This window comes from Aquarana catesbeiana, linkage group LG02 (assembly GCF_042186555.1).
Source record: "Aquarana catesbeiana isolate 2022-GZ linkage group LG02, ASM4218655v1, whole genome shotgun sequence".
NCBI classification, from domain to species: Eukaryota; Metazoa; Chordata; class Amphibia; order Anura; family Ranidae; genus Aquarana; species Aquarana catesbeiana.
Window position 1 is genome coordinate 516,887,252 of NC_133325.1, and position 72,089 is coordinate 516,959,340.

General features: G+C 43.7%; 1 long non-coding RNA gene across 1 annotated transcript; it reads right to left on the bottom strand.

Moving 5' to 3' along the window:
- Window positions 1-10,390: 10,390 nt before the first annotated feature.
- Window positions 10,391-53,980, bottom strand: LOC141128483 (uncharacterized). The gene is made up of 4 exons (XR_012241700.1): window positions 53,254-53,980; window positions 46,988-47,037; window positions 28,455-28,541; window positions 10,391-10,955 (listed from the first exon to the last, which is right to left on the bottom strand). It is a non-coding gene; the product is annotated as an uncharacterized lncRNA (long non-coding RNA).
- Window positions 53,981-72,089: the final 18,109 nt, after the last annotated feature.

Below are 72,089 nucleotides of genomic sequence, written 5' to 3' on the forward strand. Positions count from 1 at the left end.
ACTTTCACTGAGTGGATCACCATTTGATACTTTGTTTAAGTGGACTCTTAAGCAATTTCATTGATATTTTTAAATATTTGCTATTTTTGCACTAGCGCTGCTAAGGTTTTAGGTATTTGATCACCACTGAGTTTTTTCTTTTTTGTTAAAAAAATTTAAAAAGACTGAAAATTATGATATAAAAAAAACAAAACAGTTTTATCATTTATAAAAAGGAGAAACTGCGCTAATAAAGTCCAATATAAACGCATTTGATTGTAGAAAAGATCATCATCTCTCTATATGCAATAATTTGTGGAATAATAGACCAAGTTCTTCTAATATTACCACCACAGTGAGTTCATACAACAAAGTGTGCCACCACTATTAGAAAAACTTGCTTACCAGATGGCAAGAAAAACCAGGCATGTGGCTATAGCCCAGCCAAGCCCTTTGCTTGCACAGAAGATCGTTGGGATGAACTCTGGATGCATGGCTGCATGGATATCTCAAACCGATGACACCGCTCAACCAGGACCTTTAGTTCAGCAACCCACTCAGCAGTAAACCCCAAAAAAGAGAGGACCACTGTAGAGTAATATTGCCTAACTAAGTATTTATTTAGGTAAAAAACAGTATTGCACTTACATTGTACATCATTTAAAATGTGCGCATTAAAACGAAGCTGGTCAGCTACAAACAATCTCCCGTCCTCCTAACGAGACAGCGTGGTAACGTCAGCACGTATCCTCCTCCAGACGCGTTTCGTCATATGTGATGTTGTCAATAGAGAACGGGCAGTTTTATATTTTGTTATAAAAATTTGCAAACATGTAATTTTTCTCCTTCATTGATGTGCGCTGATGAGGCTGCACTGATGGGCACCGATAGGTTTCCCTGGTGGGCACTGATAGGTGGCACTGGTGGGCACTGATAGGTGGCACTGATGGGTGGCATTGATAGGTGGCACTGAAGGCACTGATAGGTAGCACTGATAGCTGGCCCTGATGGGCACTGGTAGGTGACACTGATAGGCAGCACTGCTAGGTGGCACTGATGAGGCACTGATTGGCACCACTGGTGGGCACTGATAGGTGGCACTAGTGGGCATTGATAGGTGGCACTCATTGGTGGCACTGATATGCACTGCTGGGCACTGGTAGGTGGCACTGATATGAACTGGTGGGCACTGGCAGGCGGAACTGGTGGGCACAGGGGAGGTGGCTGCGCCTCTTCCTCTTCGGGACCGATGTCCTTTTCACAGGAGCTGGTGATTGGCTTTTTTTTTCTCCTTATGCTATCAGCGTGAGGAGAAACAAAAACGATTACGGATCTTCTGTTTACAACACGCGATCAGCTGTCATTGGCTGACAGCTGATCACGTGGTAAGGGGCCGGAATCTGTGATCACCCAAGTCACATTGATACGGTAATCACAGAGCGCGCCCCGGGGAGCGTGCAAAGGGGAGGACGTCATATGATGGCCTCCCTGCAATGTAGGTCCGCGCTGTAGCCGTCATTTGGCTATAGTGCGGACGGGAAGGGGTTAACAGATCATTTAGAGTTGGCGACTGGGGACAATGAGTGGGCAAATTTACTAAATCCTTTCTTCAGCTCTGTGTATACAAAGGATGGAGCTCAAACCCATAATGGGGATTATTATTAACATAGAACCAAAAAAACCCCAATGGATCAAACTTGATATCCAGAAACATTTAGACAAAAAGCAAATGAAGCACCTGGACCAGATGGCTTACAGCCATGTGTCCTCAAAGAGTTGAGCTCTGTTACTTCAAAGCAAATTTTTCTATTTTTAAGAGACTTTGAATGATATGAGCGGTGCCACAAGATTGGTGCAAGGCCAATGTGGTACACATATTTAAAAAGAATCAAAGTCTTTACTAAGTAACTACAGACTGGTTCGTTTGATCTTCTATAGTCAGGAAGATATAGTACTTGAGAGTTTGATTAAAGACCACATAGAAGAGTCATTGCTAGAAAACAATATTTTAAGCAATATACAGGATCGATTTACAAAAGACCAAAGTTGTCAAACAAATATGATTTCTTTTAAGGATGAAATAAGGAAAAACTTAGACAAATGGGGGGCTGTATGGATTTAGCATTTTTAATTTTGCAAAAGAGTTTGACACAGTTCCCCACACACGATAATGTGTGGGTTAAAGTCTATAGATTTAGAAAATTTGGATTGTAATTGGATGCAAAAAGTGTTTAAAAGACCATATTCAAAGAGTAGTGATTAATGATTCATACTCAGAATGGTCTAAAGCTATTAGTGGTGTACCCTAAGGTTCAGTTTTGGGACCCTTACTTTTTAACCTAGTTAAAAATAATATGGAGTTGTGGATTTAAAGTACCATTTCTGTGTTTGCAGATGACACCAAACTTTGATGTGAAATAATGTTTTTACAGGATGTCTCCAACATACCAGCGGGTCTTATGCACTGTTTGATTGAGCAACAGAGTGGCAAATGGTTTAAAGTTGATAAGTGTAAAGTTATGCACTTGGGAACTAAAAACATGCATGCATCATACATTCTCAGAGGAGTACAACTGGAAGAGTCAATGGTTGAGAAGGATCTGGGCATTCTGGTAGATTATAGACTTAATAATAGTGTAATGCCAAGCTGCCATTTCTAAAGCAAGAAAAGACGCTTTCTTGTAATAAAACAGATAAAAACTTCAGCGTAAGAGACTAAATTTTACCACTTTACAAAGCATTAGTAAGACCTCATTTGGAATATGCAGTTCAGTTTTGGCCACTAGTTCACAAAAAGGATATTGCAAAACTGGGGAAGGTTCAAAAAAGGGCAAGAAGCTGATAAGAGGCATTGAGGACCTGAGCTATGAGGAAAGATTAGTTGAATTGAAGTTTTTCTCTCATACACAGAGGCGATTAAGGGGGGTAGTATAAACACCATGTATGAATACATGAGTGGTCCATGCAGTGAACTTGGTGTAGAATTATTCACTTTAAAGTCATCACAATGGGCAAGGGGGCATTTTTTATGTCTGGAGGAAAAGATCTAACCTCCACTTCCAGAAAAACTTTTTCACAGTAAGACCTGTAAAAATTAGAAATAGGCGCCCTCAAGAACTAATTCTGGCCAGGTATAGTTACATAGTTACATATAGTTACAAAGTAGGTGAGGTTGAAAACAGACACAAGTCCAACTATGTGTGTGATTATATGTCAGTATTACAATGTATATCCCTGTATGTTGCTGTCGTTCGGGTGCTTATCTAATAGTTTCTTGAAACTATCGATGCTCCTCGCTGAGACCACCGCCTGTGGAAGGGAATTCCACATCCTTGCCGCTCTTACAGTAAAGAACCCTCTACGTAGTTTAAGGTTAAACCTCTTTTCTTCTAATTTTAATTAGTGGCCACGAGTCTTGTTAAACTCCCTTCTGCGAAAAAGTTTTATCCCTATTGTGGGGTCACCAGTACCAGTCACCAGTGGGGTATTTGTATATTGAAAACATATCCCCTCTCAAGCGTCTCTTCTCCAGAGAGAATGAGTTCAGTGCTCACAACCTTTCCTCATAACTAATATCCCCCTGACCCTTTATTAGCTTTGTTGTCCTTCTTTGTACTCGCTCCATTTCCAGTACATCTTTCCTGAGGACTGGTGCCCAGAACTGGACAGCATACTCTAGGTGTGGCCGGACCAGAGTCTTGTAGAGCGGGAGAATTATCGTTTTATCTCTGGAGTTGATCCCCTTTTTAATGCATGCCAATATTCTGTTTGCTTTGTTAGCAGCAGCTTGGCATTGCATGCCATTGCTGAGCCTATCATCTACTAGGACCCCCAGGTCCTTTTCCATCCTAGATTCCCCCAGAGGTTCTCCCCCCAGTGTATAGATTGCATTCATATTTTTGCCACCCAAATGCATTATTTTACATTTTTCCACATTGAACCTCATTTGCCATGTAGTTGCCCACCCCATTAGTTTGTTCAGATCTTTTTGCAAGGTTTCCACATTCTGCGGAGAAGTTATTGCCCTGCTTAGCTTAGTATTGTCCGCAAATACGGAGATCGAACTGTTTACCCCATCCTCCAGGACGTTTATGAACAAATTAAATAGGATTGGTCCCAGCACAGAACCCTGGGGGACCCCACTACCCACCCCTGACCATTCCGAGTACTCCCCATTTATTCCCACCCTCTGTACTCGCCCTTGCAGCCAGTTTTCAATCCATGTACTCACCCTATGGTCCATGCCAATGGACCTTATTTTGTATAGTAAACGTTTATGGGGAACTGTGTCAAATGCTTTTGCAAAATCCAGATAAACCACGACTACAGGCCTTCCTTTATCTAGATGGCAACTCACCTCCTGATAGAAGGTTAATAGATTGGTTTGGCAAGAACGATTCTTCATGAATCCATGCTGATTACTGCTAATGATACCGTTCTCATTACTAAAATCTTGTATATAGTCCCTTATCACCCCCTCCAAGAGTTTACATACTATTGATGTTAGGCTAACTGGTCTGAAATTCCCAGGGATGTATTTTGGGCCCTTTTTAAATCTTGGTGCTACATTGGCTTTTCTTCAATCAGCTGGTACCATTCCAGTCAGTAGACTGTCAGCAAAAATTAGGAACAATGGTCTGGCAATTACTTAACTGAGTTCCCTAAGTACCCTCGGGTGCAAGCCATCTGGTCCCGGTGATTTATTAATGTTAACTTTCCCAAGTCCAATTTTAATTCTGTCCTCTGTTAAGCATGGAGGTGCTTCCTATGATGTGTCAAGAGGATAAACACTGCAGTTTTGGTTACTGAAGTCCCTCGATTCCCTCGTGAAAACTGAGGAGAAGAATAAATTCAATACCTTCGCCATCTCCCCATCCTTTGTAACCAGATCTCCTTCCTCATTCTTTATGGGGCCAGTATGGACTGTCCTCCCTTTTTTACTGTTTACATACTTAAAGAATTTTTTTGGATTTTTTTTTGCTCTCCTCCGCTATTTGTTGTTGATTCTGAAAGGAAAGTAAAGGTTTTCTGACAAATTTGTTGGGGTGTACTCATATATGCTGAGCACTGTATATAGTTAATAGCACTCAGTGTATAGAGATCAGTGTTATATATAGTGTGACAGTACAAGACGCTGGGACTGTGAAATTAATCATTTAAAGGACACATGGCTCAGTGTAGGACTACAGAGCGTAGATGTGGAGTGGAGAAAACTAAATACTATAATGCCCCGTACACATGATCGGACATTGATCGGACATTCCGACAACAAAATCCATGGATTTTTTCCAACGGATGTTGGCTCAAACTTGTCTTGCAAACACACGGTCACACAAATGTTGTCCGAAATTCTGAACGTCAAGAACGCGGTGATGTACAACACTTACGACGAGAAAAATGAAGTTTAATAGCCAGTGCGGCTCTTCTGCTTGATTCTGAGCATGCGTGGCACTTTGTGCGTCGGAATTGTGTACACATGATCGGAATTTACGCGAACAGATTTTGTTGTCGGAAAATTTAAGAACCAGATCTCAAATTTTGTGCGACGGAAATTCCGTTGGAAAATGTCCGATGGAGCCTACACACGGTCGGAATTTCCGACAACAAGCTCCGATTGCACATTTTACGTCCGAAAGTCCGACCGTGTGTACGCGGCATAAGTGTCCCCATGCTGTGGTGTACTCAAATGAATTTAAATTAAATTACCTTTTGACTGCTGCAAGAAAAAGGTTTGTACTCCTTTAAGAATTAGTATGGGAAGTTCCTGCACTGTCTGTGCTCAGTAAAATATATAGAATCATAAAAAATAGTCTACAATATCTACCATATAACCAACAACATCTGCTATAACAAATGACAACTTATTACAATTAAAGTTTATATAGTGCTGTGATTCTTCAATATTGCGATGATTCTTTTGAAGTCCAATCCGTGCAGAAAAAGTTCTTTAAAAAGTGCAATCCATGCAGAAATATATGGCAAAGGTGATGAAAGCACAGCACTTTCAACACCTTTGCACTATAAAAACTTTTATTGTTATGTAGCGCTGGTAGATTTGCAATCTACCGCATGTTAGGTAAATTTAGTAAATTGTGCGTTAGGAAGGTTAAAAGTTCGCCTCTGTTCCAGCTTGGCTGACGTTGTGGGTGTTTCCGTGCTGACTGGTGGGTGTCGCTGTTACCACTGGTCAGGGTTGGAAAAGCAACGTGTTGAAGCGAATAGATGCTTCTCTGTCCTGGAGACACGCTCGGTGGAGGTGGTCCTCCGAGTTGCATTCTGGGCGAGGGTATTTATGGGACAGATGCCATGTTTTGGGGTTCGTTTTACAGCCACCTGCTGGCCCTCCTGGCCGACAGGTATGCGTTAAGGAGCTACCTCGTGGTCCTCCGATCGGGAGGCCCGCGATACAACGGCGCAGGGGTGGGTCCAGAGGCTTGTCTGGAGCCTACCACCGCGGCCGAGGAATGGTCCTGAGCTGTCGGTCCTGTGTGATGAAGCTGGACAACTGAGGAGATTCCAGGGGAGGACCCGTCTTGGAGAGATCACGCTGTATGCTGGTCTGTAGAGGGGCCTGGTGACTCGGTTGGAGGACGTATCCAAAAGTAACTATACAGCATAGTGTTGCCGGCTCGGCTTAAAGGTTCAAGCACTGTGACTGACTTTCACTACAGCAGATCTATACATCCTGTGGCAGAAGATTGTACGGATTTCATTCCCAAACAAGTCTGTGGCAGAGACTTTGATTCGTGCTGCGTACTGGCTGCTAGACCGGTCAGAGAGGCCTATCCAGACGAGCAAGGAGTGTGTCCCATGAGGGGAGCGCATTTCAAATAGTATTTGAATTATACCAAGACACTTTTTGCCAAGAGAACCCTTTCAGAGAATGTTTGAGTTTCTTCTGCGAGTTTCCTTTCTACCTCTTTCCTGCTACTTCCTAAGTTGTTTGTTTAATAAAGCATTGAAAACGTAGTCCAGTGTTGGTGCGTGTGTCATCCAGAGATAAACTCAACGGAACCCTAGACCCGGTGCCGGTGAAACAGAGGGAAGCAGAGTGAAGGTAACAGACCCGCTTAAACCAGCAGCTCCGCAGTGAGTTAGTGCTACAGTTATGCTGTGTCATTTGTTATAGCAGACATTGTTGATGATATGGTAGATATTGTAGACTATTTTTTTAGGATTCTATATATTTTGATAAGCACAGACAGCGCAGGAACTTCCCATACTAATTCTTAGTAGAGAAAACCGCTTTTGCAGCTTCTCCAGGTTTAGGTATACCTGGATGGAGCTCTGTAGTTTGGAGATTCCATAGTGTCTTGGGTAGGACGGGATCTCCAACCCTGTGTCCGGATTTTGTGCAGGACCAGCAGGGTGTGTGCTCAGGTGTACACAGCCCTTATAATGGAGGTTTAGGAATACCTCTAGGCTCTAAGTTGGAGATGGTTCCACCCAAGAGAGACAGGAGGTCTCCAGGAGTCAGAGAGGCTGCAGTAGGCAGCAAGAACATGTTTGTCAGCAAGAAACAGTAAACAGCCTGCAGACTGAGGCTGTGTACTCTGAGTGACGCTGTCAGCTTTGAAGAACCTATGATGTGGGTCACCAGTGGAAAGAGCAGAGGTACTGATAAAGAGAGTAGCAGGTGGGCTAGCATTTTCCTGTGTATATTTACTGGGGAAGAACCCCTGTGTGGGAAACATTATGTTATGAACTTTCCATGTGCCTTTTAATAAAAGTGGGCTGCCATGCCCTAAAATTAAAGTGCTGATTGATGTGAATCACTTGAAAATGCATCTACCACTAAGCTAATGATCCTCCATGTTACAATAGGTTATAGCACCTAGTGCATGAGCAGTCACTGTCACACTGAACCTGTTATAAAATAAGCTTCTGGCAATCACTGACCTGCACACAAGGCAGGCTTCTGCTCCATACATTCTGAAGGAAAAAAAAAAAAACTAAATTGTATGGATCCTGGGAGTGTTGTGAAAAGGGTGCCTATACCCTATTAAATGAGGGGAGGTGCTTCCAAAATATACATGCCAAAAAAAACACCAAAGGAAAAACGCATCCACAAAGGCTACCGATTTCAAAACAAAATTGTATTTATTGGACATACATATAACAAGCAACCATGGCAAAGATGGGGAAACCCTCTCCCCCTGCCCCCCCACCCAACACAAACCACCCCACTCTGATCTCCCCAGATCCTGGCCCCCAAAATCGCTTCCCCCCCCCCCCCGTATCTCACTCCAGTGACTTTGCCCCCTCTTCTGATGGTGACAGGTCCGGTTGTATCAGTGATTTGTGTGAAGTGATCAGTAGACTGGCTAAATGTCTGTAGTGAAAGTCTGCCTGCTTATTCGTCTTGTTCAGCCATCTGCACGTTAACTTGTGTCCAACCCACTCAAACCAATGTCAATGTGAACCACTGACAAATGGGAGTTGTAACTGGACTACAAGGGGCTGCAGCGCCATATACCAATGGCGGTATTGGCAGGACTATAGATTTGTTGATTGGGGTGATGAATGTGTATCGCAATGAACGATAGTAATAAGTTATCATCCAAAGTGTACATACATGGGTTGGTTTCTGCTCATAATATAGAGATTTGTCATACCATGCTGATTTGTAATCCCATAGATATACTTCTCATAAACGCTTCCACTGACTCCCTTTGGGTCCAGCCTGCTGAACACTGATGTTAGATAACACTCAGCAGCTGATTGACCTTCACTGGAAGATGGTGCTAATGAGAGATCTATAACCAACCATCTGTATGTGTATGGACAATAGTGTGTCCACACAGATTTGTTGGAAATGAAAGACAACAGATTGACATGTATGAATACAGAGTTGCAAACCAGATGTGTCACCATGCCAATTCATATCATGCTGATTGGCGATACCCTTGATATATTTTTCTCATATACACAATTAACTCCTTTGATGGTCTAGTCTGCTAGGCACTGATGTCAGATGAAAAAGTCAGCAGCTGATTGACCTTAATGGGGAGATGGTGCTAATAAGAGATCTATAACCAACATTCTGCATGTGTATAGACTTCCCAGTAGTGTGTACACCTGGATTGTTAGAAATTAAAACAACAGATTGACATATGACTACAAAGTTGCGATCAAAATGTATCAGCATACCATGCTTGCCCGTGATTCTAAAAACTTGTATCTCTCAATTTGCTTGTCCTCCCTCCTGTTTGGTCCAGCCTATTATGCAGTATCTGCTTGTGTTGTGTGAGCACTAAACAGCTGATTGACCTCCATACATTCTGCCACCTCTGGTTCTCTTCTTGGAACTGACTTTCTGTTTTCCACAGCGGAGATGTGGACTGTGGCCCCGCCCCTCCGCTGACCACAGAGGGGGACAGAGAGGCAGGGTGTGTAGAACCCTTCAGGCCTCCAGCCTTCAGGCTGGAGCTGCTGCCCTCATTCGCATGGCTCCGCTACCCCTCTCATCCAGGCCAGCAAGAGTCCTTCCTCCTCTCCCAGTGCCGCTGCATCAACCACTGACAGGAACCTTGTTGTTTCGGGTGGAGAAACGGGGAGGGCTTAATTTGTTTAGGGTGGAGAGGCAGGGAGAGGGGTTATTTGTTTACAGTGAAGAGGTGGGCGGTGGGGGTTATTGTTTAGAGAAGAGAGGTGGGTTATTTGTTTAGGGTGGAAAGGCAGGGAAGAGGTTATTTGTTTAAAGTAGAGAGGCTTGGGGGAGTAATTTGTTTAGGGTGGAGAGGCAGGGAGGAGGGTTATTTGTTTAGGGTGAAGATGCGGGGAGGGGGTTATTTTGTTAAGGGTGGAGAGGCAGAGAGGGAGGGGAGTTATTTGTTTAGGGTGGAGGGGGGGCATATTTGTTTAGGGTGGAGAGGGGTGGGTTATTTGTTTAGGGTGGAGAGGGGTGGGTTATTTGTTTTGGGTGGAGAGGGGGTTATTTGTTTAGGATGAAAGGGCGGAGAGGGGGGTTATTTGTTTAGGGTGGAGAGGCGGGGAGAGGGGGTTGTTTGTTTAGGGTGGAAAGGTGGGGAGGGGGGTTATTTGTATAGGGTGGAGAGAGGGTAATTTGTTTAGGGTGGAGAGGCGGGGAGAGGGGTTATTTGTATAGGGTGGAGAGGGGGTTATTTGTTTAGGGTGGAGAGGCGGGGAGGGGGGTTATTTGTATAGGATGGAGAGGCGGGGAGGGGGTTATTTGTTTAGGGTGGAGAGGCGGGGAGAGGGGTTATTGTTTACGGTGGAGAGGCGGGGAGGGGGTTATTTGTTTAGGGTGGAGAGTCAGGGGGGGATATTGTTTAAGGTGGAGAGGTGGGTTATTTGTTAGGGTGGAGAGGCAGGGAGGGGGGTTAAGGTTTCAACTTCTAATCAATTAAACAAGTTGTTATAAAGATGCAATTGGCTTGGACTCCAGGGATGGAACCACAAAGGTCTTTATTTTTTAAAAGTTTGTTTACAATTATTCATTCTTAACATATGAATGACAATTTGCTGCGTGTAAATAGAGTTGATTTTGGACACCCTGAAGCCTAGGCAAACAGAAGTGTAAATGTCACAAACAATGATCAGAATTCAGTTTGATAGATTATGACAGACAAAATTGTTCCCATACCTTCATCTTCTATTCTTTTACAGATTTACAAGAACAGTTTTTTTAACATTTAAAGAAGTTGTATTTTATCGATTTATCGATAATCGATTGCAGCCTATGTATAGTGATATTTATAGGAGTGCATAGGTAAAGAACCTATCTTCTACACAAAGAAAAACTTTATTTTTTTTATATTTATATATTATTTTTTGTATACTTGCCATCAGGTTTATTGCTGTGCTTCAAAAAGATGTGGGTCTTACTCCTAAAACACTGATTTCAAATGGTGCTAGATACATTCATTTTTAAATCTAAGTCACCACAAGAAACCAGCTTCTGGGAATAGACTTAATTTTCAGCTTTTCTGATCAGACTGAAGAATTTCGTAATCCTGTATGAAAAAGAAAGATAAATCATTAGGAATCAGCTATACTTGTACAGTATGTTGTCTTGAAAAAACTATTTTACTTTACATTACCTAGACCAGTGATGGCGAACCTTGGCACCCCAGATGTTTTGGAACTACATTTCCCATGATGCTCAGCTACACTGCAGAGTGCATGAGCATCGTGGGAAATGTAGTTCCAAAACATCTGGGGTGCCAAGGTTCGCCATCACTGACCTAGACCATGAAAAACAATGCATGGCTGCTTGAATTTAAATTATCCTTACATTACCCATCATGAAACATACATTTTTAAAGTAGAATCCCAGGAACTGCAGCACTTTTTAAAAACATGCTGGCTTATAAGGGTTTAAAGCTGCACTGCGGGAATACAGTCACCTTCTTATATGTGCTGGCTTACTATGGGTTAAGATAAACCAGGTTCATGCCACCTTGTGGACTTAAATCTTTTATTTACAATTGAACTAACAGTTTTACTGAGCGCCAGGAGTACAGCTATCATTATACTGCAAGTGGTCTGACAGGAGAGATGCTGCTTTCTCACACATTCATTCACATAAGGTTTTATATTTTGTAAATGGGTTCATATAAAACAAAGGGCTCTGTGATTGGGCAGGAGAAGGGGAGGGGCAGGCAGAGTGGATGCATATAGCTCTGCAGAGTAGGAAAAAATAAACAAAGTCAGGACTATGCACCCATACAATAGCTGCTGGCAATAAAGGTAATATACTCAAACTTTTTGTGATCAAAGAAAATATAAAATTGCAGCGTTATAAAAATTATATAAGATATCAATGTGTAAAGTTCATAAATTAGAGTTCATAAATCATAAACTGTGCCAAATCTTCAAACTTTCCAAATTGCTGGATGATCCACTTACCGGAAGTCTGAGATGCTCAATTAAGTGATCACGCATGTAAAACACAACTCCTTTAAATGACTCAGCTCTCCTCTGGATAACTGAAACTCCGGGTATAACAGGAAAGAAAGAAGACCATGTGTGTACAATGCCACTCCAACTGAAAAGCGTGAAGACCATGAGCACCAAAGCACCAGCTTCCACCCACATGTAATGCGCACTCTCCTCCGCATATGCTGCCAGGTGACTGTGCAGCAACAGAGCTTGTGTGGATAGAAATTTCTGGTCCTGACCATTTTGTTGGTGACACCTTATGCCTTTCCAGTCCGGCGCCATTTTGTTGGTTACTGGATGACCAAATGTAAATAATAGATGTCATGGCTGTATAAGGGCCAGAAATACAAAACAAACAGTGTGCGTCTATAAATATTCTGGCGTTCACATGCGTGATGCGAAGGAGGCCAACGGCCCCCATTAAGTTGTAGCCCATGAATAGAAGTTTATACAGTGGATATATCTAATAATAAATAACCCATTAGTAACATGGATTATAAAAATAAAAATGATAAAATATATAAAAAAAAGTATGATCTGAATCAACAATCAAGGCGCTAAACAAAGTAAAGATAAATCTAATGTAAGGACGCAATTAAAAATCAGTAGTAAGCAGCAAAAACATATAATGCATCGTATAAATTAACCATATATGATACAAGTATATCTCTCCCCTAAAGGTAAGCTATAACCTCACATGTAAAGTGCATTATGTAAAGGAAAAAGTTATGTTATAAAATATCACAAAAAATTTACATAATGTACATAGTTACCCCCTGGAAAGAATAATAAAAAATAAAGTTGAATTAAAATCACCCTATATGTAGAGGATACATAGAGGGAAACAAGTTATATACTAAGCTTGTATAACAAAGAAGAATATTGATGTTGATGAAAAGAATACGAAAGCTAGTTGGTGTCATTGAAACAATTGACATCCCAGTCAATGCTATGACCATATGGGGAATATAATTTCAATTCATATAACCAATACATTTCTATTTCAGAAATTTCTCTGGTGGGATTGCACCCTCTCCAGTGTGGCTGTAATTTGGCTATGTCTGTAAATTTCAAACAGCTTGGATCTCTGTTATGTAATTACGGAAATGCATAGAGAGGCTATGTTTGGTGTATCCTATTCTGATATTGTACACATGTTCCTTGAGACGATCACGCAGTCTTCTGGTTGTCCAGCCCGTGTATTGCATGTGGCACGAACATTACAGAAGATAAATTACGTGTTTCGTCTCACAAGAAATAAAACCATTAATTCGGTATTCCTTTCCTGTTTTTTGTGATGAGAAGGACTGAATCTTCCTTAAATGTGGTCTACCAACCTCAACAAAGATGACACAGTGGTTACAAAGGTAAAAATCTTTCATATTATCAGAAAAAAGTGGCACATAGGCAGGGATTAATTACATTTGGTGCCAAATGATCATGTAAATTGGAAGATTTTCTACAAATAATTTCAGGGTTTTCTGGTAATGATTTATTAAGGACTGGGTCTGCTCTCAGTATATCCCATCTATTTTTAATAATTTGTTTGACATAGCAAAATTGTGAGGAAAAAGAAGTAATAAAAGGACAAACATTTTCTTATTATCAGTTAAATTCTTTGGAGCCAATAACAACTTTCTGTCCATTTTCCTTACAGGTTCAATTGTGTTATCGATAATAGGCTGTCAGGGCTGGGCTCTCATCCCTTCCTTCTCTGTGCTCAGGTTGCTCAGTTGTTGGTTAATTACCAGTACTCATCGTTCCATAGTGGCTCACCTGTGGATCATCTCCTGCTCATCAGTCAGGCCCACAGCTAGCCTCTTCTGGCTATTTAAACTACCTGGTTCTTTTCTTCAATGCCTTTGCCTTGGTCAGCATATCTAGAGACTCTCTGCTGTGTTTCTGTTGAAGACTTGCCTGGCTGACGTCCCTTCTGGTTCCTGATCCTGTCTGCTGCCTTTGACTACATGATCTCCGGCTTCCTGATTTTCTGGCTTGTTCTGACTACCCGATTTGGCTACCGAACCCTGGCTATGTTTTGACTAGGTTTACCAGTTGTACCATTTTTACCATTTTATTAAAAGGTGTGATTTATACTGCATTTTCTGTCTCCGTCTGTTTCATTGTTCCTGACATAGGCTCTGTGTAACCTTTTTCCAAAAATCTACATCTACATTTACATTTTTACATTTACATTCCATGTAATCTATCTCTGTGTTGCAATTCTGTCTCATCCTTAGCCTTTTGGAATATTATGAAGCCATGCGGGATGGTGGCAACTAGTAAATCAGTGGGCTTGAAATAGGATTTAGTAAAAATTTGCCTGTCTTAAACCATCAATGTTATATCTAATGTTTACTTCTGTCTTACATAAAGGTTAGTTGAATATTTTGACCCAGTTGGACCCAATGCCACTGATAATAGGGCGACATGGTGGATTAATAGGGTCTTTGTGTATCTTGGGTAAACAATATATTATCGGTATTCTCGATGATACTGGGACTAGATAACTTTGCTCTTTCTTGTTCAAGATACCTTGTTTGTTCCAAGATACCTTGTTTGTTCCCCTTTTCTATCAGTGCTTTCAATTCCTTTTTAAATTTTACAGAAGTCAATGGGAAGATACAGTAGGTGGAGTATATCTAGCATTCAAAAAACACCCTTATCCCCCGGGCGTATAATGAAATCTTTTTGATCTAGTAGACTCCTCATTCCCAAAAATGAAGACCTATCTTCTCTTACTTTACATACCCTTAATTAGGGATCGACCAATAACGTTTTTTCGGTGCCGATACGATACAGATATTTCAGCCACCTCTCAGGCCTATAGCTGATATTGTGTGCCGATATTCTGTACTTAAAAAAAAAAAATTTACACTTTTTTTAACACTGTTATTGCTGTCACAAGAAATGTAAAAATCCCTTGTGACAGTAATAGGCAGTGACGGGTACTCTTTATGGAGGAATCAGGAGTCTATAAGACCCCCGATCCTTCCTCTGCACTTGAAAGCATTCAAAAAGTCAAGATCTGCATTTTTTAATACTTTATATTTTTCACAACTGACGCCTTTAACATGCCAGTAATCCAGAAGTGATGTCATGACATCGCTTCTGGGTTACTAGATCCAAGACCCGAATGAAGCACTGGCTTCGGTTAGCCAGCGGCGGGAGGGGGGTGTCCCCTCCTGTTGCTTGTGATAACAGCCGAGCGGCTGCTGAGCCGCATTGGTTGTTATTACAATAAAGCCAGCCGTCCACTCTAAAGAACAGTACCGGGGTGATGCCTGAAGCTGCATGCATCACTCCGGTAAAACCCCTTGAAGCAATATCGGTAATTTCAGGTACGTTTGTGCCCGATACTTCAAAAAAAGTAAATATCGGCCGCCAATAATCGGCCTCACCGATAATCGGTCAATCCCTACCATTAATGCCTCTAAATCTTTAGTGACCAACTTGTTAAACACTGAAATATGTCCACTACTCTAATGACTGATTACTATTTCTCAAAATGGGATTTTGAATTAAATATCTTTTCATTCTTAATTGTCTAGTAAACTTCTGAATATCTATGAACGTTTGAAATTTATTAAGTTTAGCTTTAGGGGCCAATTTAAGACCTTTATTAAGGACATGTAGTTCATCAGTGCTTACTATTTTAGAGCTAAGGTTGAATACACCACTGGTTGGACCTAAGTCTTCCTTTTCTTTGGTCCTGTTGATTCTCCGGCCTCTCCTCTTCCCTCTTGTCCACACTTCTTTTCCTGCCTCCTCTCCATCCTAAAAAACAATCCCCACTGTTTTGTGCGGTGGATGGCTGCGGTGGGAAATAACTGCAACCCTTATATATTTTGAAATCCCTCTGGTCTTCCCAACCCACTCAACCCAGTCTCTTCTTTGTGGTGGGTAATGCTCTCTAAACTGGGGGGATAAGGGTTGTTATGATGATATGTCCCCTTTGGGTAGTTATTGTTAGTGTTACTCCTTTGGGGCTGCCAATCAATAAATCTGTCTCCTATATCTTCATCCTCCTGTCCTCTAAGTGGGTCAAATCTGTTGGTGACAGGAATATCAAATGAATCCCTTCTTTCATTAAAGCAATCCCTCCTCCTGTTATGGTTACCATAGGGTTCTGAATAATCACTTCTATTGAGATTGTTCTTCCATGGTGCTTTCCTTTTATCCCTTCTTCCCTTTATGGGAGGGGATCCAAGTGTTATTATTAGCAGTAGAACTCTGACTATTGTGTGTGGGAGTGCTATCCCCCATATCACCTCTCCTTTCCTGAGGTGTATCTACTTGCTTTTGATCCTGCCATTTGAAAACCATTTTGTTTTTTTAATCTTTGGAATCTCTCATATATTTATTTTTTTACCTTTGTTCCTCCTCAGTAGTATCTAAATTTTTCTCATTCCCTTCTATTGTCTTCTCTGCCCATAAAGGGAGTAAGTTTATCTCTAGTGAGATTGATTTCTGCATCTAGCGTCAATACATTTTTATTTTTTCTTCATATTAAACATTTTAGCAGATCAATGCATGCATCATTAAAAATATAAAACCACTACTTTGTTATTGTCTTGTTCTAAAGGGACATCCTACCTTAGGGATTGTGTGACCATTCTTTCTGCCATATAATGTTCTAGAATTATTATTATCATTCCCAGAAAACACTGAAATTATTTTTAGAAAAGCTTCCAATTTACATGATCGTTTGGCACCAAATGTAATGAATCCCTGCCTACGTGCCACTTTTTTTCTGATAATATGAAAGATTTTTACCCTTGTAACCGCTGTGTCATCTCTGTCATCTGCAAGGTTGGTTGACAACATTTAAGGAAGATTCAGTCCTTCTCATCACAAAAAACAGGAAAGGATTACCCAATTAATTGTTTTATTTCTTGTGAGACGAAACACATAATTTATCCTTTGTAATGTTCATGCCACATGCAATACACGGGCCAGACAACTAGAAGACTGCATGATCGTCTCAAGGAACATGTGTACAATATCACAATAGGATACACCAAACATAGCCTCTCTATGCATTTCCGTAAATTCCACAACAGAGATCCAAGCTGTTTGTAATTTACAGGCATAGCCAAATGACAGCCACACTGGAGAGGGTGCAATCACATCAGAGAAGTTTCTAACATAGAAATGTATTGGTTATATGAATTTAAATCATATTCCCCATATGGTCATACCATTGACTGGGATGTCAATTGTTTCATTCACTCCAGCTAGATATAGTATAAATATAGTTATAGATATAGATATAGTATTTGTTTTATCAACATCAATATTCTTCTTTGTTTTATATATATATATATATATATATATATATATATATATATATATATATATATTTGTATGTGTTTATATGACAAAGAAGAATATTGATGTTGATAAAACAAATACTATATTTAGCTGGTGTAAATGAAACAATTGACATCCCAGTCATGTTATGACCATCTTGTTTCCCCCTATGTATCCCGTACATATAGGGAGTTTTTAATTAAGTTTTATTCATTTTTTTATTTTTCTTTCCAGGGAGTAACTACTGTATGTACATGATGTGATTTTCTTTGTAATATTTTATAACATAAGTTTTTCCTTTATATAATGCACTTTACATGTGAGGTTATAGCTTCCCCTTAGGGGGAAAGATATACTTGTATCATATATGGTTAATTTATATGATGCATTATATATAAAGGTTTTAGCAGCTTACCACTGATTTATCATTGCGTCCTTACATTATATATATCTTCATTTTGTTGGCGCCTTGATTGTTGATTCAGATCATACTCATACTATTACTAATGGGTTATTTATTATTAGATATATCCGCTGTATATTCTCTTAATAGGCTACAACTTAATTAATCCCTTGCAAGTGAACGCCATGATATTTGTAGACAAACACTGTGTTTTGTATTTCTGGCCCTTATACAGCCATGACGTCTATTATTTACGTTTGGTCATCCAGTAACCAACAAAATGGCACTGGACTGGAAGGCATAAGGTGTCAAAAGTGTCCAATGTGTCTGCCATAATGTCGCAGCCACAATAAAAATCGCTGATCGCCACCACTACTAGTAAAAAAAAAAAATTAATAATAAAAATGTCATAAAACTATCCCCTGTTTTGCAGACACTATAACTTTTGCGCAAACTAATCAATAAACGCTTATTGTGATTTTTTTTACCAAAAATATGTAGAAGAATACGTATCGGCCTAAACTGAGGAAAAAGTCATTTTTTTATATATTTTTTGGGGATATTTATTGTAGCAAAAAGTAAAAAATATTGCTTTTTTTCAAAATTGTTGCTCTTTTTCTGTTTATAGCGCAAAAAATAAAAAACGCAGAGGTGATCAAATACCACCAAAAAGAAAGCTCTATTTGTGGGGAAAAAAGGACGTCAATTTTGTTTGGGATCCACGTCGCCACGACCGAGCAATTGTCAGTTAAAGCGAAGCAGTGCCGAATCGCAAAAAGTGCTCTGGTCTTTGGGCAGCCAAATGGTCCGGGGCTGAAGTGGTTAAGATAAAAATCCTTCTGTGTGCAGCAGCCCCCTAATACTTATGAGAGCCCCATTTCTGTCCAGTGATGTCCACAAGTATCTTGGCCGTCCGAGACTCTCCCTCCTAAGTGGCTGAGACACAGCAGTGGTGCCATTGGCTCCCGCTGCTGTCAAAGTCAGTCAACCAAACAGGAGAGAGAGGGAGCAGGGCTGGGCCACAGCTCTGTGTCTGAATGGACACAAGGAGCTGTGACTCAGCTCAGGTGCCCCCATAGCAAGCTGCTTGCTGTGGAGGCACTCAACAGGTGGGAGGGGCCAGGATCACAGAAGAGGGACCCGAGAAGAGGAGGATCTGGGCTGCTCTGTGCAAATCCACTCAGTGGCGTAGCGTGGGTTGTCAGCACCCGGGGCAAGGCAAGTAATTTGCGCCCCCTAACATGCAGACTTTTAGCACTCCCCGAGTCCCTTCCAATACAATAGCCCTGACTTACCTGATTCCTATACTGACCACTATGCTAACCTACTTGATTTCAACACTGACCAACCTGATTCCATTACACACTACAGTGACCACTATACTACACTGTCCACCATACTACACTACACTGACCACTATACTACACTGTCCACCATACTACACTAAATTGATCACTATACTACACTGACCACTATACTGTCCACTACACTATACTGTCCACTACGCTATATTGTCCACTACACTGACCACCATACTATACTACACTGACCACTACACTACACTGACCACTATACTACACTACACTGACCACTATACTACACTACATTGATCACTATACTACACTGACCACTATACTGTCCACTACACTATACTGTCCACTACACTATATTGTCCACTACACTGACCACCATACTATTCTACACTGACCACTACACTACACTGACCACTATACTACACTACACTGACCACTATACTACACTGACCACCATACTACACTATACTGTCCACTACACTACACTGACCACCATACTAACCACTATACTACACTACACTGACCTCCATACTAAACTACACTATACTGACCACTATACTAACCACTATACTATACTACGCTAACCACTATACTGTCCACTATACTGACCACCATACTACACTAACCACCATACTGACCACTACACTACACTGAGCTCCATACTAAACACTATACTATACTACACTGACCACTATACTGACCTCCATACTACACTACACTATACTGACCATTATACTACACTACACTGACCACTATACTACACTACACTGTCCACTATACTGACCACTACACTACACTGACCACTATACTACACACTATACTACACTACACTGTCCACTATACTGACCACTATACTACACTACACTGTCCACTATACTACACAGCCTACACTATACTGTCCTGCCTGCAGTGTCTCTCTCTCTCGCCCTCGCCCCCCGGGGACAGTAACATGACTCTCACGAGGGAGTCTCACTCACCTTCTTGTCCTGGCCTGCATCGGTCCGGAGGAGGAGGAGAAGACAGCTGCGGCTCACGTTTTTGCTTCACTCCCCCGCGCTCTGGCTGCTGCCATGTTCAGTGTCCATCGCACTGTGATTGGGCGTATAGGGGTCATGTGCGGAGGCGGGACTTCAGGAGCAATCGAGGACAGGCCAGACCTACCCCCCCATACACCCAATCACAGGGCGCCGGACACTTAACATGGCGGCCGGGGCGCGGGGGACATAGGAACTTGAAATTAGGAGGAGGCAGCCAGTAGTGACACATACTGGCGCCCCCCTAAATGTCGCGCCCGGGGCCACGGCACCCCCTGCACCCCCCACGCTACGCCACTGAATTCACTGAACAGAGCAGGTAAGTATAACATGTTTGTTATTTTTATTGAAAAAAAATGAGACTTTACAATTACTTTAAGTTCTCATGCACATGCATTTACATGCTCTTGCATGTGTTGAGATATATTTAGAGTATATATGTTGTGATCTTCCCTGAAAGCATAGAATTATTTTCTCTTTAAAAACAACTAAACTGAATGTGCCTAAATGCAGATAAACGCACAATATAAATTATACAATTTAAAATGGATACATGCATTTATATGGATCACATGCACTCGTATAAACACATATAAATGCATGTATGTCATTGCCAGGTTGAATGAGGCCTAAGATGAGGTAATTTATACCATTATTTGTGAGCCTGTATTTTATAGGTAGTGTAAATTGGTTAAAATAAATTGACGTGTATTTTTTTTAACCTTGCTAACTATGTCTATCCATAGTTGGCCTTTCCAGCTAGATTCAAAATTCCCGGAAGAGTTCAAGGAGTGGAGTAATATAACTGTTACAATAGTTTGCTTATTTATTAATTTATTTACTATACTGGCAGTGGACATTGGAAGCAGCAAAGCAAGAGCTGCCATGAGAATTCGCTGGAGCAGTTCCCAGAGTGACTGGAAAGGTGTGGTAGAAGCCATAAGTGGGATTGCTGGGCTACCGGTTTGCTGGCGTGACAGGGGTGTGAGGATGCCATGTGCCGAGCTTGCTGAAATACCGTGGAGGAGTGTGAGAACAGACAATTGAGCAGCTGTTGGTGTGTGAGCACATAGGGGCTGCAGTGTGAATGTTATATCGGGATATGCTATTAAAGAGTACTGAAAGTACACTGTGAGTACTGGGGGGGTGCTGTGAGGGCTGAGGGGGCTTCGCTAGTACTAAGGGAGCACTGTGAGTACCGAAGGGGCACTGTGAATACTGAGAGGGTACGTAGAACACTGAGGGGGCACTGTGAGTACTGAGCAGGCACTGTGAGGACTGAGGGGCCACTGTGAGGACTGGAAACACCGTGAGTACTGAGAAGCACTGTGAGTACTGAGGGGGAATTGTGAGTACTTAGGAGCACTGTGAGAACTGAGAGAGCACTGTAAGTACTGATGGAACCATGAGTACTGAGAAGCACCGTGCTTATTGGAGAGGCATTGTGAGTGCTGAGGAGTACTGTGATTACTGGGAGAGCATTATGAGTACTGAGGGAGCTTTGTGAGGACAGAGGGCACTGTGAGTACTGAGCAGCACTGTGATTACGGAGGTGGCACTATGAGTAAAGAGGATCACTGTGAGGACTGAGGGAGCACTGTGAGTAGTAAGAAGCACTGTGGGTATTGAGGAGTCACTGTGAGTACTAAAGAGCACTGTAAGTAGTGAGGGATACAGTGAGTACCAGGGGCGGACTAACCATTCGGGCACTCGGGCACTGCCTGAGGGCCCCGGGCCACTAGGGGGCCCCATCAGGGTTGCCAGCCTCAGTAAAATCAGGGACAGTATGTAAAAATCTGTGTTTTTTTACATCTGTCCCTGAAATGTCCCTTACCGACATCCTTTTGGTCTAAAAAAATCCGGAGATTATAGCTGCCCCGCCCCTCCAGTACCTCCTCAGCCAATAGAAACACACTGTACATGCCCCCTTCTCCAGCGTGGCTTATTTGTCTGTAGCAGAGGAGATGCAGAGTGCTGGAGCATAAGAGAGGGAAGAGGGGACACAGCCTGCAGTGTGGGTACAGACAGCTGCCTGATAGAAGGTAAACTAACTGGCCCCAGCTAAATGTATTCTTGTCAGTGGCTTACCCTGGTGAGCAGGGAGGAGGATGTGTTTCCTCTAGCATGGCTCCTCCTGTCTCTGAGGTGATTAGATCGTTTTTCTGTGTAATAAGTGCACTGCTCCTGGAGGAAGGACTTTCTGAATGTCTCCCCCCAATCTCTGCTACATCTCCATACTCATTACCTGCCCACCAGTACACAGGCACAGCCCCCTCCTCTCCTGCATTACCAACTAATGTGTCTGTGAGATGCTGGGGCACTACAAGTACCAGCATGATAAGAGATGGGGACAGCAGCAGTGTGTTCCATCAGGATGATTTCTAGATGGAAAGTGCTGGTGTGTGTGTGTATACTGTGTGTCTGTGTGTATACTGTGTATATGTGTGTGTATACTGTGTGTGTGTGTGTCTGTCTGTGTGTATACTGTGTGTATATACTGTGTGTGTGTGTGTGTGTGTGTGTGTGTGTGTGCATATGTATGTGTATACTGTGTGTCTGTGTGTATACTGTGTCACATGTCTGATGAAGGGGTCCTGCGTGGCTCCAAAACGTCGCCTTTTTTTGTAACTATGTGATCAATGATTTCAATTTTGGACTCAGTTTTGGAGATCCCAGTGTGCAGGTGACATTCTCTTTTTATGACTATATGCGGTTCCAGCTGATGGTCATTTCAGCACCCAACTGAAAATACAGCCATTTCTGCAGGAACGTGTGCATTGGGAATATTGCATTGGACATTGTGTGTATACTGTGTGCATGTCCATGTATACTGTGCGTGTTGTATGTGTGTATGCACTGTATGTATATGTATGTGTATACTGTGTGTATATGTATACTATGTGTGTGTATGTATGTGTATACTGTGTGTGTATGTCTGTGTATATTGTGTGTGTGTACTGTGTGTATATGTATGTGTATACTGTGTGTATATGTATGGGTATACTGTGTGTGTATGTATGGGTATACTGTGTGTATATGTATGTGTATACTGTGTGTGTATACTGTCTGTATATGTATGTGTATACTGTGTGTGTGTGTATAGGTATGTGTATACTGTGTGCATGTCCGTGTATACTGTGCGTGTGTCTGTATGTGTGTATACTGTGTGTGTACTGTGTGCATATGTGTGTGTATACTGTGTGTATATGTATGTGTATAATGTGTGTGTGTACTGTGTGTATATGTATGTGTATACTGTGTGTATATGTATGTGTATACTGTGTGCGTGTACTGTGTGTATATGTATGTGTATACTGTGTGTGTATGTATGTGTATACTGTGTGTATATGTATGTGTATACCATGTGCGTATGTATGTGTAAACTGTGTGTGTGTACTGCGATTGTATACTGTGATTTTTTACTGTGTGTGTGTATACTGTGTGTATATTGTGTGTCTGTATGTGTATGTATATTGTGATTGTATACTGTGTGTGTGTGTATATACTGTGTGTCTGTATGTGTGTTCTGTGTGTATGTATACTGTGTGTGTATATTGTGTGTGTATGTATACTGTGTGTGCGTATGTGTATACTGTGTGGCCCCATAATCTCCTATTGCCTGGGGGCCCCATAATCTCCTATTGCCCGGGGGCCCCATGAGTTGTCAGTCCGCCCCTGATGAGTACTAATGAGCAATGAGATTACTGAGGGGGCACTGTGTGTATTCTGGAGCACTATGAGTACTGAAAAGGACATTGTGAATATTAAGAGGGACATTGTGAGAGCTGAAAGGGCCACTGTGAGTACTGAGAAACACTGAGTATTAAGAAGGAACTGTGAGTACTGAGGAGCACTGTGAGTATTAAGCAGCACTGTGATTACTGAGGGGCACTATGAGTCAGTGGCGTAGCGTGGGGGGTGCAGGGGGTGCCGTGGCCCCGGGTGCGACATTTAAGGGGGCGCCAGTATGTGTCACTACTGGCTGCCTCCTCCTAATTTCAAGTTCCTGTGTCCCCCGCGCTCCGGCCGCCATGTTAAGTGTCCGGCGCCCTGTGATTGGGTGTATGGGGGGTAGGTCTGGCCTGTCCTCGATTGCTCCTGAAGTCCCGCCTCCGCACATGACCCCTATACGCCCAATCACAGTGCGATGGACACTGAACATGGCAGCAGCCAGAGCGCGGGGGGAGTGAAGCAAAAACGTGAGCCGCAGCTGTCTTCTCCTCCTCCTCCGGACCGATGCAGGCCAGGACAAGAAGGTGAGTGAGACTCCCTCGTGAGAGTCATGTTACTGGCCCCGGGGGGCGAGGGCGAGAGAGAGAGACACTGTAGGCAGGACAGTATAGTGTAGGCTGTGTAGTATAGTGGACAGTGTAGTGTAGTATAGTGGTCAGTATAGTGGACAGTGTAGTGTAGTATAGTGTGTAGTATAGTGGTCAGTGTAGTGTAGTGGTCAGTATAGTGGACAGTGTAGTGTAGTATAGTGGTCAGTGTAGTGTAGTATAATGGTCAGTATAGTGTAGTTTAGTATGGAGGTCAGTATACTGGTCAGTGTAGTATAGTATAGTGTTTAGTATGGAGGTCAGTGTAGTGTAGTGGTCAGTATGGTGGTTAGTGTAGTATGGTGGTCAGTATAGTGGACAGTATAGTGGTTAGTGTAGTATAGTAAAGTGGTTAGTATAGTGGTCAGTATAGTGTAGTTTAGTATGGAGGTCAGTGTAGTGTAGTTTAGTGGTTAGTATGGTGGTCAGTGTAGTGTAGTGGACAGTATAGTGTAGTATGGTGGTCAGTGTACTATAGTGGTCAGTGTAGTGTAGTATAGTTGTCAGTGTAGTATAGTGCTCAGTGTAGTATAGTATGGTGGTCAGTGTAGTATAGTGGTCAGTGTAGTGTAGTGGTCAGTGTAGTGTAGGGTCAGTGTAGAATAGCATGGTGGTCAGTGTAGTGGACAATATAGTGTAGTGGACAGTATAGCGTAGTGGACAGTATAGTGTAGTGGACAGTATAGTGGTCAGTGTAGTATAGTGATCAATGTAGTGTAGTATAGTGGTCAGTGTAGTGTAGTATAGTGGTCAGTGTAGTGTAGTGGTCATTGTAGTATAGTATGGTGGTCAGTGTAGTGGACAATATAGCATAGTGGAAAGTATAGTGTAGTGGACAGTATAGTGGTCAGTGTAGTATAGTGATCAATGTAGTGTAGTATGGTGGACAGTGTAGTATAGTGGTCAGTGTAGTGTAGTATGGTGGACAGTGTAGTATAGTGGTCAGTGTAGTGTAGTATGGTGGACAGTGTAGTATAGTGGTCAGTGTAGTGTGTAATGGTCAGTAAAGGAATCAGGTTGGTCAGTGTTGAAATCAAGTAGGTTAGCATAGTGGTCAGTATAGGAATCAGGTAAGTCAGGGCTATTGTATTGTAAGGGACTCGGGGAGTGCTAAAAGTCCGCATGTTAGGGGGCGCAAATTACTTGCCTTGCCCCGGGTGCTGACAACCCACGCTACGCCACTGAGTGGATTTGCACAGAGCAGCCCAGATCCTCCTCTTCTCGGGTCCCTCTTCTGTGATCCTGGCCCCTCCCACCTGTTGAGTGCCTCCACAGCAAGCAAATTACTTGCCTTGCCCCGGGTGCTGACAACCCACGCTACGCCACTGCTATGAGTAATGAACGAGCACTGTGAGTGCACTGTGAGTATAAAAGAGTACTGTGAGTACTGAGAGAGCACTGTGAGTACTGAAGAGGAACTGTGAGCAATGTGAGTACTGAAGGGCACTGTGAGGGCTGAGGAAGCAATGTGAAGACTGAGGGTACTGTGAGTACTGAGGAGCACTGTGAGTATTGAGGGGGCACTGGGAGTACTAAGGAGCACTGTGATTACTGAAGGGGCACTGTCAGTACCGAGGAGCAAAGTGAGTACTGAGAGGGACATTGTGAATAATGAGAGGGTCACCGTGAGTGTTGTGAGGGGCACTATGAGTACTGAGGGAGGCACTGTGAGAAACAAGAGGCACATTCCCAAATATTTTACAGCAAACAAGTACGCAAAAATAAATCAAATACAATAACCTTTTAAAATAAAAACATTTGATTATCCACATTACATCAGGGTATAACATGTCCTATGGGAGCAGTAAGGTGACCTGATGAACATCCTGTATGTGTTCCTTGAACAACCATTCAAGAGCAAATACTGCTGTGCGAGATGTGAGCAAATTTTTTGTTTTGATGTCCAGATTCTGGACCTAAAGAAGCAGCTGGCAACACTGTCAGACATCAACAACCTGGAAAAAAGTTTAAACCTTATCATTTGCTGGAGCCAGCAAAGAGAAAGGTGGTGTTATGGAGGTGCAGATGCCAGAGGTGGGTAGCTTGGTTAGACTTAGAAGACATGGTAGAGGGAAAAGTTTTAGAGAGGCTAATCCTCAGTTGACACATCTCAACAAACATACCCGTTTTCATTATGTTGAGGGTATCAGCTCAGGAGTAGCATTGCTGGAGCAGAATACCTCCTCTAGCTGCAAGGGGAACGACTACTCCAGTAAGGATGGGGGCAGAGGTACAAGCACAGATAGTGCTAATAGGGGACTCGATTTTTAGAAAGGCAAATAGGGCAATCTGTCACACAGACTGTGATTGCCGAACAATATGTTGTTTATTGGGTGCTCAGGCTTGGCACATTGCGGATCAAATGGACAGATTGTTGGGTGGGGCTGAGAAAGACCCAAATGTCATGGTACAAATGACTAGTTAGAGGAAGAAGGAGCATATTTAAAAATGATTTCAGGGACTTAAGTGCTAAGTTAAAGAAAGCAGCAGGGGCTTCAAGAGCTAAATAAGTGGTTGAGAAACTGGTGTAAGAAGGGTCTTGTGTTTATGGAGAACTGGTCCGACATTTTGGTTGGTTACCGGCTCTACAGCAGAGACATATTGTACCTAAACGGGAAACGTGCAGCTCTGTTGGGGAGAGGATGGTCAGAAGGTTGGAGGAACTTTTAGACAAAGATGTGGGGGGGAAATTGGTGGGAATTATACCATGCAGTAAACAAGGACCAAAGTGTGCATTGAATGCAGATGTGGGCAAAGTTGGGGGGAAGGGGCCCTGAACCAGACGGTGGAGGAACTAAAGTACCTAAGATCAGTGCAAGAAAGCTTGCTGAATCTAATTTTAACCCAAGAATGAGCAAGGATAAAGTAATATATGCTTATACACATATAAAAGGCGGGTAAACAAATGTTAGAAGTCTGGTTAATAAAATGGAGGAACTAGAACTTCTAATACTTGGTGAGGAGTTTGACTTTGTGTGAATATCAGAAACCTGGTTTGACAGTTCACATGACTGACTTGCAACTACCAAAGAGTGGTTATTGTTTCATAGGGACATGGTAGGTAGAATGGGGGAAGGGGTATGCCTCTATGTTAAGAAAGATTTGATAGTTAATATAAGAGATGACACTACCAATAGGACTAGTGATGAGATGGAGTCTTTGTGACTGGAGCTTCAAAGGGAGGATCAAATGGTAAATTCATTTTGGGTGTATTATTTAGGCCCTAACTTTGTAGATAAGAAGGAGACCCATCTCTTTTCACAGTTAGAAATGGCAGGGAGACAAGGCAATGTTATAATAATGGGGAACTTCAATTATCCTGAAATTGATTGGGCAGATGGAACTGCACACTCAACTAAGGTTTGTCATTTTTTGAATGCAATGTTGGAAAGTTTCATGAGTCAAATGGCGGAAGCCTAAATGAGAAATAATGCTCTGCTGGACCTGCTAATAACAAACACATAGCTGATTGCAGATGTAGAAGGGATAATTTAGGAAGCAGCAATCACAGAGTAATTATGTTTGCTATAAATTTAAAAAAAGAAAGACATGAGGGTAAGACAAGAACTCTAAACTTCAACAGAGCCAAATTTACTAAGTTGCTTTTCATACTGCATACTACCAAATGGGATCAAATTCTTGTGCCAAAGAACACTGAAGGAAAGTGGGAGTGTTTTAAGGACATTGTAAACAACAGTATTTGTCAGTGTATTCTACTGGACAACAAGTATAATAAAACCTAGGTGGCTAAATAGTATGGTAAAAAGGCAAAGTAGTGAGAAAAAACTGTCCTTTAGTGTCAATTCATACCAGAGCGTGGTGCGGAAACCATGTTCCAAACGCACTAGGTGTGTAATCTGCTGCGGGTGTCAATAGATTCCTAATGACACCCTAAATGAGGTCTTTGGGTTTACATGCAGTTCCAAAATATAGGAATTCAAGTACAGTTAAACACCAGGGTACACTTGTTATTTTCAATATGGGAGGAATAATACATTTTATTGCTTACCGTGGGCAATAAGAAATTTACTAGTCGGCACACATTTCATTGCTAAATCTGGTTAGCGATGACCTAGGTCCAGTGGTTGCTCTGGGCAACAGATGTGACAAAAATGTTTCAGTAAAAAAAAAAATCAGCATTTAAAGAAAGTATTTAAGGATATGTGTACAGTATAAATGACATACATACTTGGACCACTGTGACCAATATTTTCACAATGCAGACACAATTCTTGATGGTGATAACCTGGAGATTTGTCCTTTTCATTACATGTTCCTAAAAAGAGAAAATCATTTAAAAAATGTAGAACAGTTCAGCACAGACAGCTTAGTGAATATGGTGAAAATTCACTTTAAAAAAATACTCAATCAGATGCAGAGAAAACAAAAAAAAAGCTTGCACATGATTGGATGATGGAAGTCCGCAGAGTATTATCTCATTCACTAAGGCCCCTTTCACACTGGGGCGGTTTGCAGGCGCTATTGCGCTAATAATAGTGCCTGCAAACCGACCCGAAATAACCGCTGCTGTCTCTGCAGTGTGAAAGCCCCGAGGGCTTTCACACTGGAGCGGTGCACTAGCAGGACGGGAAAAAAAGTCCTGCTAGCAACATCTTCGGAGCGGTGAAGGAGCGCTCCTGCCCATAGAAATCAATGGGACAGCGCGGCTATACCGCCGGCAAAGCGCCTCTGCAGAGGCACTTTGTGGTGGTTTTTAACCCTTTCTCGGCCGCTAGCGGGGGTAAAACCCCCCGCTAGTGGCCAAATACTGACGGTAAAGCGCCGCTTACAATAGCACCGCTTTACCGCCGATGCCGCCCTAGTGTGAAAGGGGCCTAAGCTTAAGGAAAATTCCCTTGCAAGTGAATAGCCATTTTGTCTTTAGTAAATCTAACCCAGTATCTACATACAAAGTACATACACTTCGTATATTCGCACATGAACTTTAATGGCATTCCAATCTTGATATGTAGGGTTCAATATTGAGATGGCCCACAGCTTCAACTCTTCTGTGAAGGCTGTCCACAAGGTTTAGGAGTGTGTCTATGGGAATGTTTGACCATTCTTCCAGAACCGCATTTGTGAAGTCAGGCACTGTTGTGGACAAGAAGGCCTGGCATGCAGTCTCCGCTCTAAATCATCCCAAAGGTGTTCTATCAGGTTGAGGTCAGGACAGGTGCAGGCCAGTCAAGTTCCTCCACCCCAAACTCGCTCATCCATGTGTCTTTGGACATTGCTTTGTGCAATGGTGCACTGTCACGTTGAAACAGGAAGGGGCCATCCACAAACTGTTCCCACAAAGTTGGGAGCATGAAATTGTCCAAAATGTTTTGGTATGCTGACACGTTAAGAGTTCCCTTCACTGGAACTAAGGGGCCAAGCCCAACCCCTGAAAAACAACCCCACACCATAACCCCCCTCCACCAAATGATTTGGAAAAGTGCACAAAGCAAGGTCCATGAAGACATGGATGAGCAAGTTTGGGGTGAAGGAACTTGACTGGATTGCAGAGTCCCGGAGTCCCTGACCTCAACCCAAAAAAACACCTTTGGGATGAATTGGAGCGGAGATTGTGAGCCAGGCCTTCTCATCGAACATCAATGCCTGGCTGACACACTCCTAAACCTTTGGACAGCCTTCCCAGAGGAGTTTAAGCTGTTATAGCTGCAAAGGGTAAGCCAACTCAATATTGAACTCTACGGATTAAGACTGGGATGCCATGAAAGAGGAGGTCCAGCCTGGATGAAAACACTTAAAAGTCAGCAGCTACAAATACTGCAGCTGCTGACTTTTGATATCAGGGCACTTACCTATCCAGGGAGCCCGCAATGTCGGCACCCCAACCGATCTTTGGATCGACTCCCGGGTGCTACCACCGCCATTCCTGGTTAGGGAACCTTTCGGCTTCACTGCTGGTTCCCTACTGCACATGCGTGAAGCATGCTGCGCTTTCTAATTGGTTCAGCGGCGGGGGGAAGGAGAAGGAGGGCCGAACCTCTGGGAGATATGGCCGTGGCCCTGTCTCCGGAAGAGGGGAAGGGGACCTGTCAAAAACAGGTCCCAGTTCCCCCCTCCCCCCTGAAGGGTGTTAAATGTTTTACCGGAGGGGGGGAGGAAGCATATAAGCGGAAGTTCCACTTTTTGGTGGCACTCCGCTTTAAATTTCATGTGTGTGTAAAGGCAGTTATCCCAATACTTTTGGTAATGTAGTGTGTGTATATATATATATATATATATATATATATATATATATATATATATATATATTTTATATACACACACACACACATTTGCTACTTACTGCTGTGGGTAAAAAAGATATGTCATACAGCTTCGTTCACTTTTAGCACCAGTTGCAATTGAGCAGTGTAATGGGAGGTACAAGCACAGCACTGAACCAACAACACTTGAACAAATAGGATCTGGTATAAAGAGGATCTATAATCCCTTTACATGTCTTTACTACCATTTGTGAACTTAGCAGAAAAAACTTTTCCCTGCTATGGCTGTGATAGGAAAGCCATTGATGTGAGTTCAACTTCCTACTTATACTAAAGTGCATTGTTAGCATATATTTATAGAGAATCTACTTCAGGGCTGATACTACTGTATGCACACAAAGGAGCAACCTTTACTGGACCCAGAAAATCAACATAAGGCAAACCTCTAGCCTACCAAAAATGACTGATGTTTCTTATATTGGAATGGCAAGCATCTGCATTCTATATATACTGGATATTTTTCAAAATGCTTTTTGAAAATCTTTCAAACTTAAAAAAAAAAAAGACAGCATACAACAAATATAAAGTCGAAGAGGACAACCACCAGCCAAGGTGTCGTAGAAATCACCCAAATATATAAGAGACATAGCAGTGACAACAGAAACATCTCAAAGCATCATCAGCAGATTGTCAAAAAGGTGGGTGTGATACAGTAGGTCTCAAAAACAGAAGACACCATAACTCTAAAAAAACAAAACATAAAAAAAACTAAAATAAAACATAACCATGTTGCATCCCATTTTTGAACAGAGGAAAAATGTGATTGTTACATTGACCAACAATAGCATGGTATGATCCTTATTCCATGGTACACGTATAGAAAAGTAAGTGTGTGTCCAGCCATTTTTTTCCTTTTTGAATAAAGGGAGGGTTAAAACCCCTGCCAGGTTTTTATTTATATCCAGGGACCTATTAGACAGATTTACTTTCGTTCCCTGTCCTGCTGACATTTTACCAGATGGGAAGGTTAGTCTCCAATGGCAACAGGTGGGAGATGCTGGGAGTAGAAGGAAAGCTGAGAACATTGAGATGGTAGCAGTAGAAAGAGAACTAAGACTGAGAAGGAGATGTGGGATGGTAACAGTAACAGGAGAGCTCAGAGAATGTGATACATTGGCAGTGTGGGGAAGAGCACAGATGTGGCTATTTGTAGTTCCCCAGATTTGCCTCTAGATGCCCCCATAGCTTGAGAGTGAGATTCAGCCTAGGAACTGCTAGGAGAAGGGCACCCTGGGTAAGGCTATATTAGGAAGGCAAGGAAATGGCTGAGTTAGTTTTGCTATGGAGAGAGTGATTAAAGGGTGACTCTTCAACACATGTGCTGCGGTTACCAGCGGGACTTAGGCGAATTTTCGTCCGAACCACGACCGACAGGTTATGGGCCCAGTGACCTTAGATGAGTCCCCTCTTTCCCGGGGTGGTATTCCGGGTTCAATCGGAGAGAAACTTCCACACGGTGGCTCGCAGGAGGGTCGGTCCACCCGGATCTGGTGTCTAAAATCCACCGGTAGCGACCTGCCAAATTTGGGGTCTCTAGCTCAAAGTATGGGGGAGATAGGGTCCTCCAAAGTTGACCGACCCATGGTGGCCACCGCGGCCGAGGGGGGAGCGAGTGACCGCTAGATCGGAAACGGTCCCTTGGTGCCCCATGGCCGGCCTGAATTTTTCGGTTTACCGGTCAATATCTCCGGGACCGTAGGTCACAGGAACTTCAAACTCGGTACTTGGGGGTTTCTAGAGCCCCCCTAGGTGCAGGCCAAATTTGGGGTCTCTGGAACCAAAGGCGGCCGAAATCACTTTTCTGGAAATCACCTTGTAGCCTTTGTGTCAACCTAACTTTCAATCTCAAGTGATTTTTTGGCTCCAAGAAAGTAAACTTCCGAACCGTTTGAGCTAGGGGTCCAATTTTTGGATATGTTGTAGACCTAGATCCCATGAGTGTGCACCCCAAATTTTGGGTTCGTAGACCCAAGGGGGCCGGAGATACGAGCCCTCAAAGTGCTCCGACCGGGACCCGCCAGAGCCTAAGTCCGAAATTCTCGGGTAGCAGAACCGGTTTTTCCGCCCTAGGGGTGCCGTCTTTGGAAGACGGTTACGGCCCAACCGTAGGGTCTAGGAACCCCAAATTTGGACCACATGTAGTGCACCATCTCCCCTATAAGTGTGCCCAGTTTGGCCTTTCCAACCCCAACGGCCAAAGAAATAGGAGTCCCCAAAGTTGAGTGACTTTCCCATAGACTCCAATGTTAAATCGCGGTTTCTCTCGGTTCCACTTTTCGGGGTGCCAGCGGGCCGCTATCGGTTCCCTGGACCCCAAACTCGGCCAGTGAGTACCTGAAGTGTTTCCCCACAACCTCCCGGTGTCGGTGTATTTTTAAGACCCATAGCACCGGAGAGCGACGCGCGCGTCTTTGCCCGCGGTCTGTGAAGCGGCTATTGACCCCCGAAAGTCGAGGGGGGTCTCATTCTACTGGAAAGCGATGAAATATTCTTTTGGAGGGATTCGACTCGGTGGATCCCCGGAAACCGGAGGCCAAAGTTGCCCCCCTATATCCGCCCCTTTCCCCAGGCGCCAAAACCACGGTAGGGGTGCCGTCTTTGGAAGACGGTCACGGGGCAACCTTAAGGGTTAGGAACCCCAAATTTGGACCACATGTAGATCATCGCTTCCCCTACAAGTGTGCCAAGTTTGGTGTTCCTAACCCCAACAGCCGACGATTTAGAACACCCCAAAGTTGACCAACTTTCCCATAGACTCCAATGTTAAATCGGTTTTCACTTTTCGGGGTGCCACCGGCCCGCTATCGGTTCCCTGGACCCCAAACTCGGCCAGTGAGTCCCTGAAGTGTGTCCCCATAAACCCCCGGTGTCTGTGTATTTTTATGACCCATAGAACCGGAGAGCGACGCGCACGTCTTTGCCGGTGTTGTGTGAAGCGGTTATTGACCCCCGAAAGTCGAGGGGGGTCTCATTTTACTGGAAAACGATGAAATATTCTTTTGAGCCCTACCGGAGCTTTCCCCGGTGAACCGGGCGAGAGCTATACCGTTTCAAAGTGGCATTTTCCGGTTACCGGAAGGTTCCGGTGGGGGTACCGGGCCCCAAATCGGTGTGGGGGTACCCAGAGAGTGAATCTACAACACCCCCAAGTTTGGTAATTTTGTGACCTAGGGTCCGGGAGCACCGGTACCGAGAAGACGGTCAACATTGTGGCCCCGGTAAGTCCCCGGTAAAGCACCCCCGAACCTCCAAATTTTTTGGAGGTGTAGCTGTGCTATCTGGGAAGAAGGGGTGCAAGTTTGGTGTCTCTAGCTCATTCGGTCTTCGAACGGTTAAGCGTTAAGTGAAAAGAGCCCCAAATTCGCCTGAATACTTGTGATTTTCCCATAGACTTCCATGTTAAGCGAGCGGGCTACTTTGGGGAGTCGGTACCGGCCGTCCTTCGGGTCCCCGGACCCGAAATTTCTTCCACGTGTAGCCGTGGAGCTCCCCTACAAGTGTGCCGAGTTTGGGGGGATTCGACTCGGTGGATCCCCGGATACCGGAGCCCAAAGTTGCCCCCCTATATGCGCCCTTTTGCCCAGGCGCCAAACCGACGCGAGGGGCCCACTTTGGGCAGTCGGTACCGGCCGGCTGTGGGTTCCCTGGACCCGAAATTTCTTCCACGTGTAGCGCTGGGACTGCTCTACGAACTGTGTCCAGCTTGGCGTGAAAAGCGGGGACCAAATCGATTATCTGGGGGTCCAAATTAGGGGGACTCGGTCATCCAAAAAGTTTGGACTTAGTCGTTTTTATGGAAGAAAAGTTCCCCAGCGGGACTTAGGCGAATTTTGATCCGAACCACTACGACAGGTGATCGGCCCAGTGACCTTAGATGAGTCCCCTCTTTCCCGGGGTGGTATTCCGGGTTCAATCGGAGAGAAACTTCCACACGGTGGCTCGCAGGAGGGTCGTTCCACCCGGATCTGGTGTCTAAAATCCACCTGTAGCGACCTGCCAAATTTGGGGTCTCTAGCTCAAAGTATGGGGGAGATAGGGTCCTCCAAAGTTGACCGACCCATGGTGGCCACCGCGGCCGAGGGGGGAGCGAGTGACCGCTAGATCGGAAACGGTCCCCTGGTGCCCCGTGGTCGGTAGGCAATTTTCGGTTTAAGCCGGTCATCTGGTCCTAGGGGTGCCGTCTTTGGAAGACGGTCACGGGGCAACCTTAAGGGTTAGGAACCCCAAATTTGGACCACATGTAGATCATCGCTTCCCCTACAAGTGTGCCGAGTTTGGGGTTCCTAACCCCAACAGCCGACGATTTAGAACACCCCAAAGTTGACCAACTTTCCCATAGACTCCAATGTTAAATCGGTTTTTACTTTTCGGGGTGCCACCGGCCCGCTATCGGTTCCCTGGACCCCAAACTTGGCCAGTGAGTCCCTGAAGTGTGTCCCCATAAACCCCCGGTGTCTGTGTATTTTTAAGACCCATAGAACCGGAGAGCGACGCGCACGTCTTTGCCGGTGTTGTGTGAAGCGGTTATTGACCCCCGAAAGTCGAGGGGGGTCTCATTCTACTGGAAAGCGATGAAATATTCTTTTGAACCCTACCGGGGCTTTCCCCGGTGAACCGGGCCCGAGCTATACCGTTTCAAAGTGGCATTTTCCGGTTACCGGAAGGTTCCGGTGGGGGTACCGGGCCCCAAATCGGTGTGGGGGTACCCAGAGAGTGAATCTACAACACCCCCAAGTTTGGTAATTTTGTGACCTAGGGTCCGGGTGCACCGGTACCGAGAAGACGGTCAACATTGTGGCCCCGGTAAGTCCCCGGTAAAGCACCCCCGAACCTCCAAATTTTTTGGAGGTGTAGCTGTGCTATCTGGGAAGAAGGGGTGCAAGTTTGGTGCCTCTAGCCCATTCGGTCTTCGAACGGTTAAGCGATAAGTGAAAAGAGCCCCAAAATCGCCTCATTTCCCCATAGACTTCCATGTTAAGCGAGCGGGCTACTTTGGGGAACCGGTACCAGCCGTCCTTCGGGTCCCTTGACCCGAAATTTCTTCCACGTGTAGCCGTGGAGCTCCCCTACAAGTGTGCCGAGTTTGGGGGGATTCGACTCGGTGGATCCCCGGAAACCGGAGGCCAAAGTTGCCCCCCTATATCCGCCCCTTTCCCCAGGCGCCAAAACCACGCTAGGGGTGCCGTCTTTGGAAGACGGTCACGGGGCAACCTTAAGGGTTAGGAACCCCAAATTTGAACCACAAGTAGATCATCGCTTCCTCTACAGGTGTGCCAAGTTTGGTGTTCCTAACCCCAACAGCCGACGATTTAGAACACCCCAAAGTTGACCAACTTTCCCATAGACTCCAATGTTAAATCGGTTTTCACTTTTCGGGGTGCCACCGGCCCGCTATCGGTTCCCTGGACCCCAAACTCGGCCAGTGAGTCCCTGAAGTGTGTCCCCATAAACCCCCGGTGTCGGTGTATTTTTAAGACCCATAGAACCGGAGAGCGACGCGCACGTCTTTGCCGGTGTTGTGTGAAGCGGTTATTGACCCCCGAAAGTCGAGGGGGGTCTCATTCTACTGGAAAACGATGAAATATTCTTTTGAGCCCTACCGGAGCTTTCCCCGGTGAACCGGGCGAGAGCTATACCGTTTCAAAGTGGCATTTTCCGGTTACCGGAAGGTTCCGGTGGGGGTACCGGGCCCCAAATCGGTGTGGGGGTACCCAGAGAGTGAATCTACAACACCCCCAAGTTTGGTAATTTTGTGACCTAGGGTCCGGGAGCACCGGTACCGAGAAGACGGTCAACATTGTGGCCCCGGTAAGTCCCCGGTAAAGCACCCCCGAACCTCCAAATTTTTTGGAGGTGTAGCTGTGCTATCTGGGAAGAAGGGGTGCAAGTTTGGTGTCTCTAGCTCATTCGGTCTTCGAACGGTTAAGCGTTAAGTGAAAAGAGCCCCAAATTCGCCTGAATACTTGTGATTTTCCCATAGACTTCCATGTTAAGCGAGCGGGCTACTTTGGGGAGTCGGTACCGGCCGTCCTTCGGGTCCCCGGACCCGAAATTTCTTCCACGTGTAGCCGTGGAGCTCCCCTACAAGTGTGCCGAGTTTGGGGGGATTCGACTCGGTGGATCCCCGGATACCGGAGCCCAAAATTGCCCCCCTATATGCGCCCTTTTGCCCAGGCGCCAAACCGACGCGAGGGGCCCACTTTGGGCAGTCGGTACCGGCCGGCTGTGGGTTCCCTGGACCCGAAATTTCTTCCACGTGTAGCCCTGGGACTGCTCTACGAACTGTGTCCAGCTTGGCGTGAAAAGCGGGGACCAAATCGATTATCTGGGGGTCCAAATTAGGGGGACTCGGTCATCCAAAAAGTTTGGACTTAGTCGTTTTTATGGAAGAAAAGTTCCCCAGCGGGACTTAGGCGAATTTTGATCCGAACCACTACGAGAGGTGATCGGCCCAGTGACCTTAGATGAGTCCCCTCTTTCCCGGGGTGGTATTCCGGGTTCAATCGGAGAGAAACTTCCACACGGTGGCTCGCAGGAGGGTCGTTCCACCCGGATCTGGTGTCTAAAATCCACCTGTAGCGACCTGCCAAATTTGGGGTCTCTAGCTCAAAGTATGGGGGAGATAGGGTCCTCCAAAGTTGACCGACCCATGGTGGCCACCGCGGCCGAGGGGGGAGCGAGTGACCGCTAGATCGGAAACGGTCCCCTGGTGCCCCGTGGTCGGTAGGCAATTTTCGGTTTAAGCCGGTCATCTGGTCCTAGGGGTGCCGTCTTTGGAAGACGGTCACGGGGCAACCTTAAGGGTTAGGAACCCCAAATTTGGACCACATGTAGATCATCGCTTCCCCTACAAGTGTGCCGAGTTTGGGGTTCCCAACCCCAACAGCCGACGATTTAGAACACCCCAAAGTTGGCCAACTTTCCCATAGACTCCAATGTTAAATCGGTTTTCACTTTTCGGGGTGCCACCGGCCCGCTATCGGTTCCCTGGACCCCAAACTTGGCCAGTGAGTCCCTGAAGTGTGTCCCCACAACCTCTCGGTGTCTGTGTATTTTTAAGACCCATAGAACCGGAGAGCGACGCGCACGTCTTTGCCGGTGTTGTGTGAAGCGGTTATTGACCCCCGAAAGTCGAGGGGGGTCTCATTTTACTGGAAAACGATGAAATATTCTTTTGAGCCCTACCGGGGCTTTCCCCGGTGAACCGGGCGAGAGCTATACCGTTTCAAAGTGGCATTTTCCGGTTACCGGAAGGTTCCGGTGGGGGTACCGGGCCCCAAATCGGTGTGGGGGTACCCAGAGAGTGAATCTACAACACCCCCAAGTTTGGTAATTTTGTGACCTAGGGTCCGGGAGCACCGGTACCGAGAAGACGGTCAACATTGTGGCCCCGGTAAGTCCCCGGTAAAGCACCCCCGAACCTCCAAATTTTTTGGAGGTGTAGCTGTGCTATCTGGGAAGAAGGGGTGCAAGTTTGGTGCCTCTAGCCCATTCGGTCTTCGAACGGTTAAGCGATAAGTGAAAAGAGCCCCAAATTCGCCTCATTTCCCCATAGACTTCCATGTTAAGCGAGCGGGCTACTTTGGGGAGTCGGTACCGGCCGTCCTTCGGGTCCCTTGACCCGAAATTTCTTCCACGTGTAGCCGTGGAGCTCCCCTACAAGTGTGCCGAGTTTGGGGGGATTCGACTTGGTGGATCCCCGGATACCGGAGCCCAAAGTTGCCCCCCTATCTTCGCCATTTTCCCCCAGGCGCCAAAACGACGCGAGTGGTCAACTTTGGGTCGTCGGTACCGGCCGGCCTTAGGTTCCCTGGACCCGAAATTTCTTCCACGTGTAGCCATCAGTCTTCCGCACGACTGTGCCAAATTTGGGGGGCTTTCACTGTAAGGGTCCCCGGATACAGGTGCTCAAAGTAGGCCCCTCGTCGCGCCAAGCTGACCAGAAACCCTTCCCTGGCGGGGCCCCCCACCCCCCTACCCCCCCTCCCCCGCCCCCCACCCCCCTACCCCCCCTCCCCCGCCCCCCAAATTTTTTTCACAGTCTCCCCCGACCCTGAGACACCCCCCCGCAGCAAGTCCCCCCAGCTTAATAGTCGTTGGCCAGCTTGGGGGGAAAAGTGGGGACTTAGTCGTTTTTTCACCCCAAAAAAGTGGGGACTTAGTCTTTTTTTGGAAGATTTTCGTACTTAGAAGGTCTTTGACGAACAGACGGTGGGGACTTAGTCTTTTTTTCGCCAATTTTCATACTTAGTCATTTTTTCACGCCAAAAAAAGAACCGGCAGCACATGTGTTGAAGAGTCACCCTGTCTAGGTTTTCTCTGTGTTTGCAACAGCACAGAAAAGCTTGTAGGCAGAGAGTCTATATTGTAGATACCTTAGGGGAGGGCAAACAGGGGGAAGCCTTGAGCTGAAGAAGGACTTTATGCATTTCCTGGGACTACTCACATCCCCCTGATGAGTGAGCTGCTGGATTTTGGGACACCACTTCTGTGAGTAACAGGTCTGTCTTCTCATACCACATCTTTCTGAACTATGCTGGAATGTTTGTATCTTAAAGCACACGTCCTCGCACACAAGGGAGAACAGGTTAGTTCCCCTGGGCCGCACCATGTTCATGGTACGTTGCTAAGACAAGATCATTACCCCAGGGTCTGGGCAAAAACAGGTAAAGAGCACAACAGCAGTACATAGCAAGAGAGCTTTAACCCTTTCTGTTTTACTGTATTGATTCCTGAAAAAGCACTCATCTTCGTTTGTTAAATAATAGAGTAGAACTATGCGGAAAATAAAAAATGAAAAAAATTTGATGCAGTCTGTCACTAGTATTAACACAGTCTTTTTTCTTTTTAGTTCTCCTATAATATAGACTCATCACCTGTTGATCCTGCCAGTAAGTCAAATTTTTTAATACAACTTTTCATCCGCCATACGTTTATAAACCTCCTCAGACGGGAAGGGTGATATCTCAGTCATTGCTGCAGCAAAGTTTGAAATATCTTTTAGGGCCGGCGATTCCCTACAAAGTAAAAGTAATCCTATCAGCTAATGAGCAGCTGGACTACTTTAACAGGTGGTGGAAGGGGGTCTTGCCCCCCCCCCCCCGCTGTCTCCGTCTTTACCGGGCTCTCCTGTGCGACCCACAGCATCCGGCTCTGGGTACACAGCGAGCGGAATTGATTTTGTTCATCCCACTGTGTGATGTCAGAAGCCGGAAGCAACGAGGAGTTTCTCACTTCTGGGTCTTTGTTTACCTGGCTGTTAATGGCCAGTAAAGCAGCCGAACAGACTGATCTATATCAGATTCGCTGCATTTGAGGCCAGTGGAGAGATCTGGGGTTTAATAGACCCCAGATCTCTCCATATAGGACCTGTCATGGCCCATGCTAGTACAAGGGATGTTGTTTATCCCTTGTAATACCAATAAAAGTTGATTAAAAAAAAAATTAAAAGGTAGTGTTAAAAAAATAAATAAATAAATAAATGAAAGAATAATAAAATAAAAAAGTACCCCCTGCTTACATGCAAAAGTGAACGCGCCTGTAGGTCCCGCACGCATATGCAAACAGTGATCGCACCACACGTGTGCAGTATCGTCGCAAACATCAGAGCAAGAGCAATTTTAGCATCAGACCTCCTGTGTAACTAAACTTGTAACCTGTAAAGGCTTTTAAAACGTTGCCTATAGAGATTTTTAGGTACCGCAATTTGGCACCGCTCTGCGGGCAGACACAATTTAAAAGGATGACATGTTGGGTATTCAATTACTCAGCGTAACATCATCTTTTATATTTTACCATTGGGTATTCTATTGTGGTTTCTGTGCATTAAAATTCATTAAAGTATATTCCCTCCAAAAAATTTGTGCTTGAAAAACCACTGCGCAAATTTCATGTGACATAAAAATTTGCAATTTCCAACTACTTTATTCTCTTGGGCCTCTGCTTAAAAAAATATATATAATGTTTGGGGGTTCTAAGTAGTTTTCTAGCAAAAAAAAAAAGATGTTTTTTACATGTAGAAAAAGAATGCCAGAATTGGCATAGACTGGAAGTGATAAGTTCACCTTTGGGAACACGTTACATGTTCCACCCATTTTTAAGCTGGCTACACACTCTACAATTTTTATACAATTTTCTTGTACAACTTTGCTTTAGATTTACCAAAACCTTATAATATGAGTTTAAACCTAAACACTTTCAAATTGTATGCAATCAGGCAGGCCCTTGCACTAAATAGTTGAAGGTAAATTTAAAGGAAATGAAACAACAAAAATTGTATAATGTGTATCCAGCTGTAACATGTTCCCACTCCTGCAGCGTCTCCCCGATCCGCTGCATCTAGTGACAGCAAGCGGGGATCTTCCATGCGGCCTTTGCGGTTGTGGGCTTGTAGTTCTCAATGAAGTACCAGGATGCTGTTAAGCGCTCTAGGTGGTTCATTGTCTTAGACATTTGTGCTCACATGCTTATGTTCTCTTGATAAGACCCCCTTATAAAATTCTGTCCACACCTCTTAAATGGGAAAGAGATTTGAAAACTTGCTTCTATCTAGAACAGAGAGAAAATATTCTACACATCACTCCTCCATCTCCAGCAGATTCCAAGTATTTGATTTTTAATGCAGTATTACAGGGTTCCCTCAGTTTTACATAAAATATACCCACGGATTTCCAAGATGTGCTGCATATGTAAGGAACACAAGGGCACCATTCTTTACATTTTTTGGGAATGCCCATATCCAAGACCAGGTTCATGACCGCAATTATACATTGGCTGACATTAGCTTTTTATTGTCTACATTTGTTGGAATACATCAATGTATTTTTCTGTTTCAATATATGTATTGAATTTTCAGAGTAAACCTAACAAGCTCACAGTTTGCCCATCGCTATCATTGCCAAGCTGTCCTCTATGGGATGACAATCCCCAATGACAAGTATCATCTGGTAGGAGAAAGGAAAAACAAGGAATAAGAAAGGAAGAGAGAGAAAAGCAAGCAAGGAGAGAGGCGCAAGAGAGGAAAAGGGTATCATGGACTCGGGATCGGCACAGACAACATCTATAAAGGACCATAACTGGTTGGAGGTAAGGATGGGAAGCAATAGCTCACCCAGGGTGCCCAGACTTTGAGAAACCTTGGGTGTGAATCCTTAAGAATACTGGACATCTGCTCATTGGTCATCATAGGGGTCAAACAGTTTTTCACCCCAGAAGGCATTTTCTGCTGGGGTGCGAAAAGGCCTGGTATAGGACAATGAAGGAGAGCCAACCTGGTGTCCTTGCTTACTGTCACATGAAACAATGTCTGCAACAGGCCAAAAACCCTTTTACCAAAAGCCTATCAGTCCTGGGCACGACCACCAGATATGCAGAACGTTTCCACGCTGACCACAATTTCCAATTATCTGTCGCTACTACCAGGATAGGCATGCGCAATCCAAGCAGAGACCCAGTACCACTGCAGGAGAACTTAATAGGCGGCTTTAAGGGTAGTGGTACTGAAGGAATCATCTTCCAGGTCTTGCTCCAGTCCTCACCCTCGATGGCAAGATCTCGCTCCCATTGGACCACATAGGAAAGGGATGTTAAGGATGTCCTATTATTAAGAGAGGCATAGAGTGTTGAGATGAGGCCAGGAGACCCCAGAGATCGGGCTAATGTGCTTGAAAGAAGTCTTGTGATACGGGTGTGTAGAAGTATGACAAAGAGCCAAGATCCAATGTCGCAATTGCAAATAATGGTAGTGTTCCCACAGTGGGATTTGACGTGTCTCCCGGAGGGCCTCCCAGGATGGAAATGATCGGGTGGTTAGGAAATGATGCACTCTCATAAAACCGTGGATGGTCCACCAGGAGAAGGAGTGAGGATGGTCTAACCCCAGGGTGAAAAGAGGATTATTGATCCAGGCCCCTAACCCCAGGTGGAAAAGGGGCCTGGAAGTGGAATAGAAAGTCATGAGTTTAATTTCCAGATAATCTATAGCATGAGAGGCCCAACGACATGGGAACTGTGCCTGTAGGCATTCGACCAAGTTGTCAGAGGGGGCAATGTTCAGTGCAGTTGTTTTAGAGAGGTTGATTCGGAGGCCAGAGATAGCCTAAAATTTGTACAAGGTAACCTGTAAGTTAGAAAGAGAAATGAGAGGGTTGGTTAAAACCAGGAGAGCATTGTTTGCATAAAAATTTGCCTTCTAGTGATTGCCCGCATAAGGGATGCCAGATATATCTGGATTATTGCAAAGGGCCGCAGCGAGAGGCTCAAGGGCTAAAATAAAAAGTGCAAGGGACAATAACCAACCCTGCCTCATACCCTGAAAAATCGTGAAGGGCGAGGAAAAAAATCCAGCGTATTTGGCAGAGGCTGAAGGGGATGAATACAAAGCTTTAACCCAAGTAAGAAAGGCATCTCCAAACCCCCACCCAGAGAGTGTGTATATCAGGTAATCCCAAGAGAGCGTGTTGAACGCCTTGTATATGTCTGAAGATAAAAGGAATCCTGGTATTTTGCGTTGGTGTAGAAAATGAATGAGGTGAATGGTTTTATGGATGGTATCCCCTGCCTGTCTCCCCAGGATAAAGCCCACCTGGTTTCTGTGTATAAGGGCTTCAGAGATTTGATCGTCTGAGTAATCTCTTCTTCAGAAATGTTTTTGTTCAAATTATTACCCAAGAGAGCACGTTGAACGCCTTGTATATGTCTAAAGATAAAAGGAATCCTGGTATTTTGCGTTGGTGTAGAATATGAATGAGGTGAATGGTTTTATAGTGGGTATCCCCTGCCTGTCTCTCCAGGATAAAGCCCACCTGGTTTCTGTGTATAAGGGCTTCAGAGATTTGATCGTCTGAGTAATCTCTTCTTCAGAAATGTCTTTGTTCAAATTATTACGGGCTGTCAAGGATAGAGAGGGAAGGCGTAGGTGACTGAAAAAGCTTTCAGCATGTTGAAGGTGAACGGGCTTGGTTTCTCGTACAGAGAGGATAAGGAAGTTGTGAACCTTGCTGGGATCTTCACCAGGTTGGAGGTGAGACCATCTCCCCTTATGCAAAGTTAAACAGGTTTGTGTGTATGGCCCATCGAATTGAGTTTATTAGCAAGCACGGGCCCAGATTTGTTAGCACTCGTGTAGAACTTATGTCTGGCTCAGCATAAGGCCTTTTCAGCCTGCGTGTTGGAAAGAAGATCAAGTTTGGCGTCCAGAGCATCTCGAGCTTTCGGGTTAGCCACAGTTGGTCGCTGCTTTCAGGCCACGTCTGCAGTAGCCAGGAGGTAGGTCAGTTTCTGCATCCTACATTCTCTGGCACGCTTTCTGGAAGAGGCAATTTGGATCAAGTGACCCCTGATAATGGCCTTATCAGTGAAATAGCAGAGGTCACAGAGCCCGCATTGTCAGTAAAATAAGATTGAATATGTGCCTGCATCTGTGAACAGAAGACCTGAGTAGTAATGAGGGATTCATTCAATCTCCATTGGTAAGTGGGCAAGGACAAGCCTGTGAAAAACCAGGTCCAGAAAAACCAGGGGGTCATGATCTGACCATATGGGATGGAAAGCCTGCTCACTAAAAATAAATGTCGGAGGTGGGTAAATACATGATCTATTCTACAGAAACTCTAATGTGGGTTTGAGTAAAAAGTATGGAGTCCCCGCCAAACATCCACCAAGCCATAGGCCTGTAGAAGAGCGCACATATTGGTCTCCTGTAAGGTGTGAAATTGGATGCCAAATTGGCGGTTATTGCCGACATTGGCACCGTCCGAATCAGTGCGATGCCGACTTTGCAGCGTCACACCGATTCCCAAAAGTAGTTCCTGCACTACTTTTTGCATCTGTGCAGGAACCCGCACAGATGTCTCTGAAATTGCTCCCGAACTCAGACTGACATGCGGGTTTGAAGTTGTGCGAGTTCAGTTTCTAACCCGCAGTCAGTGTGAACCTAGGCTTAATGTCTTCTAGTTCGAGGACACTTAATAATAAATTTGAGGCAGACAGACTGTGGGAGAGATTTTCTAATACTGGAGCACTCAGAAAGTGATTGGCTCCATGCACAGCTGCACCAGATTTTAACTTCAGCGTTTTCAATCAAAGTTCACCTTCTGTAACAAGTTACATGTTACACCCATATTCGGGGTGTAACTTGTTACAAATGTACTGACCCCCGCACACTCCTAATCCCCCCATTTTGTCGAGTGGGAGAAGACTATCCCACAATCTAAAGACACAGCCATGTGGGGCTCCACCCACCGGCAATGTCATTCATTCAGTGTTCTGCGAATGAATTGACTACAAGTATTGACAGTCTTGGCAGCTGTCTTGTAGTTCTCAATAAACTACCACGGCGCTGTTGAGCGCTGTCGTAGTTCATTGATTCTTCCAAATAGTGTAAAACTGCCTGCCCGTATGATGTGGGGGCAGCCAGCTTACACTGGCAGTCTGCAGGAGACCTGCATTTGCTAATCACTGTTGCAATGCTTTCCAGGCTCCAGAAAGAAAAAATCATAAATTCATTTTTTTTTTTACCTGCAAATAATGTGCACTTATTATTTTCTTTAAAAGGAGAATTTATCCTTTAAGCCTTGTCAATTAAACTTGGAAGCTGATGGTTTTCTGTGCAGAGCTGCACCAGATTTTGCACTCTCCAGTTTTAGTAACTCCCACACCAACCCCCCCCCCCCCCCCCCCTTCCCACCCTGTATGTCTAATTTTATTTCACACAAGAAATCCACACCAAGTATGAAGATACAATTATTATATATGTAATATTCTACTCATGCCTAGATAATATTTTTTGGTATGCTGATATAACAATAATCATATTGTCATCTCCATCCATGTTTGTGACATAACATCTGTGTTTTACACAAATCGAGAATTTACAAAAAATAAATAAATACACTGTTACTAGTTGTTGTGGTGTGTGTGTCTGCACAAAAAAAAAACATACTGCACCTATTCTTCCATGGTAAAAATAGTAATAATGTCTCAGTAAGGGGACATTTATATATTCAAACAATAAATGAAATCCCTTTGATTACTTTTATATACACATAAAAAAATTATAATAATAATAATAAAAAAAGAAAATGAATTAAAAAAAACATAACCACAATACTGAATATTATTATAAAACAATCTCTACTGTAAATGTAATGCATTTTAAACCCTAAAATGTTAGTTAAAAACAACATGCATACTGTATATAAATCATATATATACGTGACACAGTTGTGGATATGAAAGCATGAGCCAGAAATAATTTTTTGATATTGTATACTGTAGCTATAGTAATTGATGCTAAGTAAATAAGAACTATGTAAAAAAGCATCTTGCTGACATATATATATTGTAACACACCCCCTGCAGGCAGGCAGAGCAATGGCTGCATCATAGTGAGCATGAGTCAGCAAAGGAAGTACGCAGCAAGGTTACACAAGCTGAGGTTTGTTTTTAAAGCAACATCTCCTGCTAATACAACAGAGGAGAAAAGAAATTGCATATATACATCTTCTTTACAGAAAATTTTACCTGGGTAATCACCATCTTGCTTCACGCTATATGTGAGGGAAAGTATACTAGTGGAACATGCATGTAAGTGTTTCTTTCTATAAAATGACATTTCTTTACAATTTAACTAGGTTTCCCATTAGAATGGGGTGAAACCCTTATTACTCCACACATGACCAAGCAATTTCAACTAAACACTATTTAAAAATAATAGTAACCATTAAGATAGTCCTACCAGGACTTGATCTAAATGATGATTTCAGTGATTTATATATGAAACTGACGTTTAAAGAACCACTATTGATAAATTGTATTCTGATGGCTGTATGCACTTACAATTTACTATTCAGAGATTGGATAAAAAAGTTAGTGCAGTACACCTTTGATTAAATAGCACATTTATTTTTACAGGTCTATAAATCCGAGTTAAAAGATGGTACATAAGAAAAACATGGACAAGGACATTTGGGGCAGTTGGGAACTATGTTATCCTCACTTAGGCAGCCCTTTATAGCCCACCTAACTGCAAAGGCATTCAGTGGAGTATATGATTTGAGTGCATGGTTACCTAATTCCTGATAATTAAACCTAATGTTAAAAACAGCACAACCCATAAAAGAAAATACAAAAAAATAGGAGCGAAAAAAAAAACCAATGATCGATATAGATTACTGCTATATAAATCAGATCTGAGAAAAATGCTTAGGCTATGAGTTCTTGATGTCATTGTCATTCTTTGAACTGAATAAGCTACATGATTTTAGAAAAATAGTAAGCATTCTCGTATAATGTCTCTCATCCACGTCACTGTATAATGCAATGCCTGATCTCCCAAAGATTCTGACAAAGGCACAGAACCTTGCCAGCAAAATTCCTATGGTCAGCAGAGCTGCACTCAAACCAGTGCACACAGTTTATGTACACATACATGAACTCTTACCTGCCAAAAGATTTGTCATTCTGATCAGCCATTCTTGTACTACAGGTGCTCTGTAAGACAGAACAGACAGGTGCTGGATCGTTTTTGCAAACTACACTACATCTAAGCAATACAAGCCTTGTCTAAGACTTGTCAAGAGTGTGCCTGGAGAATGTAGAACCAGAAGCACATTCCATTTTGAGATAAAGGTTTTTACATAAAGGAATTACGACTGATCATTGTAAGAACCCCTATCAGTGTTAAAATATAACAGACTTACTGGCTGGATCACCAGGCGAAAGGGAAAAAAAGCCTACAAAATACCATTAATGCAGTCATCACCACATTTAAGGATTAATAAGCAGCAATATATAACATTTTTGCTTTTGGTTTTAGATATACTTTAAAGAGATAGTAAAATCTGCTTGGTGACTTTTACCTACAGTCAATCTAAAGCTTACCTGTAGTTAAAATATCTCCTAAACTTGCACCGTCTAAGAGATGTTTGCATGTTTTTTTGAGCAGGTGACATCACTGGCACATGTGCATTGCACTCTGATTTGAGGGAATGTGGCATCAATCCAGAGCTCTGTGCCGCAGCCATGACTCCCGCATGCATGTGCTGGAGTGACGTAATAACGGCTAAGGCATTCAAATGGTTAAAACCCGCAAACCCATTTGGAAGACCGGGTAAAGATAGAACTCCTTTCAGAGGTGCCAGAGCACCACTGGAGGGCTTCGTTTTACAGGTAGGTCTTTCATAATGTGCTAGTATGCAATGCATTATGCCATTAAGTTGCAGAGGGACCAGATTTTTTTTTGTAATTCTTTTTTAATTTTCCAAGTATTGCAGTTTACAGTCAAACAGAGAAATGAAAAAATGGCGCATAATCAACATATAGCATACACAATGAAAATCTCTCAATTAAGTTTGCAAGCCACCGGACCTAGCAAAAACACAGTAGAAATGGTAAGGTAAAACAGATCATGTATGATGGTGGCCTCCAGTTTTTCATACATGTGCAACAAATAAAATGGCGATGTGAGAGTCCAAGAGCGAAAACTGGTAATGTGCAACCATTTTTTAATGGAATAATATATTATACCGAGAAGCAGGGTTTCCCGGTGGCCAGGTGGACCCATACTGCGAATTATGAAAGTGAGTCAGTGTATAACAGGATATTTGCATATCCGATAAAAAAAATCAGCACCCAGAGCGAGCCCATTAAAACACAAAGGGGAGCAAATGTGAAAAGAAAAGGGAGAAAAAGAAAAAGAAGCAGTTGTGAAGAGTAGGAGTAAGGGATTGACCATCCAATGTATGGAAGAGGAGAGCTGAGGTTCAGCAAGAGGAGTGGAGCCTCTCGCCCAGGGAATGTAGCCAATCTCAAGGGTTCAGCCCAATTGCGAGATCCCCTGAAAATTTTGTTTTTTTATTTGACTTTACTACCACTTTAAGGCTGGGTTCACACCTATGCGAATTGGATGCGCATGAAATTTTAAAATACGTTCATTTGAATGAGGCTGGTTCACATATGTGCGTTGCAATTGCACTACGCATTGCCCAAAAAATGTGTGCATTTTCTGGGCATTGCGGTGCGAATTGCAAGCACCTTATCTTCTGTGGGAACGCATCTGATTCGCAGCGTTCTGTTGTGAACAGGCATTCTCTCCCCCTCACTACACCTCTCCCCTCTCCCTGCTCAGCTGATCCGCAGCTACAATGGAGAGGAACCGCTGAACAGCTGTTTTTTCTCTTCGGAGAGAAAACGGAGCTAGAATTCGCACTGCACATGTGTGAACCCAGCCTCAGGGCTCATTCATGGCAGAACGCGGTTGCGTTTGGCATGGTTTGTACTTTCTACATGCAAAAAGAGGAGGCATTATAGTTACCTTTCCAGCAGCCCATGCTTTGGAATGTCACTGCTTCACTCCTTTGCAGTCATTGAAGATATTTGAAGATATTTGACTTGATGCATGGGCTCAATACCTACAGCAGCAGGAAAGTGGTGAAGCAGTGGCGTCCTTAACATTAAAGATAACTACAGCTTTTTTACAGGCTGTCAGGGGAAAGAGGTTGAATACCTACGCCCTGTGCTGACAGAACCATTGCTCATGGCAGGGGGAAGCAGGTATTCACACACCCAGAAGTGTGGAATACCTGCAGCATCTGAAGAGCAATGAAATGGTGGTGTTTCAAAAAACCACTGTGTCCACTATGAGGAGCAGGTATAGGCACCCAGCAGTGTGGAAGACCTTCCATGGCTAGAGAGCAGTAAAGCAGTGGCGTTTCAAAAGATTTCTGTCTCCAGTAGGAGGAGCAGGACCCAGAAGTGTGGAATACCTACCGGTAGCAGTGACAGAGCAGTGAAGCAGTTCCAATATGGGAAACTGCTGTGTCAAGCAAGAGAAGTGTGTATAGACAAACCCAAACACTTGGAATGTCTGCAGTGGCTGGAGATCAGTGAAGCTACAGAAAGGTATAGTGCCTCTTTATTTTACAGGGCTGGACTTTTTATATACGCAGCCCTGTGGTGACAGCGCTACTTTAAAGCAGAGTTCCAGCCACAAACATTTTTTTTTTAAGTCAGCAGATACAAACACTGTATATAAAAAGGGGGAAACAAGATAACAAAATTCCCATGCAGGGGATATGGACATGAAGCATAAGATAAGTAGCTGCTGACTTTTAATAAAGACACTTACCTGTCCGGGGAGCACACGATGTCGGCCCTCCGAGGCCGATCCATCCATCGGACCTGGTGCAGGCGCCGCCACTCTAACTAAGGGGAACCGGAAGTGGAGCCTTGCGGCTTCACTCCCAGTTTCCTACTGCACATGCGCGAGTCGCGCAGCATTTTGTCAACGGCCAGCTTGTGTTTTGGGACACACACAGGCCCCAGAAGACAGCGGAGGGGCTCGCCGCACAAGAGGACATGATGTCCTGCACCGCGGTCCGGCTAGAACGGAAGTAAACTTAGCTGGTATAATAGTGTCAATTTGCTGTCCCCTCAAAATAACTCAACACACATCCATTAATGTCTAAACCATTGGCAACAAAAGTGAGTACACCCCTAAGTGAAAATGTTCACATTGGGCCAAATTAGCCATTTTCCTTCCCCAGTGTCATGTGACTCATTAGTGTTGCAAGGTCTCAGGTGTGAATGGGGAGCAGGTGTGTTAAATTTGGTCACTATCATACTGGTCACTGGAAGATCAACATTGCACCTCATGGCAAATAATTCCCTGAGGATCTGAAAAAAAGAATCGTTGCTCTACATAAAGATGGCCTAGGCTATAAGACGATTCCCAGGACCCTGAAATCGAGCTGCAGCACAGTTGCCAAGACCATACAGTGGTTTAACAGGACAGGTGCCACTCAGAACAGGCCTCGCCATGGTTGACCAAAGAAGTTGAGTGCACATGCTATGCTCAGCATCAGATCCAGAGGTTGTCTTTTGGAAATAGATGTACAGTATGAGTGCTGTCAGCATTGTTGCAGAGGTTGAAGCGGTGGGGGGGATCAGCCTGTCAGTGCTCAGACCTTACGCCTCACACTGCATCAAATTGGTCTGCATGGCTGTCGCCCCAGAAGGAAGCCTCTTCTAAAGATGATGCACAAGAAAGCCCACAAGCACTTTGCTGAAGACAAACAGACTAAGGACATGGATTACTGGAATGTCCTGTGGTCTGATGAGACCAAGATAAACTTATTTGGTTCAGATGGTGTCAAGCGTGTGTGGCGGGAACCAGGAGAGGAGTACAAAGACAAGTGTGTCTTGCCCACAGCCAAGCGTGGTGGGAGTGTCATGGACTGGGGCTGCATAAGTGCTGCCAGCACTGGGGAGCTACAGTTCATTGAGGAAACCATGAATGCCAACATGTACTGTGACATACTGAAGCATGATCCCCTCCCTTCGGAGACTGGGCTGCAGGGCAGTATTCCAACATGATAACGACCCCAAACACACCTCCAAGACGACCAACGCCTTGCTAAAGAAGCTGAGGGTAAAGGTGATGGACTGGTCAAGCATGTCTCCAGACCTAAACCCTATTGAACGTCTGTGGGCACGGCTTTTTTTCAGGGAGAACTTGGTGGAACTCAGTTCCACCACCTCTGGCTCAGACCCTTTGGTGCCTGCTCACCACAGTCACTTGTAAACACAGAAGTCTGGTTTCTGTGTTTACAAGTGACAGCTCTGCACTCTGTGTGTAATGAAATTTTGGTATTTAATGCCCCTTTAAGACCCTCCTACTGTTTTCGTGAAATTTGACTGAACACACCCGCTATTTGATGTGATTTGGAGGGTGTGTGTAGGGGGAGAGGTTTTGTGGGGCCATGGTTAAGTTCCAGCACCTATTGTTTGAGAAAAAAAGCCCTGTCTGTGGGGCATCCTCAAACGGAAGGTGGAGGAGCGCAAGGTCTCTAACATCCACCAGCTCCGTGATGTCGTCATGGTGGAGTGGAAGAGGACTTCAGTGGCAACCTGTGAAGCTCTGGTGAACTCCATACCCAAGAGGGTTAAGGCAGTGCTGGATAATAATGGTGGCCACACAAAATATTGACACTTTGAGCCCAATTTGGATATTTTCACTTAGGGGTGTACTCACTTTTGTTGCCAGTGGTGTAGACATTAATGGCTGTGTGAGTTATTTTAAGGGGACTGCAAATATACATACAAGCTGTACACTTACTACTTTACAGTACATGTAGCAGTACATTACAGTACATTACATGTAGCAAAGTGTCATTTCTTCAGTGTTGTCACATGAAAAGATATAATAAAATATTTACAAAAATGTGAGGGGTTTACTCGCTTTTGTGAGATACTGTGTATCTGTGTATATATATTATATATATATATATACCGTATTTATCGGCATATAACACGCACTTTTTTCCCCTGAAAATCAGGGGAAAATCGTGGGTGCGTGTTATAGGGCGATCCCCGCCGATTTTGTGTGATCGGAGCAATCGCGGCAATTGCCGCGATCGCCGCCGAGATACACATACCCGAGAACACTCGGGTATGTGTATCTCGGCTCCAACGAATCCCTGCAGTCTCGGCGCCATATTTGAATCTACACACGGCTGTGTATGTCGGCGGCGAGTGCACAAAGCTGCACTGACATGGCTGCACTGGGGCAAAGCTGCACGGGCAAACCTGCACTGACAAAGCTGCACTAACAAAGCTGCACTGGGGCAAGGCTGCACTGGGGCAAAGCTGCACTGACAAGGCTGCACTGACAAAGCTGCACTGACAAGGCTGCACTGACAAAGCTGCACTGGGGCAAGGCTGCACTGACAAGGCTGCAATGGACACTGGGGCAAGGCTGCACTGACACTGAAAAGGCTGCAGATGGACAGATAACGCTGCATTGATGGGCATTTTAATGTAAGTTTTTTTTCCTTAAACTTCCCTCCTAAACTTGGGGTACGTGTTATACGCCGGCGCGTGTTATACGCCGATAAATACGGTGTATATATATATATATATATATATATATATATATATATATATATATATATATATATATATATATATTCCTTTTTTCTATAATTTTTATTACTAAGAAAACTGAAATTGTGTGTTTGTAGACACCTATGTAAATTAAAAATACATCTTAAACATAGTAAGTCTTAAAGAAAAAAAAACATACATTTGAAAAGCAGTCAATATCATTTCATAAAACAATGTCTTCCACCAGAAATAAGTATTTCACCTGTCAGTGTCCCTATTATCCAATAAGATAAGCTGGTGCTAGATTCCCACCCCCATCCAATCCTGTTTTGAGATCGTTCTCTAAACAGAAGCAGAAGCGTAGTAAAAGATGTCATATGGAGGCTATAATATTGTAAATCTAGTGATTTGTAATGGTACAAAAGAAACAGGCAGGTAAATATGTTCTCAAATATGTTCTCTGTAAATGAAATTTGGTTCATTGTTGCTAACCTGTACTGTTCATTTGTCTGCCTTCAAATTTGTATTAACCCATGTGATGCTGCATGGAAACATAAACAACTTATAATGCTGTGGAGCTTTGAATGTCCTGAACTTTTTCAGTGACATGCTTCTTTAAATTGACATTGTTACCCCAGTTCCCCACAGGCTTCTGGAGCAATTAACTGCTGCTCCTCCATACTTAAAGAAATAATAAACTGCAAAAATAAACAGCAATAAAATACCATATTACAAAAGCAGTTATAACAAGAACAGAGGATACAAATGAACAGCAAAATGTCACAAACCATTCTAGAAAGATAAGAATAATTATATACATCTTACGTGATTTGAGCTTCTCCGGGGAGGCCAGGATGAGAATAAAACTATGCAGCTTGGCTCTTAAACTGTCTGTATTGCAAAAAACATCCACGTAGTTCACTAGTATGTTCCATAGAAAAAAGGAAAGTTACGTTTTTAGGGAAAGGATTTACCCTTATAACATCTGCGTTGTCACAGTAGAAGTGACGCAGTTTTAAAAACCTCCGGGGTTCTAGTAACATGTCTCTAAAAGCAGCCAGACTCTCTAAATATCATATCGCTCACCCCCAATTGCTGCTGCGTAGGTTTGGGTAACTGTGTGACCTCCATGTATGGGTGGAAGATTCCAGAATCGTAGTTAACTCATTTGTAAACCCCATTCGCAATTCCGAATATTGACGTTCTGTGCCCCCACTCCAAACACATCGCCATTTCACCTCTTCACCCTGTCGGATAAAAAAATTCACGATTTTCCAGCTGGTCACAGATAAAAGCATAGAAATTTGGAGATGAGGTATTGGTTTTCGAAAAGATGCAATGGTTATAGGAAAGCCCAGCCCACGATACTTCCATAGCTCTCTTTCCTGCTGTAGCAGCAGCAGTAACTGGTTTTCAGAGACCTGTCGCCAGACAGTTTCTTCTCTATCTGTTCTGTGACGCAGCTAAAAATTCTCAGCTCTGCTCCCAGCGTCGCTTAACGGAACTACATCTTGGGAGAACTGCTTTCATAACACTGCAAAGACAGGATGACAAGGGTTCTGCAAAAAAATAAACAACCTAGGTTATTTTTAGGTAGTTACAAGGTATAGAAATCTGTAAATTGACAGAAAACGGCAAAAAAAAAAAACAAGCTATATTGTTCAAAACACATTCAAATCGTCTTTTAGTGTCATAAAGATGTATTTAAAATATCATAACTTTACCTATACACAAGAGGCACAATGCTCTCCCCCAAATGTGTATTTGTAGTGAATGCTTTGTATATGTATTTGAAATGTATTCTCAAAAATGTCAACCCAGGTAAAAGCTTACAAGGATAATACTAGTCGCAAACAAAGCATCACAGCAAAATGGTTTGCAAAATTTTTTACAAATATCTGAAAAGTGTGGCGTGCATTTGTATTCATCCCCCTTCACTCTGATACCCCTAACTAAGATCTAGTGGAACCAATTGCCTTCAGAAGTCACCTAATTAGTAATTAGAGTCCACCTGTGTGTAATTTAATCTCAGTATAAATATAGATGTTCTGTGAAGCCCTCAGAGGTTTGTTAGACAACCTTTAGTGAACAAACAGCATCATTAACACACCAGACAGGTCAGGGATAAAGTTGTAGAGAAGTTTAAAGCAGGGTTAGGTTATAAAAAAAACATCCCAAGCTTTGAACATCTCACAAAGCACTGTTCAATTCATCATCCAAAAATGGAAAAAATTTGGCACAACTGAAAACCTACCAAGACATGTCTGTCCACTTTAAACTGACAGGTCAAGCAAGAGAGAGATTAATCAGAAAAGCAGTCAAGAGGCCCATGGTAACTCTGGAGGAGCTGCAGAGATCCACAGCTCAGGTGGGAGAATCTGTCCACAGGACAACCACCCTGAACACACTATCCCCACTGTGAAACATGATAGTGGCAGCATCATGTTGTGGGGGTGCTTTTCTTTAGCAGGGACAGGGAAGCTGGTCAGAATGGATGGGAAGATGGATGGAGCAAAATACAGGGCAATTTTAAAAGAAAACCTGTTATGCCCTGTACACACTGTCGGACTTTGTTCGGACATTCCGACAACAAAATCCTAGGATTTTTTCCGACGGATGTTGGCTCAAACTTGTCTTGCATACACATGGTCACACAAAGTTGTCGGAAAATCCGATCGTTCTAAACGCGGTGACGTAAAACACGTACGTCGGGACTATAAACGGGGCAGTGGCCAATAGCTTTCATCTATTTATTCTGAGGATGCGTGGCACTTTGTCCGTCGGATTTGTGTACACACGATCGGAATTTCTGACAACGGATTTTGTTGTCGGAAAATTTTATATCCTGCTCTCAAACTTTGTGTGTCAGAAAATCCGATGGAAAATGTGTGATGGAGCCTACACACGGTCGGTATTTCCGACCATAAGGTCCTATCACACATTTTCCGTCTGAAAAACTGACCGTGTGTACGGGGCATTAGTCTGCAAAAGACTTGAGACTGGGGCAGAGGTTCACCTTCCAGCAGGACAACCACCCTAAACATACAGCCAGAGCTAAAATGAAATGATTTAGATCAAAGCATATCCATGTGTTAGAATGGCCCAGTCAAAGTCCAGACCTAAATCCAATTGAAAATCTGTGGCAAGACGCTCTCCATCTAATCTGACAGAGCTTGAGCTATTTTGCAAAGTAGAATGGGCAAAAAAAATTCACACTCCTAGATGTGCAAAGCTGGTAGAGACATACCCAAAAAGACTTGCAGCTGTAACTGCAGTGAAAGGTGGTTCTACAACGTATTGACTCAGGGGACTGAATACAAATGCACGCCACACCTTTCACATATTTATTTGTAAAAAATGTTGAAAACCGTTTATCCTATTCCTTGCACTTCACAATTATGTGCCACTTTGTGTTGGTCTATCATATAAAATCCCAATAAAACACATTTAAGTTTTTGGTTGTAAAATGACAAAATGTGGAAAATTTCAGGGGGTATGAATACTTTTTTCAAAGCACTCTAAGAACTGCAGAGGGCCTAACCCTTCCTCACACATCTAAAACTATTATAAAACTATTAACCGCTTACAGACCGGAAGATTTGGCTGCTTAATGACCAGGCCATTTTTTGCGATACGGCACTGCGTCACTTTAACTGACAATTTACAATAATCACACACATAGGTTGGACTTGATGGACTTGTGTCTTTTTTCAACCTCACCTACTATGTAACTATGTAATTGCACAGTTGTGCGATGTTGTACCCAAACAAAATTGACATCCTTTTTTTCCCACAAATAGAGCTTTCTTTTGGTGGTATTTGATCACCTATGCAGTTTTTATTTTTTGCGCTATAAACAAAAAGAGCGACAATTTTGAAAAAAAAAAACAATATTTTTTACTTTTTGCTATAATAAATATCCCCAAAAATTTTTTAAAAAACAAAATTTCTTCATCAGTTTAGGCCGATATATATTTTTCTACATATTTTTGGTAAAAAAAAATTGCAATGGGGGAGTGGCTTGGCAAGCGACCGGGATGGACACGTTCTAGAGGAGCTCTGTGAACGAAACAGCCTAGAGCAGGACAACCCGTGAGCGTAGACCCGGAGATGGGTAAACTAACCCTTCAGACACCCCACTCTAGATCCCGCCATAACTCCGCAGCCACCTCCGCTGCGAGGTAGCAGTGCAGGCCTCAAGACGGCGCGAGCATTACAGGACGAGGGGGACTTCAGCGAGGACACGCAATCGGCAGCCGAGGAACCCGGTAGGGGACGCAATCGTTCCAACAAACCTCTCACATATGCTGACATGTCTGGCTTCGCTGCCGACATAAAATCTACATTCTCGGCTGCCATCACAGACCTCTTAGTGCTGACTGACAAGATGGCGACTGTAGAAGCCACAGGCAGGGACAGAGCACTGAATAGACTGGAGAAGGTCACAGACTCGCATGCCTCACAGTTCATAGAAATGAACAGGCATTTAGAGGACTTAGACAACCGGGGGAGGAGGAACAATATCAGGGTGAGGGGGATCCCTGAGACAGTCGACTCTGATCAGATCATCCCTGCACTGCAGAGAGTTTTCAACTCCCTGCTAGAAAGACAAGAAGATACAGATATAGAGTTTGTGAGGGCCCACAGAGCCCTCAGAGCAGAGGCCCGGGCACAGCTCCCCCCAGGGACATTATCTGCTGCCTTCAGAGTTATCCACGTAGCCTCCCTTGCGGTTTTCCCGAGTGTGGCTCGGGGTTAAAATTCAGGACCATTAGCGGTAACCCCGAGCCACACTCGGGATTACATCGCAGGATCCTGGTGTGGCTTTACTTACCTTGTCCCCGGGATCCTGCGATGTCTCCCGCTGTGTCTGCGGGCTCCGTCCTCCTCCGAAGCCTCTCCTTGCCAGGCTCCGTTCCCTGCGAGCGTCGCGACGCACGGGGGCGGAGCCTGGCGGCAAATTCAAAAAATTGTAAAAATCATAACACATACAGTACTGTAATCTTACAGATTACAGTACTGTATGAAATGATTTCACATCCCTTTTGTCCCCAGTGCTTTGGCCCATGCCCTGCATGCAGTTTTATGTTATATATACTGTTCTTTCTGCCTGGAAACTGGAGTTTGTCCATAGCAACCAAAAAGTGTCCCTTTACGTCAAAAGTGGCTTTAGACCAGCTAGAAAACAGCGATAGTAAATTAGAACACTTGCAGAATTGGACGATAGTGAATCGTGGGGAAATTTATTTTATTATTAATTTTTATTTTTTTTTAATTATTTATTTTTATTTATTATATTATAATTTATGTTTTTGTGTTTCAAACTTTATCATACCCGGGATATCTACTAGACTCTTGTTTGGACAGATTTAAGTGTGTTATTGTTAAGAATTACAGACCTACAATATAAAACGCCAAATTTCCATGCAAAATAATTGTACCGCTTTCAGCACCTAAAATCCGAAATAATCATACCGCCAGGGAGGTTAAAGAAGACATCATGAGAAAGGCACGCCGGAACAACCACATTGTCTTTAATGGAGAACACATCTTGCTCTTCCAAGACCTCTCCCAAATCACTCTAAAAAACCGCAGAGCATTGCACCCCCTCCTGGGCAAACTCAGGGAGCATGACTTACGTTACACGTGGCGCTTTCCATTTTCCTTGGTGGTTACTCTAGCGGGGAAGCAGCATATCTTACGCACACCACTTGACCGACCATATTTTTGCGACAGACTAGGGGTGGACAGAGTAGAATTACCTGAATGGTATCAAGAATTTGCACTACCACCCCCCCGTCAGAGGCTCCCACACTTCTCCACCCACAACACCAGAGAAGCAGCTTTTTAAACAGGTAATACATGGCCGTGGCGGCGGACAATACTCGGTTACTCCAAATGGGCGACATACCCCTTCCGGGTACCAAGCTGCGGAGTAAAGTGAGTCATCTACAACCCAGAAGTCTACTTCATCAACTACCAACAACATCCATAATTGATCTCCGAACTCATTACCTGTGACTTATTCCTCATCGGGTATATCATAGACTAACAATACAAAAGGATTTACAGTTGACCACTAAGGTGCTTAACCTGCTTAACTCAGGGCACGACTCTTTTATTCGGGGCCACGCAGTGGACGCAACATATCTTTTCAGCACAGCAATAACCTGGAAGGAGCAAACATACACTCTGACAACACTGACTTTAACTGCAACACTTGTGAGCTGCTACATTGCTCATGACGTGATCAACTTAACGGGTGACATTGGCCCTGGGAACTGCACCCGGTCAACAAGTACAGTCGATCCCTGGTGCCCCTTGCATCGGGACTTGAGGAAACCTGGATTTTGGGTAGTGACACCCTCCATATGGATGTTTTTGGTGGAGACAAGATGCTTTTCACACAGACTTCTGGGATTATTACAGTTTTCCAGAATCACATCCTTTACTCTTCTCACAGGGTTGATCCTTACTGACACTAGTTTGTATTTGGCCTATATTTTCAGGCTGTGTCGTTCTTGTTCCTTTTTCTTTTTTATAGACCACCTCGTTCACATTTTTGGTGTTTTTTAAATTATTTTTCTTTTGGTCTCTTTTGTTTTCAAAACATCACTGTGGTCCAGTCTAGAACTACACCACGGTGACACTAAATGTGACTGTGCCACCCCGGTGGTGACCTACCCACGTACCCACAAAGTGAATCTGGGCCGGGGTTTCTCGACCCAGGTGCACTAACCATACACTTTAGAGACGGTTAAATATCTTCTAAAGTTTGTTTTCTCTCATAGTAACTCCTGTTATATAGGATTCACTTTTATCTTTGAATCCTCTTTTACCTGATCACACTTTCTCTTTTCTTCCTTTCTTAGACCTGTACCTCTCCTGCAATCTCCCTCCTTGGCTTGTTGCGCAGTAACTTAAACACCAAATAACTGAAATTTATTTTCGCAGAGCTAGCTTGAAGCACCCTTCCACCCTCGACTACTAGAGATGGCGTACTCGTCACTTGGGAAGACACCCCTGGTGATCTCACACAATATCAGGGGACTGAACATCCCTGAGAAGCGGGTTTCTTTGCTCAGGGAACTGAAGAAAGGTAGGCCACAGTTTGTTTTCTTACAGGAAACTCACTTCAGGACCAATCATATCCCTAATCTCACTAATGCATTCTTCACCGCGGCCTACCACGCAACTAATGACATTGCAAAAACCAAAGGGGTAACAATCCTAGTTAGTAAAGACACCCCCTTTACCCTGACTGAGAGGTTAGCAGACCCAGATGGCCGCTATGTGTTTATTAAAGGGACTTACAGAAACAGGACAGTGACTTTGGCAAATGTGTACTTTCCCAACTCATCGCAGGTTACCTTTTGCCAAAAGGTCATTCTGGGACCCAAGGGCTTTGCATCGGGGCTCTTGATCATGGGAGGTGACTTTAATTTCCCGCCTAAACCCTACAGTAGACTCCTCCACTGGAAAGTCTTGCATCACATACAGAGCACTTAAAAAAATCAAACTATTTCTAAACTCCCTACAGTTGGTAGATACCTGGCGTTTTCTCCACCCAGAATCTCGAGATTTCACACACCACTCCATTCCTCATAACCGATACTCACGTATCGACCACCTTTACATTTCCCAGAGAGACTTACAGACGGTGACAGAGGCCCGCATAGGCATTCAGTCGCTTTCAGACCACGCGCCCATTTCTTTGGGGGTGGATTTATGCTCCTCCCTGCCCAGGCCAAACACGTGGAGGCTGAATACTTCCCTGCTGACAGACCCTGAACTACTTCCCCGCATTCGAACAGCCATCTCTAACTTTTTCGTTACCAACAACAACCCCGACATGGACCCGATGATGATCTGGGAAGCACATAAATGCACAATACCTGGGGAACTAATTAAGATGGGCGCCCAACACAAAAAGATGCAAGAAACAGAAATTCATAACCTGACAGACAAAATACGTAGACTGAAAAACATACACAAACAATCCTTGGCTAATCAATCTGCTAAGGAATTGTTAGACACCAGGAAAACTTTACAACAACTGTTTGAAACCAAAACTAAGAGATCGCTATTTTTTAAAAAAGAGTCTACTATGAGTCAGGTGACAAGACGGGTAGGTTCTTGGCCAGGGCCCTAAGGGAAGCTAATTCCACCAATGTCATCTCAAGTATCAGGACACAAGATGGGACGTTAGAGGTTACCTCAGAAGCAATAGCGGCCCAGTTCCACCAGTATTACTCAAAACTCTACAATCTACCACACCAACATAGACCCTCCACATTACCAGCCGATAGAATGCAGGCCATACAGGACTACCTGACTGACAGCGGCCTCCCACAGTTGGGGGACGCCGAGATGACCCTGTTGGAAGATCAGATATCACTCACAGAGATTTTGTCCACAATCCTGACCAGGGCCTTGAACTCCCTCTCTCTGCCCAGACTGGTCCCACCTGACTTTCTCTCGGCTCACATTGCAGTGATACCTAAAGCGGACAAAGACCCTACGGAGTGCTCAAGTTACAGACCTATCTCGCTACTAAATCTAGACCTCAAGCTACTAGTAAAAATCATAGCAAACAGGCTAAAACCTCTCCTCCCCTCCTTAATTGGCCCGGACCAGGTGGGGTTTATGCCGGGCAGAGAGGCAAGAGGTAACATCATCAAGGCCTTACTGCTGCACACTCTCGGGGCTTCGAGGGCCTTCTCCTGTCCACGGATGCGGAGAAGGCCTTCGATAGGGTCTCCTGGGACTACATGCTGGCAGTTTGCTGTCATGTTGGACTGGGCACGCATATGATGACCTGGATTACAGCCCTGTACCAAAACCCATCCGCCAAAATAAAAGTAAACGGCATCCTGTCAAACAAGGTCCCAATCTCTAATGGAACCAGGCAGGGATGCCCTTTGTCACCACTACTGTTCATCCTGTCGCTGGAGCCATTCATCAGACGGGTTAACAAAGACCAATCCATTGCAGGCTTTGAAGTGGCTAATAGAATCTACAAGATGGCAGCATATGCGGACGACCTCTTGTTTTTCTTAACCAAACCACATACCACAATCCCAAACTTAATGAAGGAATTCACACACTATGGTTACATCTCTAACCTCAAAATCAACTACACGAAATCTGAGGCAATAAATGTCACACTGACAGCGGACACACTTACCAGAACCCAGGAGAATTGCCCGTTTCGTTGGGTAGCAGGCACTCTCAAGTATCTTGGAGTCTTGCTGTCCCCGAGACTGGCAACGACCTACGAAAAAAAATTCCCACGCATGTTGCGAAACATTGCCACTGACTTTACAGAATTGGAATTCCAAATACTTCTCTTGGTTCGGAAGAGCCGCCATCTTAAAAATGACTATCCTCCCCCGTCTACTGTACCTTTTAAGGTCACTGCCTGTCAGAATTCCACAGAACTTTTTTAAACAACTACAGTCCCTTCTACGATTCCTCTGGGGCCACAAACGACCAAGAATCAAATTTGCACTCCTGACTAGGCCCAAGGAGCGGGGCGGTATGGGATTACCACATTTCCAAAATTACTACATGGCCTCCCACCTCACAAGAGTGATCGACTGGCATTGCCACAGTGAATCCAAAGATTGGGTCAAGCTGGAAGAGTCGTTAACTCAGGGCTCACTTAGGTTTTCCCCATGGATTCCTTGGAAAAGCCAGCATCACTCTGTTAAAAGACACCCACTGACGGGGACCACTATGAACGTCTTCCAGAGGGTGATCAAGAAGTCTGACTTAACGTCACAACTTAGCCCATTAACCCCACTACAAGATAACTCAGAATTTGCCCCAGGGTTAGACAGCAGGGCCTTTCAGTCTCAAGATCAACAGAAACGACTTACTGCAGGGGATTGCCTCTTGAATGACAGAATTAAAGACTATTCTGTGCTGAAAGACGACAACAAACTACCTCACTTGCCTCGCTGGTCATACTTCCAAATTCGTAGCTATGTCACCGATAGGACTAAACAACCCTATTTCCAAAGGCCGCTGACTCAACTGGAAATAGCCTGTCAAAAGGGCGACGACTTTATCAAAGTGACTTCTGTCACATACACCTGGCTGCAATATTCTAAAACAACAACTGAGGACAGATTCAGGGGAGAGTGGTCTAGAGCCCTGCAGAGGGACATTACAGATAACCAGTGGCTAACGGCTTGTACGCTTGTACATAAATGCTCTATTAGCACCAAAACTCAGGAAACGGCGTACAAGATCCTGACGCATTGGTATGCCATACCCCACAAACTCAAAGCTTGGTTCCCAGAGGTGTCGGACAGATGCTGGAGATGTGGAGGGGAGACTGGTACTCTCCTACACATATGTTGGCAATGCCCAGTCATTGGGGCCTACTGGACTGCGGTGAGGGACACCATACGACAGATCACGAAGACCAGAATCACGCTTGATGCAGCCTGTTGTCTGCTTCACATTTCCAACTTCCCGTACAAACGATACAAAAAATCCTTAACAAAGCATTTACTGAATGCCACCAAGGCCCTGATACCGCTTCGTTGGAAGAGCACTCAGGCTCCATCGGTAAGAGAGTGGTTTCAGAAAGTCTCTGAGGTCTGTCACATGGAAGACACACTAGCTCAGACTTCCGACGACATAGAAAGATACCACAAGACATGGTCACCTTGGCTTCTTTTTAAGGTTTCAACAGATTAAGATCATTTGATGAAAGATGAATGCCCTAATGGGTGGGGGTGCTTCTCGCTCTCTCCTAACCGCGCTCTAGCGTAACGCAACGACCGGGGAGAGAACTTTTACCAACTCGCAGGTAATTCCTTTCTTTTCTCCATAACCACTTTCTTTTCTCTCTTCTACTATTTCTTCTCTATCCAAGTATACTGAACTTTCTCAGAATACTCAGAGCTACTAACTTGTTATGTGCTATGTTATCCAAACTTAGTTAACTCCAGACTCCCAGCTGGATGATGCAAATTAAAACCTCAAACATGATCTCTTTCCTGCATGCCTCCAGCCTGGCAAGTGTAACATTATAACACATAGACTAACTACTGCAAATCATTCTGGTAGATAGCTAGTACGCTTGATGTTTACTTGATGTTATGTACATCCATGCCAGATGAACACTGAAATGATGCTTTGATTGTTAAACTGCATTTGTTTCCAATAAAACTTTTGATGGAAAAAAAATTGCAATAAGCGTATATTGATTGGTTTGCACAAAAGTTTTTGCGTCTACAAACTATGGGAAAGATTTATGGCATTTTTATTTTTTTACTAGTAATGGTGCTGATCTGTGATTTTTAGTGCTACTGCGACATTGCGGTGGACAGATTGTACCCTTTTGACACATTTTTGGGACCAATGACATTTATACAGAGCTATAAAAATGCACTGATTACTGTGTAAATGTCACTGGCACGGAAGGGGTTAACACTAGGGTGCAATCAAGGGGTTAAATGTGTTCCCTAGTTAGTGTTTCTAACTGAATGGGGATAGGACTGACAGGGGGAGGAGAGATATCGTTGTTCCTACTTACTAGGAACAAACAATATGTCTCCTCTCCCCTAACAGAACAGGAATTTGTGTGTTTACACACACAAATCCCCATTCTAGCTCTCTTTCCCACGATCACCACGGGCCACCCGGGTCCCCCGCCGTGCCACAGGCGCACGCGCTCCTCCGGCGGCTCTTGAAGGGGAAGACATACCCGTACGGCGATTCGTGGGAACATGCCGACGTACATTGGCAAGTGGTTAAACGTTAACAATAATAACTAAGGAGTAGTAGGACAAGTAGAATGGATCCCCCACCCTGCACAGCCAGGCATACCACATTTTAACAGTCACGTCAGAGTCAGAAAACAGTCCAGTGCTTTGTCTTTTTTTTTTATTTATTGAAGGATTCAAACTTGGAGGGGGATTGGGACACTCCTTATACACTCCTCTGCTTCCTCCAGCACCTGCTTGCTTACAGAACTCTGCTGGCACACTGATTAGAAGATCTAACACCGCACTCAACCTGCCTGGCTGCAGGTAGCCCTTTCACTAGCCCTCCTAGCTACCCTTCACTTGGGATTGGCTGAGGTCCACCTAAATATTCAAAGCAGTTCCTCCTAGCCTCCACCCACTATGTCCAGAACATTCTCCAATGGCCCAGAAAACAGGGGGAGGCACCAGAGAGGCTGCTAGGATTAGTTATCCAGCCCTGAGTCACTGAACCCTGACCCAGATTCACAGCTCATACTTAGCCCTAAGCCAACTAGCACACACTAGAGGGTGCTACACTTTATATTAAGTGTCCTAAAGGTACTTTTTCAATGTGCTTTACAAAAGAAAAAAAAACAAGTACAACACAAGATGATCAAAAAAAAAAAAAGGAATAGTTAGGTGAAAACCTGTCTAAAAAAAAGAAAAGTTTTTAGTTTTGATTTAAAAAAGTTTAACCACTTCAGCTCCGGAAGGTTTACCCCCCACTCCGTCATTACCAGGCCATTTTTTGCGATATGGTACTGCGTTACTTTAACTGACAGTCGTGCGGGCATGTGAGACTGTACCCAAATAAAATTATGTCCTTTTTTCCCCACAAATAGAGATTTCTTTTGGTGGTAATTGATCACCTCTGTGGTTTTTTAATTCTGCGCTATATACAAAAAAAGACCAACAATTTCGAAAAAAAAAAAATATATTTTTTACTTTCTGCTATAAAACATACCCAAAAATGTAAAATATCAAATGTCTTCATCAATTTAGGCCAATATGTATTCTGCTACATATTTTTGGTAAAAAAAAAAATAAAAAAAACTATGGTATATTTTTATTTCTTATTACTAGTAAAGGCGACGATCAGTGACTTATAGCAGGAAAAAGATATTGCGACAAATCGGACACCTAACTGGCCCTGTTGACACTTTTTGGGGGACCAGTGAAACCAATACAGTGATCAGTGCTAAAAAGTATGCACTGTCACTATACTAATGACTCTGGCAGGGAAGGGGTTAACATCAGGGGCAATCAAAGGGCTAAATGTGTTCCCTGGGAGTGATTACTAACTGTGGGGGATGGGCTTTGACTGGGGGAATGTAAAGATCTATGTTCCCCTCTCACATTACAGCGGTTTGTCTTGTTTACATAGGCAGACGGGCGTTCTGCCTTTCTCACGCACAAGCGACGAGTCCCGGCAGACATCGTGTTCGCCATATCTGCTGATTGGCTCCCACTGTGATTGAGCAGGCTGGCGGCAGCGCGCACACGTGCTCCAGACCCGGAAGTGTCAGCTCACGTACTAGGTACGTGATCTGGAACACAGCGGCCGTCCTACCACAGTATATGAGTGGGGCAGTCGCTAATTGTTTAAAGAAGGTGACTCATGGGGGGAGAGTTCCAGAGTTTGGGGGCATAACAGGAGAAGACCCTGCCCCCCATAGAGTGTAAATGGGTTTAAGGGAACACACAGAAGACCAGAATTGGAGAATTAAAGGAAACAAGGACTGTGAATAGGATTATAACATTTCAGATAGATAATGGCATGTGCAATGCTGTGCAGAGTCTTTTAGGTGAGCATGAGGATTTTGAAAGCGTGAAACCTGGCAGGTAGCCAGTGCAAGGACTCGAGGGGAGTAATATGGACACTTACTAGACCCTGTCAGGATTCTGACTGCAGAATTGTGGACATACTATAGTCTGTGTAGTATGGATGTAGGTACCCCAGCAAGTAGAGCATTGCAGTAGTCAAGTCAGGGGAACACAGGGGGAGATTTACTAAAACTGGTGCACTCAGCATTTGGTGCAGCTGTACATGGTAGCCAATCAGCTTCTAATTTCAGATTGTTCAATTAAGCTTTGACAATAAAACCTGGAAGCTGATTTTCTGGTTTCTATGCAGAGCTGCACCAGATTTTGCACTCTCCAGTTTTAGTAAATAAACCCCACTGTATTGGTATCAGTAAAAGTATTGATCAGATTTTCAGCCACAGTATTTGATAACATAGGGCATAGTCAAGCAATGTTTCCCAAGTAGAAAAGATGCTCTGACAACATTCTATATGTGTGGATCAAATGTTAAGCCGCCGTCAAATATCAACAAGATTTTTCAATTTAGAATAAAGCTCAAGTACAGTAGCATCAATGGACACCGTTACAGGACTAGCCCATACAGGAACGTTACAGGTCAAAGTTCAAGGGGGTGCCAATAAGCATGCCTTCAGGCTTGTAACAGCTTAGTTGTAGAAAATTTTGAGTCTTTCGTGTTTTTATGTCACAGATACAGATAGATATTGGAGAAGCAGCCAAACGTTTGACAGAAGCTGAGTTATTTGTTACACTGTAAAACTGAAACAGGACCACTGGTCTCTCAGTTTCTAGCCAATGTCTATATGCATCCCATTACAAAATTTAGTAAAGAATATCAGTAGAATTAATCCTATTTTTGTTAAACCATGTTCATTCTGTGAACTCTGTGGAGACTGTAGCAGAAGCCATCAACAGCAAGATTACTGAATGCATACCTCAACTGTCCCTCATTTGGAGGGAATGTCGCTCTTTTGAAACTAATTCCCTCTGTCCCTCTATCACCCTCCATTGTCCCTCTTTTTTGTTTGATGTATAGATCTCTATAGAAAAATACTATTCATCTATTAAAAGTTTGTAAAGAAAAAAGTCAGTGACATCAAGGAGAAGTGCTGTGTGTATTCGCTCCATCGTAGATCTGTGGCACGGGAACAAGAGCACTTGATGGCTGGAGGTGTCTGGACTAGTGTTGGGCGAATGGTTCAGGCCAAGCATAAGTTCGGCTCAAATATTGGCTGTTCGTCTGTTTGGCTAAGACCCGAATTGGCAGGGCATTCGACCATTTGTTTGGCCTACCGAACACCCCACAATGCACTGCGCACCACACAGTGCATTCTAAGCCCTGATTGGCTGAAGCAATGAAGGCTTTGCCCAATCAGGGCACAGAGCACTGTCAGAGCCATGATTGGAGAAAGTCATGATGACTTTGCCCAATCATGGCTCATCGCTTCTCCTCCTTTCCAGAGGAGTCATTTGCAGTGTGATGTTGGAGTGGAGATGGATAGAACAAGGCTCTGTTCATTGCTACAAGCGAGTTAGTGTGCTATTGTGATTCTTTTGTGAGTGTAGAGTGTTCGTGTAATGTGAATATAGTAATAGTGCAGCATCCCTATAGTGCGACCTTCCTTTTTTACTTTAGTGTCAGTGGACTGAGTCAAGGGAGTTTTACTGCAGTATATTGAAGTGTGTCAGTGTAGGGTGTCAAGGCAGTTTTACTGTAGTATATTGTAGTGCGTCAGTGCACTTTTACTGCAGTATATTGTAGTGCGTCAGTGCACTTTTTTACTGCAGTATATAGAAGCGAGTCAGTGCAATATTACTGTATTATATTGTAGTGCATCAGTGCACTTTTACTGCAGTATATTTTAGTGCGTCAGTGCACTTTTGCTGCAGTATATTGCAGTGCGTCAGTGGAGTGCAGGGTTTTACACAACCTTTACATAACATAACCATAACCTAACATTACTTAACCTTTAGTGCTGTACTCCCCACTCTTTTTTTTTTAATTTTTTTTTGGTTGCTGCATGTTATCTGTCAGCATCATGTTTCGAGGAGGCGGCAAGGATAGTGAGCCCTGACAATGCATGCATTGGTGACACAATCCCTCTTGTGTTCCTGCTGTAGCAGACTCTGCATGGCATTATGGACTAGACGCAAAGCAGCAGGAAGAAGAGGGGGACTTCCTTTCCTCTCAAGGTCTGCTTTATACAGACACCATTCTTGCAATGCCACAGAACACATACAGTGCCTTGAAAAAGTATTCATACCCCTTGAAATTTTCCACATTCTGGGGGGAGCATGTGCGGCGCGATGAGGAACGGCAGCTCTCCTTAACGACTCCGCCGTTCACGGAGTTTAAAACTCAAACCGCAGGGCTAAATATCACGCCGGACACCCTAATTTTATCTGCACCCCTGCGAGACACCCTCGTGCATGCCGTCAGGTAGAAAGGCGCGTGGTCGCTAGTCACAGCACTCCCTAACAAACTATTTACTCTGGACTAAGGACAAGCACAAGAAGTCTCAAGATGGCGCCCGTCCCTCTCCTCAGGCATCCCCTGCTGCCTTGTGTGCCTCTCAGAAAGAATGTGAGTACTCTTCTCAACTCACCAAAGCAGACCTAGATGCCAGTCTGCAATTTATGATAAATTAGCTAATAAAATTCAGTCTGAACTGCACAAAACAACCAGAACACTAAAGCATGAGCTTTAAAGCTTCCCTGGGAGGACGCACAGACATATTAGAGACTAAACATGACGAATTATCACTGTCACACAATGATTTAAGGAAGGATTTTGAGCTTTTAGCTGATAATTACTCCTACCTTCAATCTCAAGTTGAAGATTTGGACAACAGGAATCGCAGGAACAATTTAAGACTCCGTGGAATTCCTAAGTCTGTCACAGAGTTGATGCCTGCTGCTTCCAAACTATTCCAATCTCTCCTTCCTGACAATCCTCCATCTTCATTCATGTGTGACAGGATACACAGAGCCCTTTGCCCTAAACCACCTCCTGATAAACCTCCAACAGATAGTTATACTATGCATGAAGGACTTTATTTCAAAAGAGAATATTTTAAGAGCCTCAAGAAACTCACATAATATAGAGTTAAATGGCACAAAGATTTAGATATTGCCAGATATCTCTCAAGCCACACTGGACAGAAGACGCAAAATGAAAGAAATCACATCTATTCTGCAGTCTGCCCATATAAGATACAGATTTCCGTTTAAACTAACAGTACCCCATAATGGCACTACATACACAGTCCTAAACATCGCAGAAGGCAAAGATTTATTGGTCAAATTGGATTTACTTGACCCAGAATTGAATCCAAGACCTCTATCTATGCCACAATCGTCACCCATCTGGGCTACCCCATCTTCAAGATGGGACCAAAGAAGAATGAGGCAATCTTTGAAAAATGTGTTCCCATAGGACCAACTTCAAACAAGTTTAAAGACAATGTTCTCCCAGTTCCAGCTAAGAAAATAAAAGAAAGTAAAGGGAAGAAATTATTTTTTTCTTTCTCTCTCCAGGACACCAACTTTGACATAAAGTTTATAAAAAGGAAGTCACCAAAGGATCACAGTGAGACTTGAACAAATTTTTTACTTTTCTTCCCCCCTCTTATTTTCCCCCATCATTGTGGCTATCACCAAAATGTTCCACAACAGAGTGGGACATGCTGCGGGACCCCCCCCCATCTCCCCCCTTTTTTTAATCTTTTTTTTTAATTATTATTATGTCTAGTCTCTCTCACTAGCTACATCTAATAATATATATGTCTTCTCATGATCTTTAAATATAATGTTTAAGGGATATTATATATATAATTGTATGCATGCTTTTTCAACCAGAAAATAAAAGAATAGGACATATGCTGTAACTCTCCGCCTCCGTTTGATCGACCCCCAACTCACGCCAGGTAATCTACTCGTGGACTGGATAGCACTGATTTTAGTGCTTTTGACCCTATATATATGGGTCCACTATGATTGGACTCCCCGGGTGAGTAATGGACATTTTAGTCCAAGTTTATTTGATTTTAGGCCAAACTGCTTTTCCCAGTTTGGCCCCCAGTTCTCAAGTTACAGGTTTCTAACCATTTATCTTAAGTTTTTTTACAAGTTATCTTTTATAAGAGGGTCAACCATAGTCCATTTACAGTCAAGATTAGTATATTTGATTATGATATATACAGGTGATAGAATATACTATACCATGAGAAAAAACCTTTACAGATTATTTTCCTTCTCTCGTCATATACTAATATCAGCAATGACATTAAGAATGAAGATAATCTTTCTACATCATATTATTTTTGTGTACTCCGCATTACCCTGGGCGTTGTGGCCTTCACCTATCACCCTACAAGCATTTCAGTTATCCATTATTTAATCAATGGGGCTTAGGGTGATATCTCATAATGTAATTTTGATACAAGAAACCCACTTTGCTACAGACAGACACCCCAAGTTCTTTGACAGGACATTCAGTCAATTTTATTGCACAACATATAATACCAAATCCAGGGGTGTAGCAATTTTTATAAAGAACTTGGTGGTGTTTGAAACCTACAGTGTCTTTAGAGACCCAGACAGTCGATATCTGATTATAAAAAGGTTCAATAAAAAGATGTTTGGTCAGAATTGCTTCAGTATATGCTCCTAACGAAGCACAATCAAGCTTTTTTACAAAATTTTTTGACACCTTAGACAAATACCACTCCCCACATTTAATAGTAGGGGGTGATTTCAATTTAGCAGCCCACTCAGCACTAGATAGGAGCAGAATGGTTCCATCTTCTAAAGCATTCCCCAGATCATTAAATCGCACTTTAATAAACAACCAAGACATGTGGAGAGCACACAACGTTGGGTATTAAAGCTTACAAATTTTACTCTCACCCACATGATAGTTTTGCACGGCTGGACTACATTTTTTGTACCCCAGTCCTCCTAGCCAACTCATCAAAAACAGAGATCCACCCATGTCCCTGGTCAGACCACCACATAGTCTTCTTTACTACCTCACATATAGCAGCAACAACACATACATGGCGCATAAACGATTCCCTTCTAACTGACCAAATGATCACTCAGCAGCTTTCATCCCATCTAGAACAATATTTTGCACATAATACAGCCCCAGACATGCCTCCCGCTACATTATGGATGGCACACAAGGCAGTCATGAGAGGCCACTTGATCAACATAGCATCAATAAAAAACAAATCCAAACTAGCAGATATAAAATCTCTCACCAAAGAACTAGATTGCTTATACTATAGAAATAATCAAAACCCCTCTTGTGATCTCCTCAACCAAATTCAAGAAAAACGCATAGCCTTAGACACATTACTAACATCAGACACGGAAAAAGCCCTTACATGGTCTAAAGCTAGATTTTTACTGCACAGCAATACATACTCTACTATGTTTGCTAGAAAATTAAACCAAACTACAAACCCCTCTATACTTATAAATTAAGGAATTCATCAGGCAATTTAATATCCCACCCCAAAGGAGTGATGAACATATTCCTGGACTTCTACAAAAAACTTATCTCCACTCCTCAATCAACACCTAAACAATCATAGTTACATAGTAGGTGAGGTTGAAAAAAGACACAAGTCCATCAAGTCCAACCTATCCTCCCTACATTGGCTTAACGATATTATACTCCCCACTCTCTCTAATCAACAAATAGAATCCATTAACGCTCCTTGTTCAGATAAAGAAATCAATAGAATTATAGGCTCCAGGCCCAGATGGTTACTCCACAACTTAGTATAAAAAATTAGCTTCAACACTAACCCCTCACCTTACAAATTTATATAACCATATCCTTCAAGGAAACCAATTCCCCTCAGAAATGCTCCTAGTGAACATGTCCCTTCTACTTAAACCAAATAAAAATCACTCCATGCCACAAAATTATCGCCAAATTTCAGTCATAGACAATGATCTAAAATATTTGGCCGCATGCTAGCTGATAGACTTCAGTTATTTCCCCTTTAATCCATCCAGACCAAACAGGATTCATCCCAAATAGACAAATAATAGATAATATAAGAT